At 50.3% G+C, this 68,309-nt stretch overlaps 3 protein-coding genes across 10 annotated transcripts in view; 2 read left to right on the top strand and 1 right to left on the bottom strand.

The window, feature by feature from the left end:
• The first annotated feature begins 10,561 nt into the window (after window positions 1–10,561).
• FGFR1 (fibroblast growth factor receptor 1) lies at window positions 10,562–30,429 on the top strand. Of its 4 annotated transcripts, none has more exons than XM_015883164.1 (18): window positions 10,562–10,765; window positions 15,204–15,366; window positions 21,313–21,576; window positions 22,216–22,299; window positions 22,544–22,719; window positions 23,404–23,527; window positions 24,025–24,215; window positions 25,521–25,665; window positions 26,543–26,739; window positions 27,108–27,253; window positions 27,649–27,770; window positions 27,855–27,965; window positions 28,057–28,247; window positions 28,322–28,444; window positions 28,529–28,599; window positions 28,695–28,832; window positions 29,163–29,268; window positions 29,337–30,429. In XM_015883164.1, exons 2-18 carry the CDS (start codon window positions 15,276–15,278, stop codon window positions 29,508–29,510), a joined length of 2,454 nt encoding a protein of 817 aa, XP_015738650.1. In that variant the 5' UTR covers window positions 10,562–10,765; window positions 15,204–15,275; the 3' UTR covers window positions 29,511–30,429. The 4 variants fall into 4 exon arrangements, with proteins under 4 accessions (XP_015738650.1, XP_015738649.1, XP_032304776.1 ...); XM_015883163.1 differs by having other exon boundaries at window positions 26,543–26,745; XM_032448885.1 differs by lacking the exon at window positions 21,313–21,576 and having other exon boundaries at window positions 10,579–10,765.
• A 4,078-nt stretch (window positions 30,430–34,507) lies between these two features.
• On the bottom strand, window positions 34,508–39,808 carry LETM2 (leucine zipper and EF-hand containing transmembrane protein 2). The gene is made up of 10 exons (XM_015883174.2): window positions 39,606–39,808; window positions 39,018–39,429; window positions 38,706–38,849; window positions 38,452–38,586; window positions 38,109–38,312; window positions 37,447–37,566; window positions 36,785–36,889; window positions 36,562–36,648; window positions 36,039–36,113; window positions 34,508–35,462 (listed from the first exon to the last, which is right to left on the bottom strand). Exons 1-10 carry the CDS (start codon window positions 39,704–39,706, stop codon window positions 35,412–35,414), a joined length of 1,434 nt encoding a protein of 477 aa, XP_015738660.1. The 5' UTR covers window positions 39,707–39,808; the 3' UTR covers window positions 34,508–35,411.
• Window positions 39,809–42,728: 2,920 nt separating this feature from the next.
• The window catches only part of NSD3 (nuclear receptor binding SET domain protein 3), a 33,558-nt gene continuing 7,977 nt past the window's right edge, over window positions 42,729–68,309 (top strand). For 2 of the 5 annotated variants that reach the window (XM_015883076.1, XM_015883081.2), the window contains exons 1-19: window positions 42,729–42,839; window positions 48,879–49,603; window positions 50,139–50,207; window positions 50,550–50,709; window positions 51,153–51,307; window positions 51,979–52,482; window positions 53,292–53,424; window positions 56,283–56,383; window positions 58,813–58,858; window positions 59,393–59,523; window positions 59,964–60,092; window positions 60,469–60,595; window positions 60,975–61,172; window positions 61,710–61,880; window positions 63,929–64,078; window positions 66,335–66,491; window positions 67,058–67,260; window positions 67,703–67,815; window positions 68,254–68,309. The exon at window positions 68,254–68,309 is cut by the window's right edge and continues 214 nt beyond it. In XM_015883076.1, coding sequence (XP_015738562.1) covers window positions 48,923–49,603; window positions 50,139–50,207; window positions 50,550–50,709; window positions 51,153–51,307; window positions 51,979–52,482; window positions 53,292–53,424; window positions 56,283–56,383; window positions 58,813–58,858; window positions 59,393–59,523; window positions 59,964–60,092; window positions 60,469–60,595; window positions 60,975–61,172; window positions 61,710–61,880; window positions 63,929–64,078; window positions 66,335–66,491; window positions 67,058–67,260; window positions 67,703–67,815; window positions 68,254–68,309 — 3,284 coding nt within the window. In that variant the 5' untranslated portion in view covers window positions 42,729–42,839; window positions 48,879–48,922. Of the gene's footprint in view, window positions 42,840–48,189; window positions 48,410–48,878; window positions 49,604–50,138; window positions 50,208–50,549; window positions 50,710–51,152; window positions 51,308–51,978; window positions 52,483–53,291; window positions 53,425–56,282; window positions 56,384–58,812; window positions 58,859–59,392; window positions 59,524–59,963; window positions 60,093–60,468; window positions 60,596–60,974; window positions 61,173–61,709; window positions 61,881–63,928; window positions 64,079–66,334; window positions 66,492–67,057; window positions 67,261–67,702; window positions 67,816–68,253 lie in introns of those variants that run through there. The other 3 variants (XM_015883078.2, XM_015883079.1, XM_015883083.1) reach the window with 3 other exon arrangements.

Here is a 68,309-nt window from a genome sequence, read left to right as displayed (position 1 = left end):
CTGGGGAAATGCAGAAGTTCCCAGAACTGTGGGTCACACTCCAGGAAAAACACGGTGGTTTTGGTTTTGCTGCGAGTCAGAAAGCAAGCAGAGAAGGAAAAACAGGTTCTGCTTTTGGAAACGAAGCCCTTCCAGCTCATGGAGCTGTACACGTCAGCTCATCAGAGCCCATCTGCCAGAGACACTGCGTGCACTGGAGGTGTTGGAGTGACAGAGAGCGTAATTGCTAAATAATTCATCAGAAGAGGCCAAACAGGAGCAAGGCAGAGAGCAGCTTGATGGAGCAAAAGCATGCAGCCCCCAGAAGGATACAGTGTGGTGTCCTCTGTGCAGTGAGCTGTGCTGGCAAGAGCTGCTCGGAAAACTCTGGGTGGTTCTCTTCCAACAACACACTGCTGGTTTTCCCTCTGTCCCTCCAGTAACTTTTGTGACATCATCTTCCCCTTATTTCTCTCTTTCTCATCCCTATTTCGGACTGTGGTGAGCAGGGAGGGGGCTGTGGCACAGCTGCACTCTGGGGTCCCTGCATGGTGTAGGGTGCCCATGGAGCCATGAGGGGGCTCTGACCCATCTGCCTGTGTCCCATAGCTCCCATCCAGACACTGCACAGGGGCACTGCTGGCAGGTTCCTGGCTCCCCTCTCGCAGGTTAAATCTGTCTCAGACCACAAATGAGACGTGTCTGCTGAGATCGTCTGCAATTACAGCACGGAGCAGCCCTTGTAATTAGGAGCTTTGCTCTGGAAGCACAGCCCTGTGATGCTCACCCTGCACATGCTCCTTCCTCCTGGGCATAAATCGGGGCAGGAGGGCACATCTTGCCCATGGGCAGCGCAGTGAAGGTTGCAGCCCCATTCTAGCAGCCATAATTCAGTGCAGGATTGCAGCAGACAGATGTGTGCATGGGGCATGTCACTGCCCCACACTGCACCCTCCCCATATGCAGAGGGTTTGCCAGCTCTGTCAGACAGGCACAAGATGCAGCAGGGATTGCCCACACTGTGCCAAGCAGTTCAGGCACATCCCACCCCTTCAGCCCCTCTCCCTGGCACAGTCCCTCTCCACAGCTGTGCCAGGAATGCACTTGGCTGCCTGTTCCCATATTGCCGGCCCTGCAGCCAAGTGGCTGTTCCCATGTGCCCCAGCAGCAGTAACATCTGCAGAGCTCTGAGCCACGGGAACCTTTGTCCTACAGAGAGAAAACACAGAGCACCCGTGTTTTGTTTGTCCAAAAAACCCTACAGGAGAATGGGAGCTGCTGCCTGCATCCAACGGGGCACAGCTGTAGGGTAGCAAGGGATTGTTGCAGAGAAACACCTGCACAGTCCCCACCTGTGCAATGAGAACCCTGGGGGCTGCACCACTGCTGTCAGCAAACCTGCAGCAAGGAGCCCCGGGATGCTTTCACACGGAGTTGGCCTTTATGTCAAAAACAAAACAGAAGAGAACAAAAATATATCTCTGGATTTTTTTCTTTCTTTCCACTGAAAGCTCCCGTTCTGTCCCGCAGATAAAATTTCACTTTCTGTTTTTTTCGTTAAAACCAAAATAACTGAAAAGCATCCCAGCAATGCGTCCCGCAGCCCAACCCCACAAGCCTGAGAGCATCTCCATCATCCCATCAGCACAGCTCTGGATCGCTCCCCCCAACCCCCCAGCACAGCTGTGCTCAGGATGCAATTGTGGTCTCCCATGGCATCATCCCGAGGCACCCGGCCATGGCATTGGGCAGCCGCTTCCTGCCCACCTCGTGTTTCCAAAGCATTGCAAATTGAGAGCAAAATTGCTTTTCCCTTCCTGCCCGCGTTGGTTGTGGTGCCGCTTCCAGAGTGCGCCAGCAAAGGATAAGCAGTGCCAATAGTACAGGAGGGGACGTGTGGGGTCTGTGCACCCCCATAGTTGTGGTGCTATTCCTGGCCTAATTGCAGCTCCCTGATCAGCAATGCACGTACGCTGCAGCTCAGTAATAGCTTTACTGCTGGCGCATGTCACTGGTAATTGCATTAAAGCTCGGCAGCAGCCTTGATCGAGCCTTGACGCTCATGTAGTGCATGGCCCAGGGCAGGGCTGGGCAGGGGGGGGCAGCTCCTCCTCCAACCCCTTATTGCATCCCAGCTCCTGTGCAGACCCTTGGGCTGAAGTTCCCCAGTGCAGCACCGCGTGCCCCACTTGGACCAGTGTCCTACAGATCACCCATCACCTCAAAACACCACCTGCAAGGCTGGTAGTTGGTGCATATAAATACCCACACGTGTATATAAACACACGCAGCTGACCAGCAGAGCTATTTAAAGCCCAGGCAAGGAGGTGAACCAACGCCAAGCCCCGCTTTTAGGAAATGGGCACGAGTGCACGCCGAGGACACGCACCCATCCTGCTGTCCATGCTGCGGGGTCACGAAGCAGCAAAAATAGGGCTGTAAGTAGGGGTTGGAGCAAGTCTAAATAAACACCGGAGGTGATACCTGCCCTGCAGATGGGCGGCCAGCGTGGCCCCATTGCCCCAGGAGCTCAGTGCCCTGCACAGCCACATGCTGAGCACCTGCTCTGCCCTCACACCTGGGCACAAAGGCGGCACTGTGCCGGGAATCTGACACCGCCAGCTGAGCGCGGCCGCGGGATTTGCGCAATAGAAAGCATTGCCAAAGCCAACAGAGGCTGCTGCCTGCATGGAGAGCAGCACAGAGCGGGTGCTTCAAGCCCAAAGCAAACCACCTCCTGCCTGTTCGGATGCAGCGGTTTTGGGGGTTTTTTGCTTCCTCCCCATGGCCGAGTGAGTCAGCCCTTTCCATGGCACAGACAGAGCAAAGCTTCAGCCAGGGGCGCAGCACCGGGGCTCTCCTCAAATCAAAGCAAACCCCATAGAACTGGAGGGACCCAGGCACTTTGCGCCCACAATCCCCACTTCTGGGTCTCCTGTGGTTCTCCTTCCCCAGGACCACCACCCCAGGTGGTGCCAGGTGCCCCCGTGTGACAACACTTTGCATGAGGAGACCTGAAGCCATCCATGCTTCCATCCCTCTGGATGTTCCCTCTGCACAGACAGCCATCACCCCTCCTTGGGGCCAGCCGTCAGGTGACGATGCCGGGGCTTTGTCCCTGCCCTATGATGTTGCCCATGATTTATAGGTCATTTTACAGCAGCTGTAAAGAGGCTGTAAATTATAGGAGGGGCATAAATTAGCCACGGACCCCTTTACTGGCCATAAAGATCTAAGGCCCACCACAGCTGCCTTTGGAGCTGGCACTCGGGAGCATTCCCAAGGACAGCCAGGGGTGCCTTTAGCCAGGCCGTGGGGTTCTTTGGCACGCTGGACATAAATGAGCCCTTTATAGCAGCAGGGCCAGAGGGCTGACTGCGACAGGTGGGGAGGGGCCGGGGGCTCATTCTGAGGCTGGGGCTGCAGGCTGGTCTTGGATGGGCTGCACTGAGACCTCACATCCCCATCCCATAACACCAGCCCCATATCCTTGTGGCCAGTCTCATGCCCAGCTCTGGCTCTGCTGCAGCCAGTGCCCTGCCTAAGTGTGTAGATCACACCAAATTCCTCTGCCATTGGGGCTGCCCCAGCAGCACTTGGTGCCCTCTTGTTCTCCCGTGTGACCCTGCAGCACAAACAGCTTTGCAGCTCCTAGCTGTCCCATTAATTACATTACGCCTAACGAGAAGGATCAGGCGGAAGGGATTAAACTTTGCTTCTGCTTCTGCAGTCCCAGCACACAGGAGAGAAAAGCAGCTTTATCCACTCAAAATGGGAGTCACTTTTCACACTCACTCAAATCCCAGTGCTAATCTCCTTGGTTTCCCCAGCCCTCAACAGGCAGCTCCTGGGGCTCTTCCCCTCCTCACCCAGGTTGGAGATAGGGATTCTGCAGCCCTTCCCCAGCACTTGGCTGCTGCCCTGGCCCTCCTGCTGGCTTCTCCCCCCTCTGTGCAGCCTCGTGCCTGTCCCAGCCGGACAAAACAGCACATTTGGGGAATTTCTGTGTGTTGCCAGAGGCTCAGCATTTCCTCCCGCCTGGGGCTGCAGCTGCTGACCGCATGGCAGCGAGCACTCATTATCTGCCTGGATGCAGCCAGTCCTCAGCTTCAAGCACTTGGTCCACATATGCATGGCACCGTCCTGCAGAGTTGCACGCACAAAAAGGCTCAGGAGCTGTGGTTGCTTTGTTGCACAAGTGGCTGTTTGGGCTGGGAGCTGCTCAGCTCAAAGGTAGGAGCTGTTCTGTCAGTGACACCTGTCAGATGGAGTGCACCCTTCACAGATCACTTTGCTCCTGGCAAGTGATTTGCATGATGATTCAGCATGAATTTGCCTACATTACAGAGCAGGGCACATCCAGCCGTCACGGTGCTCGGAGAGCTGCAGTGCCACAGAGCTGATGGAGATGGGGTTGGGGAACCCTGCACCGTGGGTCACCACCCGTCTGCCTGCAGGAGGTGCTTTGCATCTTGAGAGGCTGTGATGGAGCCTGCCTCCTTTGCATGCAGCAATCCTCTCACCTCCATTGCCAGCTGCTGGCTCCCAGGGCTGCCCAGATCTGGGAATTTGGCAGGTGTTTCCCAGCAAGGCTGTTGCCCTGGGTTGGGGTCAGGGTTAGGAGCACAGCCCTGCCAGGAGCAAGGGAAGGAGCATCAAGCACCACAGCAAAGCCAAAGGCAGGAGGGATGCTTTGTGCAGGGTGTGAATTGCTCAGCTAGGATAAGGGTCTTGCAGGTCCCCTGGTGGGACAGCAGCCCCTGCAGAGCTGCCCCTGGTAGCTGCAGTGTTGGGGGGCCACGTGCAGCCCCAGCCCCTGGTCTGGGAGCACAGCTGCCGTCCACTGCTCGAGCACGAGACAGCAGCAGTAAATCTGGGCTCATTGCTGGAGACCCCAAGGAGAGCATCTGCAGCTTGTTTTCAGCATGAACTCCTGTAAAAAGGGCACCGTCCCTATAAATCCATCATGGGGAGACTTCCTGCACACCCAGTCCAGCTCCTGTTCCTCCAATTCCTCATGCACAGACCCTGTTGTCAGGGTGAGCTGGAGGCTCCTGCTCTGAGTGCCTCCCTCCTTGCATCACCCCTAGGCTGCTTAGCAGTGGGGATCAGAGCTGTGAGCTCCCTCCCACCCAGAAACCCCTCCTGGGCCATCTCCGCACCGTGCTGTGCTCTTCTGTCCTTAAGTACTGAGCAGACAGAATGGGCTTAGAGCCTTCTTGGAAATCATCATCCATCAGCCAAGGGAGGGGTAAACACTTTTAAGTCAAGTGTTGGAGTGTGAGCTCACAGAGGATGCTTCCTAGCCCTGTAGATTAAGCCCAGAGGAATTAATCAATAAGAATCTAATTTAAGAAGCTTTTATGCACCTCTGCAGCAATTGCTCTCTCCCATATACCTCAATCACTGCAGGTGCTCTCACCAACTGCTGATAAAGGACTGTGGGGCTCTAGGGGCCACTTTGGCTCTCCCCACCCCTGCAGAGAGCTCTGAGACTCAGAGTCCTCAAGGAACACACTGGCTGCAGGCAGGTGCAGGGCACCCCAGGGCTGGAGCTGTGTCCCAGGGTCTAGAAGCACAGCGTGGCCCTGCAGTCACTGGCTCTGCCCTTCTGCTGTCCCTACCAAGGGGTTAACCTTGCTCCCCTGGGCTTGCATTCCTGTGTCAATGGGAAATGTGAGCTGGGAGCACCGGCCTCATTCTATCTACAGAACGCTGCTGATGACAGCCAGGGCTGCCACCACGCAGTGTTCAGGTCCTGGTGGTGCAGATGGGTCTGGGCAGTGCCAGGTCCCTGCTGTGGCCTGAGAGATGCTCTGCAAGGAGGGATGGAGCTGCTCACTGGGTGCATGTGGGAGCAGGGAAAGGCCAGAGGAGCCCAGTGACCCCACAAGGGAAGGTGAGAGGAGCAGCGTGCAATCTGTTGGGGGTTAGGGAGTTTAGGGTCTGCTTGTGGTTTGCTTGGCCTTCCTCCTCCTCCTCCCCTCTTCCAGCATGTGGGAGGCATCTCCGTTCCAGCCCGGCAGCAGCAGCCTCGTGTGGGTTTGGCACAACAAGCGGGCACAGCTCTGCCCCAGGCTATAAATACAGCAGCTTCCACAGGGCTGTCTAGACAGGAAGGCAGCCTGCGAGCTGGGTTAAAGGGGATGGGGAACACATGGGGAGACACCTCCCAAAAACTCAGATGTGCACAGGGAGCTCCTCCAAAAGGAGCACAGGGAAGCCCAGGGTTTGGTGCTGGGCTGCATGGATGGGGATCCTTCAGGCTGCAAAAAAACTCTCCCATTGCCACATCCAGAACAGCAAACACAGCACTTCACCCCAGGTCATGGATCAGGTGCTGGAGGGAACAGAGGAAGCACCACCACCATGCAGAGGCACCATCCCTTCCTCTATTCCTGGCTCATCAGAGCCTGGGAAGCAATTCTGCCCAGCCCATAGGGTTGCTCTCCTTCCTTCCAGGCTCGAAAGCTATTTAGATGTTGGAAGCTATATAGATTTATACCTTTGCAGGGGAACATCATCCCATTGTTTGTTGTTGGCTGTGGCTTTTTCCCCACTATAAATATCCGAGTGTTGCTTGAAAGAAAGAAGAAGAAAGAAAAACACCCAACACCAGCACTGTAGGTAGTGGGAGAAAAATCATAGCCCATGGGTAATGACACTTAATTGCAACCCTTCTCCTGATGAAAGGAGCTGCCACTGGGCTCCTAAATGACAGCGTGCAGCAAACGCTATTATCAGATTATGTGAGCAAAGGAATCTTTGCAGCAACACGAAGGTGAAATGCGGCGCTGCTGGGCTCAGCTCCTGGGACAGCAGTGCTGACACCATCAATGAGAGCAGTGCAGGATGAGCAGAGCATCAGTGCAGCTAATGGAAGTGCTGGCTGCTTCCTGGAACATCTCAGTGAACGTCACAGCCCTGAGCTGTATGACACCCACCCAGCCTGGCTCAGTGTGAAGCAGCGTTAACCAAACATCATTCATTTCCCTCTGCAAATCAATGGGGGACAGAAGTCGCACCCACTTTGTGCAGAGGATGCACTGAATGCTCCTCTGTGTGCTGCTCAGCTCTGAGCAAACCAAACCTCTGCTGTGGGATGGAGGTGAGAGCACTGCAGAGCCTTGAAGTGCTTTCTCCCCTGCTGAGCATTGGCAAGAGCTGCCCAGGTACAAGACAAGGATGCATGAGACAGACCCAGGTTTCCTGGGCAGACACTTTGGTCCTGCATGTAGCAGAAGTGTAGCACCAATGAAGCTGCAGCTACACATGCAGAGGGCTTCATGCAGTGCAGAGCCCACAGCACGGGTGGGATGCAGCCCATAGTGCTGCATATAGCCCATATAGCCCATAGAGTGATGGCTCTGGGGAAGCACTGAGAGCTGCCCTGGCTGCAAACACCACCACGCAACAGTCTGCCCCAACTGTTGTCTGCAGGCAGTAAAATAGCACCCGACGTGTTAAATGGGCTCTGTGGAATTTGGCAATTGCAAAGCAGCAGCACATTGCACTGCTGGAGGATTGCACCCTGCCTGGGCAGTGCTCACTGGGGATGAGAGGTGCCATGGGGACATGGCCAGCTGGGAACAACATCAGAAGAGGCAGAAAAGCTGTGCTCAGGACCCTTGAATACAAGGCAGGATGGCTTTTGTGTTTTGCTCTCCCTGGCTGTGCTGACTATGGCTCCTGCTCAGCTTCCCAAAGGCCACATCTGTGACCCCCAGAGCCATCCTGTGTGTGCCCTGAGCAACTCTAACCCTCTCCTCTGGCTGGGAGAGCAATGCCTGGGGCCATTCCCCTCCATCAGTATCAGACATGCAGCCAAGCGGCGCAGACAGAAGATATTTCAGTGCTGTTAAGATGCAACCAGCAAAGGAAAGAGCTGGTTTAGGTCGATGAAAATAGCAGAGGAACCTCAGAGAAAGGAGAGCACTCTTGCAGTGGCTGAGCTCAGTGCTGCAGCCCTTTAGCCTGGGACAGCAGCATCCTGGAGCCAGCATGGCCAGAGTGGGGCACAGGGAGGTGAAACCCAGCAGTGCTGGCAGCGATGTGGCTGCAGCCAGAGCCTCTAATAACACTTTATTGAGTCAGAGCAGAGAGGGAGAGAGGGGGCTTCCTGTAAAGGCTGTACTCAGCTCCTAAATCATGCCCAGCAGCTAATATTTGTTCCCTGGTGCTGCTGGTTTTCATGAGTCACATTTTCCCTGGGAAACTTGGTGTTCTGCAGGCTGCCAGGTCCACAGTGTCCCTGTGGCCGGTGGCAGGGTGGCCAGGACTGGGTTTGGGGCTGGGTTTCTCCTTCTGATGGTTCACCAGACATAGAGCTGTGCAACTGGAGAGCCCCAGCCTTGGGAAAGAGTGGCTGAGCTGCTTGTTGTGACTCAGATGTTCCAAGGTTTGCTCAGGTCGGCAGCACACCTGGAAGCTCTTCAGAGCAGTGCGTGGTCCTGCAAAGGCTGCGTGGCAGGAAGAAGCAGAGCAGAGATGATGGGGCTGGTGCAGGCTCCCATTAGAGCATGGTCTGGTTGTCCTGAAGCCCACCCAATGCACACATTGCCCTGGTACAGGTGCATACTCGGTGCACATCCAGCCTCCAGCACACTCATGTATGCGCTGCAAAGAACACACGTGTGCACACACAGCCCCTCTTGCAGGCAGGCAGACCCACAGCCAGGCAGAACCAGATGTGCTCAGGCCTTTTCAGGGAGGGATGAAGCTGCAAAGTCTTTGTCAGTCGGATCTTTCAGGGAAAGCTCTTTGTTATTCAGCATTTGCTCCTGCCTCCCCCCCCCTCCAAACCCAAACTGGCTGCATCTGCTTTTGTTTTCTAAATGCAGAAGTAGGGACTGAAAGGAGCCCCTTTGTGGTGGGGAGGAGGGGAGATCTGCGGATCTTTAAGTGGGAAACCGAAGGTCAGGGCAGCCCCTATTCTCCCAGCAGCACCTTCAGTTCTTCCCTTGCTGCCCAAGCACAGCAGCACATGCACACAGATCCTGTGGGCTGTTCTGCCAACGGAGCCTTACGTCCCTTTTATCCTCATGCTGTTCTTGATTAAGAGCAGTTCAACAACAATCCCGGGTTCCTGTGAAATCCCCATCTGCAGCACCTTGAGGCTGCATTGATAACGTGGGATGGAATGGCACATCATGGCCACACATGGAGAACCCCCCGGGTGGGCAGGGGGCACTGAGGCACCATCCCCAGCCTTGTGCCCACCAATGTCCCAGCAGACTCCATCACTCTCAGTGGCAGAGTTGGGTTTCCTGCTCTTCCAATAGGACCCATTTATGCTCCACTTGTGCCACCAGATGATGATAATTCATGGTCATTCCCACACTGAGCCCCAGTTTGATGCTGGGGATGTGGATATACCCCTGAGCCTCCTTGGGCAGGGGATGCTTTTCCTATTGTCTGCCAGTTCTTTTGCTCATAAGGGCCCATTTACCAGTGTCTGTTGATGGAATCCAGCAGAAAAACCATCACAAGAGCAAAAGGGACGTGATTCCTCTGCCTGCCTCTGTGCTTCCTGCTCTCAGCAGCCTCAGTTTGCCAAGGGAATAACGCATGGTACCTTCCCCTCCCTCTGTCCACACATCTGTCATCCTGGAAAGAAAGTATTCGTAGGTCTTGGCACAACACTCTGAACAGTTGCCTGAAGCAGCAAGAGGCTGTTCCTGAGATGGATGCCCAGCATTTGGTTCAAATATAGCGATGGTGATTGACAGGGCTAATTCAGCCTGTCCTCTTCCCTGTTATAACTTAATCACTTGCACATTGCCTCGCGCAGATCTTTCCCTGCCAGCCAGGAGATGTCTTCATTCTGGGCTGCCTTGGTGTGAAGCTGACTGGGGGCTGCTGGGCTGAACCCTGGGCCAGTTTTGGGGAGCTCACCCAGAGCTGAGCTCCATCTGTGGGTCAGGCCAGGCTGGGCTTCATGGCACGGCCATACACCTCCATGTCCTCAACTTGAGCATCCAGCACAAATGCTGCCTGTGTATGCAGAGATGTTTTGGGGTGCTGAGCTTTAGGGCAGCACCAGAGCTCAGGGAGAGGTTACCCAAAAGCACAGCACAAACTGCAGCAGTGGTGGTGGCTCCCAGGAAGGTGTTGGGTATGGAAACTCCATACAAATCGGCCCCACGATGTGGGTTAGGGGTAGGGATAAGGGTAGGGTGCCCGGGGTGTCGCAAAGCAGAAGATCTGGGGTACAGGGCTGCCCCACACCTGCTCCCTGTGTGCAGTGTAGGGCACACAATGGGGTGAGTCACAGCCGAGAGCAACGGAGCAACAATCCGGCGATCCCCCCGCTCCACGAGCGGAGTTTTCGGGGACCACCGCCGCCTTCAAACCCCCCCCCGCCCCACTCCCGAGAGTCCGTTCCGGGGCGGCTGCCGGCAGCTCAGCCCCGGGGGCTCCGAGGGGGCGGCCCGGCGGTGACTACAAGCCCCATCAGGCCGCTGAGGAGGAGGAGGAGGAGGGCTGGGAGGAAGGCGGGGGAGGAGCCGGCGGGAGGCGGCGGGGCGCTGCGGGAGCGGCTCAGTCCGGCGGCGGCGACTCGCGGCGGGGACGCGGCGGTGCGGGCAGCGCTGAGCGGCGGCCGTCGGGGCGGACCGCGCCTCCCGGGAGCGCATCCCGCCGCCACCTCGGGGCCGGGGTCCGCCATGGGGCGGCCGCAGTGAACGCGGCGGCGGCGGGGCTGCGCTCTCGCCCCGGCCGGGGCTCCCCTCCATTGTTCCCGGGAGCGGCGGGCACCGCGCCTCCGCCGCCGCCCCGCGGGACTCCGGTGAGTGCGGGGAGAGGGAGCGGGGCCGCGATTTGTGCTTCGTGCGGGGGGGGGATCGCTCCGGGATCGCGGCCATCCCCATCCGACCGGGGGGGGCGGCCCGACGGGGCCCCTCTGCGGGCAGCGCGGGGCTGCGGCTTGCGGGTACCGAGGGCGCGGGGCTGCGGTACCGGAGGTTCGGAGGGTTTAAGGACACCGGAGCGGTTCGGTGTGTGTGCGGAGGGGGTTCGGCTCTGAGCCCCAGGGCACCCCGGGCAGCCGCCCGGCGGCACTTCGGAGGCGCGGTGGCTCGGTGCCCGGTTCTCGGGTCGGTGCGTTCTGCTCGGTTCGGTGCCGAGCTCCGGGACTCTCCGTGTTGAGGATCCGGTGGGAGCCCGGAGCTTCTGCCCGGCCTGCGGCCGCCAAAAGTTACTGGGCGGGAGTCTGGAGGTTTCTAAAAGAAGATGGAGAAGGAGCTGGGATTGTTGCGTTTGGAACTCGAGATGTCGGGGCCTTTTCGGTACAAATCGGCTGCGGAGGCGATGGAAATGAGCCGGGCTGAGATCTTTGTGCGTGTTGGCGTGGGAGGTGAAGGGGATCGGAGCGTCCTTTGCCAGCATCGGGGAACGGCTCCTGCGTGTGCGCAGCGTGGCGGCCGCCTACGCCGCAGCATTGGCGACATCGCGGGGCTGATGCGTGCGGGACCGATGGGCGCGGGGCTCCGCGTGGTGCCGTGGGGTCACAGCGGTTCGGTTCTCGGTTTAAGGCCGGCGGTTGCCGCGGGGAACGAGCGGCGCTGAGTGTCCATTTGAGGCGGATTCCAGCGAGCGGAGCCGAGCGCCGTGTGGATTGTTGGATAACTCGGCGGTGCTCCGGGCGTCACGGCTCAACGGCCAGACCTCCAAAGTGCGATTTAGCGAGTGCTTGCGTTAACAAAACTGCGGCTTTGGAGGCTGCTCCCAGGCACAGGGAGATGGAGCTTTGTGCTCGGCACTGATTTGCAATCATGAGATCCCGGGATGTGCCCGGCCGGGATGCTGCAGGACCCCGCACCTCTCCCTCCGGCCAGCAGCCATTTTCCCCGCACAGGAGCACTTCCTCCCTTAATCTCCACCGTGCCTGGCATGCACCGTTGCTTTCTTGTGTTGCTCAGTGAGGATTAAAACAAATGAGGATCGTCCCTGCCCCGGCAGGAGCAGCGCTGTGCTCTGTGTGCACTGCGCCCACTGGGAAGGAGCCCGAGCTACTTTCAGGTGCAAACGGGATCTCTCTGTTTATATACCTGAAAACAAATGAAGTGTATTGGGAGCTGAGGATCTCCAAGCCCCCATTGCTCAGCCGGGCCTGGAGCACAGATGCTTGTCCCAGCAGTTTGACTTTACCCTCATTGGGACCTTCTGCTCCTGGGGATGAAGGCAAATGTGAGCAGCGGGGATAGGTCTGCGTGTCCTTCCGCCCGCAGTAGCTTTCCTGGGAGGAGCTGAGTGCAGCAAACCCCATCCCGCTCCCTCCCAGCTGGGTAACTACTCTGCCTCTAACAGGGGGTGGGGGCTGTGTCCCTGTGTCCCATTCTAGGGCAGCTCTTTGCTGGAGCACTCAGCACTACCAGCATGGAGCAGCCTTTGAGGGATCAGCATGCCTGAAAATCAAGCCCCCAGGTGGGCATCCCTTCTTTTAAACCTGATCTGCTTTTACTGAGCCTTGTGCCCCACCAGACCCCCATTCACATCACTGCATGCACGCAGTGCGCTGTAACTCAGTGCTGGAGCCGTTGGTGTGCAACAGGCTGCACCATGTGGCTGCAAAGGGTTAATGCTGAATGCAGCCCGCACAGTTGGATATTTATTTTTCCAAGCATGCGTCTGCTTTAAGCATTACTGATTTTCCCTATAGTTACATCTGCAGTCGTGTTTGCTTTTTATTTCAGCAAATACTTGGTTTTGAGCGGGCGGTTGGGTCAAGGAGTGCAGGGCAAGGAAAAGGTTCCCTGTGCCACCAGGAGCTTTGCCTTTGCTGTGCCCTTCTGCTGCAAGGGCACATGGAGGGGCTTGGAGCCAAATTCATCCTACATCATTGTCAGGGTCTCCCATTTGTGGTCACCATCTCCTGCCCATGGGTGGGAGCATCACCTCAGGGTCCCCATGTGGAGCAAATGGAGCCCCTTAGGGATGTCCTGGTGACCCTCCCAGCCCCATTCCCACCTGGGGTGTCCCGGTGCCGTGGCCCTGCTTGTATCCTCACCTTGGACACTTTCCCAGGGATGAGCCATATGCTGGGAAGGGGTTTCCCCACTGTTCTCTGCTCAGCATTGGGCTGTGTATCCTATGTGCAGCTCACTCAGCCCTGACTCACAGCACAGGGCGAAGGTCCGGGGTCATTTTGAGGACAGCAGGGCTGGCAGGTTGCACCTATGTGGGCAAAGGCTGTGCTGGGGTGGGAGCGTGCACAGGTGGGCATAGGGGTGTTCCTTCAGCTCCTAAATAGCCCCGTGGGTGTTGTGGCCGTTGTAATTGCAGGTCTCTAAGGGGCCCTTAGCTCTGGTTCCTCGCTTTCTGCTTCCATTTTTAGTCACTTGAATCCACCCCAACCAGCAAATTGCAGCGTGCAGGGACAGTGCTTGCATGGAAGGAGCTGGAAACTCACGCTGGGGCTGGAGCAAGCAGATTCCTTTGGGGATCCATATCTGCACACAGAGCGGAGCTGTGCATTGTGTGCACAGGTTGGAGGGTTCCTGGGCTGCTCTGCCTCGCGTGCATCACTATCCCTGCTGCAATGGAAACTCTCTGCTGTCGGCCCCTGAGTCAGCGCCCGCCCCACTGCAGCTGAGCCCCACTCTGTGCCCTGACTCACTGCTGGGAGCCGCTGTGTGCACCGTGCTGGGGGGGGGGGGCTGTAGCCACTCCACATTAGGGCATGTTCCGGGGGGTGCTGATAAACAAAACCTCAGAGAGACAGAAAATACTTTCCAGAAATGCCATTGAATTTGTTTCTTTCCATGAAGCGTTCCCACCTCCTCCTTCCAACCGCTGATAAATGGCTCACACTCCATCAGTGTTTTCACCAGCTATAGATAATGCCCGTGTTTGCTGGGTGTTCCTGTCCTTGTGTGAATAGTTTGGGTGCCAAATGCTGAAGAGCTGGTAAGGGAAGAGGCAAAAGCTGCCCCAGGGTTAAATGAGGTCCTTTGGGACAGAGGATGCCCCGTGGTGGGAAAGGGTTCATTGGGAAGCAGGAGCACGATGGCATCCAGGGCTCCAAGAGCACGTGGGGGGATGAGTGGTGGCCCATTACTCACTGCAGTGGTTACTCACCTTGTAGTAATGTGCATTGGAGCCAGATCCCATATGGCAAAGAAGCACTTGTTCACGCGGTGCGCTCCGCACGGGGCTTTGGGGTGATGTCAGAGCAGCACCAGGTGAGCTCATGTGGCTGCAGCTCCACCTCTGTGCCGTCCCCTTCACACCCTCTGCTCCTGGAGCAGCCATCCATCCCAGGGTTGTGCAAGATGGGGCACGGAGCCCTGTGGGAGCCCAAGGGGGCCATTAGTGACCGCGGGTGTCAGGACCTCGGCTGGAGGCTGTTGTGGAGCTGCAGATGTCGCGGAGGGAGGAGTGCAGTGCTTGGATTGCAGCCTAAAGGCTTTGGGGTCTGACCGCTCAAGTCGGGTTTGGCTGCGTTGGAGCACAGAGCAGCACAGCTCAGTGCAGGGAAGGGTGGAAGGCAGAGAGATGTGGAGGGTGAAGGAACATCCTCCTGTTCCAGCTCAGCCAGTGCCACTGTTGCACATACACCAAAGAAGTCACCGCACTGTTCCCACAGCAAAGCAGCTCCGGTACCTCCCATGGGGTCACCCCAACACCCCAAAAGGGCTCCAGGAGCCCTCAACCCAAGTTAACCATATGAGCACCTGCTGCTCTGCCCCCAGGGCCTGTGCTGCTCTCAGTCTGGAGCTGCCTGGGGTGTCTGTAGAGGAAGATGTGAAAACAAAGGGGTTCCGGAGCTGAGCAGCAGCACCTCTTCCATCCCACAGAGCCTCAGTCTGGAGCCTTTTCCATTTTGTATCAGAGCAAAGAAAGTTCAAGGAACCCAAAAGCAGCTCCTGCCAAGCCGTGACGATCCAGCTCCTTGCAAACAGTTTGATTTGTATGAGAATTGCCGTTCTCGGTGCCAACTGTGTGAAGGAGGAGGGAAAAGAGGAGAGCAGAAACCTCCTTTCTCTTTAAACAGCAGTTGAGGATTTCTCCCAGCCTTTTGCTGTGCTCAGTTTTTGCTTTGCCAGCACTTCTGCTCCCAACACAACAGCGGTTTTGGGGGATGGCTCAGAGCGCAGCCCTCAGCACCACCAGGCAGGGGGGTCCCATAGAGCAAAGCAGCTGTGGGATGCAGGGGGTTCCTATATAGCAAAGGGACACGGGGGCTGCCCTGCACTCTGCCCTGACTTTCTTTCCCCCCTCTGCAGCTCACAGCGGCCGACGGGGCCCCATGGAGGGGCGGTTGAGCGCAGTCGCCGAGCAGTAGCCGCAGCAGTGGGATGTTTACCTGGAGGTGCCTCATCCTTTGGGCTGTGCTGGTCACAGCCACGCTGTCTGCTGCCAGACCGGCCCCCACGCTGCCTGACCAAGGTAAGGCCAGCACAGTTCCTTCTTTGCCTTTTCTCTATGTTGATAAGATAGCCGGGACCTCTCGCCTTGCAGGAGGCAGAGCCTGGGGCCCAGCGTGGGGCGCACGGTGCGTCGTGGTGCAACTCGGCTGCGTTGTCTGCAATGAGCACATTGCACAGGCACACCTCCAGCATTGCCTATGGGTGTCTTAAAGCAGGAGGGAAACTTTGGAAAAGGACATGAGTCACCCCTAATGCATTGCAGGGGGACAGATTGGGATGTGTTCTCCATAGGCAGGCTGTGGCACTGCTGAGCTCTGGGCTGGAGACACGCTAAGCTGCCATGCATGGGCCTCTGGGGTCACCGGGCCCCCAGGACAGCTGCACAGAGTGCTGCAGCATTTCAAAGCACGGCCCCTTCCCTTGGTGAGGCAGAGAATAACCAGAGCAGCCAAGGACTGCTGCCGAGCTGCTGCCTTTTGGTTCTAATTACCTGAGAATGTCTGGTCTGAGCTGTACGGTGTTGCTTTTTAAGGCTCACTCCTCCCCTCTTCCTCCCACTGAAAGCCTCATATGCTGGTGAGCCCCACTGGCACCCCATGAAAGCCATGGAGGTACTCAGAGCAAAGGCAGCGTGGGGTTATGGTGAGGTATTGGAATCCTTAGGGAGCCCTGGAGGGGCTGAGGAGACAGCGGTGATGGTGGAGGGGACAAGGAGAGGTCTGAGCTGGGTGCCCACCAGGCTGGCAGTAACTTCTGGCAATGCCTCCCAGCACTGCTCTCACCAGAACAGCCCAATTAGTGCCACAGCAGGAACCTGGCTGCACAGAGCCTGGCTGCACAGAGCTTGGCTGCACAGATCCCGGCCCTTTGGCTGCTGCTGCTGGGAACAACTTGTCCCCGGCACCAGATGCGCCTTCACACAGGGTGGGACAGAGAATCAGGTCCAGGCCAGGCTGCGGGGGAGGCTCTGGTGCATCAGACCCAGAGCCATGCATCAGTCCCAGAGCCATGTATTGTGTCCTAGAGCCATGTATTGTGTCCCAGAGCCATGTATTGTGTCCCAGAGCCATGCATCACATCCCAAGGCTGTGTGTTGTATCCCAGTGCTGGTCCTTTCCGCATCACCCCCATAAGCATCACCCAGGGGCAGCTGCTTTGCTGTCCCTCCTTAGCAAACGCAGCACCAGACTTTGTTCTGGTGTTGGTGGTGTTACACTTTACTGCTGGCATTGAGAAGTGCCTGATCCCCCCATATAGGGCGGCCCCACCTCAATGCAGAGGAGGGTTCAGAGCCGCCCCTCCTCGTGGCTGGGGAAGGGGCTGAGGAGCTCAGCCTTTGTCAGGAAACTTATTGAAAGATCTGCTGCAAATAAAATATTAACGGGCACTCGGTGAGTTTTATGGTTCCCTAAATTTGGAGGTGGTTAAAAACAACAACAAAAAAAAAAAGGAGTTAAGGGGGAAAAGCCAAGAAATTTCCATGAGCAACCTCCCCGTCTCCCAACCTCACAAAGCCTCTCTTTGTCTTCAGGTTAAACAGAAACCTGCAGAAAATTGCGGAGGGGATTTTTTTCCTCCCTCCTTGTCCTCTATTGTCCTCCATGCTGTTCCCACTGCTCTGCCTCTGCCCCATTGCTGCCTGTGGGGGGATGAAACGGCCAGGGGGGCTGCAGCTCTGAGCCCCCTTCCCCTGCTCCATGTCCTGGTGCAGACCCCCATCCCGGTGCTGCAGGGCATGGCCGTGTGCTGTGGGGCACCACGCTGCTCCTTTCCCCTCCCAGCCCGTCTGCAGGCATTGTTTGCCACCTCCCGCCTTTCCACTCGGATGCTGTCACTCCAGCCCTTAATTGAGGAGGAAAAAAAGAAATATGAGGCTTTGGGAGAGGCAGCAGCTCTGTGCTGCAACTGCAGGGCAGCTCTATGGGGCTGCCTGCACAGCTCCCCATGTGCAAACCCATTTTGTACCCCATGTTGGAGAGGAGTAGATCCCCGGGGCACCCTCCTGCTGCAGGGCAAACCCATTGCTTATTGCAGACAGATATGGCCCATGGGTGCTCCTTGCAGTGTGCAGGCCCTGCTGTCCCAGACTGCTGCTCTGCACTGAGCTCTGAGCATGGCTGCATGTCCCAGGGGATGGACGGGTGGTTATCCTGACAGCTTTGCAAACGACCGACGTGCTGGGTAATTAAATGCTGCTTCATTTCACACGCTGCTCCGAGGAGCAGTGCCTGGGGCAGTGCATCAGTTCCCCCAGTCCTGCTGGGACTGCAGGACAGGCAAAGCCCAGCAGAAAGCATTGCATCCTGTGCTTGGCATTGCCCTTCCCTGGGGTGCAGGGCTGTAGGGAGGCAGTGCAGTGTGGTTGCAGTGGATGCAGTGGGTGCACAGTAGAAATGCAACAGGGTTGCAATGGGATGCAACAGGGTTGTAGTGGGGTGCGACAGGGTTGTTGTGGGGATACTGTGGGGTAACAAGTGGGTTGCAGTGGGATGCAGTGAGATGCAGCAGGGTTGCAGTGGGATGCAGTGGGGTGCAACAGGATTGCTGGGGGATGCAGTGGGATGCAGCAGGTTTACAGTGGGATGCAGTGGGATGCAGCAGAGTTGCAGTGCGTTGCAGTGGGATGCAGCAGGTTTACAGTGGGATGCAATGGGATGCATCAGGGTTGCAGTGGGATGCAATGGGATGCATCAGGGTTGCAGTGGGATGCATCAGGGTTGCAGTGGGATGCAATGGGATGCAGCAGGGTTGCAGTGGGTTGCAGTGGGATGCAGCAGGGTTGCAGTGGGATGCAGTGGGATGCATCAGGGTTGCAGTGGGAAGCAGCAGGGTTGCAGTGGGATGCAGTGGGATGCATCAGGGTTGCAGTGGGGTGCAGCAGTGTCACAGAGGGGGCACTTGGCTGCCTCCCCAGCACTCCCATGGGCAGCTGCGGGGGGGATGGAGCAGGGGGGACAACGGGGAAAGGCACTTTTTAAATAAGAAAGAAGCCAATCCCCACGTCCCGGTAAGCGCTTCCTGTTGGGATTAGCAGAGCTGTGGGGCATGTGTGTGCTTTTTCTTCAGGAAATACCTTCAGTGAGCCCTGGTGGGGTTTCCAGGGCAACCGGCGGCCGGACCCGCTGCTCGCGGCCATTCAGCCCGGGTTGTTGCTGTGCTGCTTTGTTGGCCGCTTTATTGCGCTCGGGCACACACAGCTCGGAGCCGTTTTGTCAGTGCTGAATGCAGAACTGCTCCATTCTGACTGGCAGCTCTGGCATGGGGCCATTTGCATGCAAAGTCCTTTTGGGGGGGAGCGGAGGGAGTGGGGAGAGCAGGGCTGAATGCAGAGGGGGAAAGGTGAAACAGTGCTGCTGATATCCCCATCCATTGGGCCCCAGCAGCAGGTACAGGGAGCAGTGGGACTCTCCATCTGCATGGTGCTTTCATTGCAAAGCTGGAACTGAGCAATAAAAGCACCAGTGAGTTTTGCCTTCAAACTCCCAGCAAAATGAAACAGAATCTCTCTGAGCTGAACGTCTCCATCTCCATCCCTGCTCAGTGCTCCAGGTCCCAAATTCTGCCCTATCCATGCAGTGCTGCCTGCAGGATGGGCTGTGCACTGCTGGGTGCTTGGGGATGCAGCACTCAGCATCTGCTGTGTTAGAGCACCTGCACCGTGCATCTCCCAGACCTCAGCAAGGTCAGCACCAACCCCCTGTGCACAACAGTGGGCACAGAGGTCTGGGCATCCCTGTGCCCCACACATTTGGGGCTGGAACAGATGGGCTGCAGACATTTGGCTCCCTGCAGTGCCCCCCCTGCTGCAGGGGAGGAGAGCCAAGCGTTTCTCCGGCCCATTGAGCTCCTGCTTGCTCCAGGCACCGTGCTCAGAGCTGTGAGGGGCTGCACCTGCTGGTGTGGGTTAGGTTACAGAAGAGCAGAATAAGTAGAGGAGGCACTCCAGGCTGATGGAGCACAGCGATCCGAGGGGGGGGCCACAATGCATTGGCTGAGCCTCTCCCACCCTGTGTGCACTGTGGTTTTGCAATGGCTGCATTTCCCAGGGCTGTTATGTGGCATTGCCAGCCAGGCCGTCCCGTGGGCTGCTGCTGTCCGGCTGCCAGAGCCGCTGGGAGCCGCATTGTCCCTGCTCTCACCCGGGGGGGGGGGGGTAACCTGGACATGCTCATTAGGCTGTGAATTCGTTTTTGGTTCGTTCCCACCATGCCACATTTTCCGCCTTATCCCCGAGTGCCAGAGATGTGCTTTGGGTTACCAAAGGGCAGCATCCTGCCCTGCCCTCTGCCTCCCCGCGCTGTGCTGTCCATCACGCTGCTCAGGCTATAAGAGCTGGGTTGGGATATGGGGGAGGTGGTGGGGATGTGGCCTTTGAATGGCACAGAGAGCATCACCATGAGCTGGGATGCCACCCTGGGGCCCAAAGCTGTACCCCTTCCAAAGAGCTTTCATCTCATGGGTACAGACAGAGCTGAGCCCCAGCTGGGAGCTGGAGGGCACCACAACCCTTTGGTTTTGGGTTCTCCCCCTGCTCATCCTGTAGGGGCAGGAGGATGCTGTGGGGCTGTGCCTTGGGTAGGATGTGGCTCCAGCATTGTATGTGCCTGTGACGAATCTTTTTGAAACACAAATGAGAGCTGCAGGGAGCTCTGTCCTGTGTGGCAGCTGGAGAAAAACAAGGGGAAATTGGATGTGCAAAAGATGAGCTCTTCCCCCCCGCAACCTGCAGGACTCTGTAACCTCATAGTGGAACTTCCAGCCCTGGTTCTGGCCCTTGTTGCCATCAAGGAGGGTGCTGAGCTCATTGCCACATGCTGTTCTCATGGAGGAGTTCATAGGAACTCACAAGCTGTCGGTGGATGGTGTCCCTCTGAAGATGCTCAGATATGTGAGGGCTGCAGGAGGAGTGAGAAGTGGTAGGGCTGCACCTGAGCCTCTGGAGCTGCACACTGGCTCTCCATCACTCCGCTCTGAGCACAGCTGATGGATGTGTGCATGGTTGGGGCTGGAATGCCTTCACTGGATGATGTGAAGTCCCTGGGAAGCACCGGATTGCAGCTGGAAAGGCCCTGGAGGTGACACATGCAGGGAGCAGGCCCTGAGGATTTGCTTTGGGATCTCCACCTGGAAAGTCAACATGATGAGATGGAATGAGCAGAGGAGGCTCAGCCCATGCAGGGCTGCCCAGTGAGGAGCAGGAAGAACACACCCTATGGAGATAGCAGCAGAGGTGTGCGAGCAGAGCTGACACAGGAAGGAGGGCAGACAGTGCACCAGGCTGAGTGTGAGCACTGGGAGGGATTGCTGGGAACCCAGATGGTTGCACCCAGTGCAGGATCCTCATGCAGCACCGCAGGGTGAGGAGAAAACAACATCGATGACCAGGAGAGAACAGTGCTGGGATGGATTGGATCATTGTGCTGATGGAAGGACGTCGCAGGATGGCTACGGGCAGGGAGCACCCGACAGCCCCCACCTGTCTGCAGCCCCCAGGCTGAGCTTCCAGCACTGTCACTGAGCCCTGCTCTCTGCCTGCTGCCCCAGCATAGCCCTGTAACCGCCTGGTGCTGAGCCAGGGGGTCCCGGCCTGCTTTGCTGGCTGTCTGCTGCTGGGCAGGGAGACCCTGGGGTCGAGCCGTGCAGGGTTTGGTGCTCCTCATCCTGCCCTGCTGCCAGCTCTGCCCAGTGTGCCTCAGGTTGCAAATTCCTCCCCATCTCAACCCCCTTCTGCAGCGCTTGGCAGGAGACTGAAGGCGCTTGCGTAGCTTTGGGCTCCACGGCTGTGCCTTGGGGCTGCTTTGGTTGCTTTCAGTGTGGCTGTGCTCAGGGTCCACCCCTGTCCCTCAGCCAATATCCCGCAGCGCATGTTGCCTGATTAACCCAGCCCTCAGCAGCCTGGTGTCCCGTTGTCTCTATTTCTTTTCTTTTTTTTCTCCTTTTCTTCCTCTCTCCCAAACTCCTCCAGCTCTGCCCAAAGCCAACATCGAGGTGGAATCCCACTCTGCTCACCCTGGCGACCTCCTCCAGCTGCGCTGCCGGCTGCGCGATGACGTGCAGAGCATCAACTGGGTGCGTGATGGAGTTCAGCTGCCTGAGAACAACCGCACGCGCATCACTGGAGAGGAGGTAGAGGTGCGGGATGCGGTGCCCGAGGACTCAGGGCTCTATGCCTGCATGACCAACAGCCCCTCAGGGAGTGAGACCACCTACTTCTCCGTCAACGTCTCAGGTTCGTAGCGGTGCCAGGGGGGCAGCACCGAGGAGCAGTGTGCCTGTGTGCACGCCTTGCATGCTGGCTGCCAAGCTCAGTGGGGTGCAGCCCTGCACGCATGGGATGCGCCACCAACTTTGTGCAATATGGGGTGGTTGTGCCCTAATGGCTCAGCGTGGGGATGTATCAACACAAAGCACTGCAGCGGGGTCAGCATTGCTGGGTTTTCTGCTCAGAGCTGCACAGTTGGTGGCCAGCACCCTCTGCACCCATTGAGTCCATGAGTGTTCTTCCACGGTGGCAATGCATGTGTGGGGACATGTGAGTCTGCATGGAACTGAGCACCGGGTGAGCTGGAGCTGAGGTTTTCTTTGGTGGATCTGAAGCACAGTGGTGAGGAATGAGGGCTGACTGAGGGTCGGGGCTTCCTCTGTTTGCAGGACCCCGGATGGATGGGTGTCCCGATGTGCCTGGCAGCACAGTGTGGGCACTGCTTTCCTGTGCCCAAAGTCAGCCTTGGGGGCAAACTGCTCCCTGAGCTCTGTGCTCCAGCCATGCAGTGTTCTCTCAGGGCCTCATGCCATGTGTCAGCACGGTGCACAGGAGAACAGGAGGGGTCTGTGCAATGTTATGAGCTGGGGGTCTCTTCTCTTGTAGATGCGCTCCCTTCTGCAGAGGATGATGATGATGAAGACGATTCCTCCTCGGAGGAGAAGGAGGCAGATAACACCAAGCCAAACCGTACGTGTGGGTTGGGTTTGCCTATGGGTGGGGGTGAAGGGAAGCCAGGTGTGCATGTGAGCGGCATCCAGGGGCTGAGAGACAGGAGAGGAGAGGCAGAGTCCTGCTGCAGCCCTGGTGGAGCCTGGTTGGGGTGTGGGGATGTACCAGGGATATGTGCGCCTCACCCCAGTCCTGCCCTATGTTAACCATGAGCAAACATCAGTGCTCCCTGTGGCTGATCCTGCTGCTTTGTGCCCTGCAGAGGCTGTAGCTCCTTACTGGACCTATCCCGAGAAGATGGAGAAGAAGCTGCATGCCGTCCCTGCTGCCAAAACAGTGAAATTCAAGTGCCCCTCAGGTGGGACGCCCAACCCCACACTGCGCTGGCTGAAGAATGGCAAGGAGTTCAAACCTGACCACCGCATTGGGGGGTACAAGGTACAGAGTGGTCAATCCGTGTGGTCAATGCCTGGGGGTCAATGTGGGAGGAGGGGAAATGAATGGGTTTCAGAGGCCCCGAGCCGCCCATTGGTGCAGCCGCGTGCCTCTGGAAGGGCAGATGGGCCCCCTGACATTCCTGTTGCAAAATAGACCCACGGCAGTGACCTGCTTCTTGGTCATGTTTGCAGCAGCCTTAACCTTTGGGGGAGGGGAGGGGGATGAGCCCAGCCTGGCTGCACTAATCCCAGAGCTGAGCCAGGATGGTCGGGGCAGCCCTGGGAGCACCGCACAACTCCCACATCCAGCACTGCACTGTGGGAGAAGGAGGATGAAGAAGAGCTGCTCTGCTTACAGAGCCTTGGTGCAGCCTGGAGTGTTTGGGCTCAATGTGCCCCCCAGGGCAGCAGGGTGCTGGTGCTCCCCATCTGTGTGCAGAGCCCTGGTGGAGAATGGGATGGAAGCTCAAGGCTTTGGGCATTGCCAGCGTGCCATCAGAACATGGATGTGGGTGCTGTTCCCTTTGTGCCACTCAGGGTGGTGCTCCTGGGACAGGTGGGAGCAATTATGGTCCCTCTGTAGGAGAGGGGAAAGTTGACCATGAAAAGATTTATGCTGTGCCAATGGGCTGAGATGCTCTGATGTGCACACATCTCACCCACCACCCCCATCCTTTTGCCCCAGGTCCGCTATGCCACGTGGAGCATCATCATGGACTCGGTGGTGCCATCAGATAAGGGCAACTACACGTGCATCGTGGAGAACAAATATGGGAGCATCAACCACACCTACCAGCTGGATGTTGTGGGTGAGGATGGTGCTGGGGCTGCTCTGCCTCCCACACAGCAGTGGGTGCTGCGCCCACGAGGTTCACCTCGAACCCTTCTGGGGCTTTTTAATTGTGATGGAAGTAATTTCATAGACCAGACAGAAACTTTTTCTAATCGCCTTATTAGCCATAATTCCCAGCTGGGAAGGCTGGTCTGAGCAGTTCCACATGTGGAGTTGCTCTAAATGCCAGTAAATGAACCATTAAGAATGTGATTTAATTTGATTACACTGAGCAAACTGAAGGGAACAGTCAGCGAGGTGAACAAAGGGGTTTGTTAATGCTGACTCACCACAGTGGCAGCGGCTGGGGCCCTCATTAGGTTTGTTTGACCTCTGGCCCTTGAATAGATAGCAATGTCCCTGTGCTGGGATGTCACCTGGCTCTGTGGGGCTGTGGGATGAGACCCCTTTGGGATGAGACCCCTGTGGATGTGGGTTGCTCGTGCTGAGGTCCCCATCCCTCCATCCCTGCAGAGCGCTCCCCGCACCGGCCCATCCTGCAGGCAGGGCTCCCAGCCAACAAAACAGTGGCCCTGGGCAGCAACGTGGAGTTCGTCTGCAAGGTCTACAGTGACCCACAGCCCCACATCCAATGGCTGAAACACATCGAGGTGAACGGCAGCAAGATCGGCCCCGACAACTTGCCCTACGTGCAGATCCTAAAGGTAACGCTGCACACACACCGGGCTGCCTCAGCCCGGGTCTCTATGGGGTCAGTGCTCTCCCTGGGCACAGCTGGGGACATGTAAGGTGGCATCGAGGCATCTGGAGCCCCACCAGCCCTACCTGCTCTGCTCTGGGCTGTCCTGGAGGAGCTGGGTGAGAGGCAGGGGGCAGCAGGCAGCGGTGCACTCGTCCTTTGGATCCCTGAAGGTGTACGCCATGGGCTGGGTGGGTGCTGGGGGCAAACATGGGGCAGGTTGCTCAGTCCAGGCACAAGCAGTGCCCTCAGCCCCTCTGCAAAGCCTGGGGTGTGTGAACATCCCCATCCATGCCAAGCTTCCAGGGCACATGGCCATCCCCAGCTGTGTCCCCATGCCCAGGGCTCATGGCCACCCTCAGCCCTAAGGCACACAGCCACCCTCAACCATATGGGGCACATGGCCATCCCCAGCTGTGTCCCCAGGCCCAGGGCTCATGGCCACCCCCAACCATATGGGGTGCATGGCCATCTCCAGCTGTAGTGCACATGGCCATCCACACCCCAAGGTGCACCCACCCCTGATGCACTGTAGCAGGTTTATGGTCCCCTGGCTCACCACAACCCCATGGCCCCCAGCCTTGTGCTGGCACCATCGCTCCGGGCGCTGTGGTTTCTGACCCCATCGATGTGACTCCTCTGTTGTTGGTCTGTTCCAGCACTCGGGAATTAATAGCTCTGATGCGGAGGTGCTGACCCTGTATAATGTGACAGAGGCGGAGAGCGGGGAGTATGTTTGTAAGGTTTCCAATTATATTGGCGAGGCCAACCAGTCTGCGTGGCTCACTGTCACCAGACCTCTGGCAAAAGGTAATGGGAAGGATGCCCAGTGGGACGCTTCTGGGACCACCTTGTCCCCAGTGGTGGAAAACACAACTCTGGGCTCTCTCGTTTCTGCTGTATTTCTGGTGCAAAAAAAGCCATGGAAAAATACCCCGTGGGGCCGGCTGGGCTGTGTGTAGTGTCCCCCTATGTGCTGTCCGTGCTGTCCCCTATGTCTCCATCCTTGTGACACCCAGCCGGCCCTTCCCCGAGCTCTATTTTTCCATGTGGCCCATTACCAGCATGCTCCGATGGGCAGGACCGTTGGTGAAGGGTTTATATGGTCTCTTTAGGTCCACCCGGATGAGCGGTCATCCGGAGGGTCTCTGCCAGGGGGTCTCCAAGGTCTCTGTCTGCTCCCATATGAGGCTGCTCCCTCCTCTCTGCCTCTCCCCAGAAGATCTCATGTCGTTTGCTTCTCCCTTTTGCTTCCACTCTCCCCCTCTAGACGGCTGGCGTTAACACGACAGACAAAGAGATGGAGGTTCTGTACTTACGGAATGTCACTTTTGAGGATGCTGGGGAGTATACATGTTTGGCGGGTAATTCTATTGGGATCTCCCATCACTCTGCATGGTTGACAGTTCTCGAAGGTATATACTCTTCTTCCTGTCCTTATCCTCCCTTGTTTCCACGTGTGTCGGATGCATTGCTGGGGCTGTCGCTTTGCTGTGTGTCGATGTGCTGCTCGGCCATCGATGCTGTGCGGATCCACGCCTGATACAGCAGCCTTGGGGAAGCTTTTGGGGCGCTGCGTGGGCGCCGCTCTGCTGCCAAAAGCTTTGCCCGTAATCAGCCGCTGCTTGGGTGCACTGTGAGGTGGTGCTGCTGGGAACATGAGGTTTCAACTCTTCCACCTCTCTCTCAGCCTCTGTTCTTTGGGGGGGGGGTCAGGTTTGGGCTGCTGGGTTTGTGGCTGTGCCATTCATAGCACTGCCACCCCCCCAGATCACAAGGTGGGGGCGTGCTGTGGTGCATAAGGATGGGACCCCCCCCACCTCCAGCCCCCATCCTGCAGCACATCACTGCTGCTGCTGTTGCTACAGGTGCTTCTGGCTGCTCAGCTCCACCTCCCAACACCCATTGGAGCCACACGGCCCCTGCGGGCCACTGTAACCACAGATCCCAATGGCTGTGCAGCTCAGCCCCACAGGGCGGTGGGTGCAGGGGAGCATCCCCACATGGTCCCCATGGTGCCATCCCACATAGAGTGGGAATGGGCACGAACCCCCTGCTTCACAACCTGCAGTTCACCCCTTCCTGCCCCAGGCACCTGGGTGCATCCCAAGGGTATGGGTATGGGTACAATGCTTATCCCAAGGCTGTGGGTGCAGTGCCCACCCCATGGTCTGACCACTCCCTGCTGCATGTGGGAGCATCCCACACCAGCCCTCACCTCTGCTGAGAGGAGCCGGGTTCTGCCCAGCCCCACTCTTGGCTTCCACTGATGCCCTCCCTGTGCCAACCCAGCTATTGAGGACTCACCGGCCATGATGACGTCCCCCCTCTATCTGGAGATCATCATTTACTGCACCGGCGCGTTCCTCATCTCCTGCATGGTGGTGACAGTCATCATCTACAAGATGAAGAGCACCACCAAGAAGACTGACTTCAACAGCCAGCTGGCTGTGCACAAGCTGGCCAAGAGCATCCCACTGCGCAGACAGGTAACAGAAAGTAGAGAGGGGGTTTCTTGGCTCTTACTGCCCCTCCCCAAAGAATTGGCACCATGGCCAACCCTTGCCATGCTTGTGTGCATGGCCCCATGGCAATGAGGCAATTAACCAGGAGGCATTATGGCAATTTAATATTGAGACAAAGAGTGCGTGCTGCACACCAGGGACCCCCAGGCTGTGTGTTTTGTGGTACCAGCAAGCAACAAATCAATTACAGTTGATACAGTTGTGCTCCAATGGGGAGCAGCAGGGAACCCACAGTGTTCAGGAGTTGGGGGGTCCCGGTCAGCGTTTCCCCATTGGGAACGGGTGGCCGTGGCCCCAGCACTGCGTGAAGGTAACCCACAGCCCTGCTGCAGGTGTCGGCTGACTCCAGCTCCTCCATGAACTCGGGTGTGATGTTGGTGAGGCCCTCACGGCTCTCCTCCAGTGGAACCCCCATGTTGGCCGGTGTATCCGAGTATGAGCTGCCCGAGGACCCACGCTGGGAGCTGCCAAGGGACAGGTGGGGATGGGATGGAGTGGGGTAGGGTGGGATAAGATGGGATGGTGTGAGTTGAGGTGGGGTGTGATGGGATGGGATGGGATGGGATGAGGTGGGATGAGGTGGGGTGTGATGGGATGAGATGGGTTAAGGTGGAGTGTGATGGGATGGGATGGGATGAGGTGGGATGAGATGGGATGGATTTAGGTGGGCTGTGATGGGTTGAGATGGGTTGAGGTGGGGTGAGGTGGGATGGGATGGGTTGAGGTGGGATGGGATGGGTTGAGGTGGGATGGGATGGGTTGAGGTGGGATGGGATGGATGGGGCAAGGTGATGGCACTGAGGTGATGGCACTGAGTGTGGTGGCCGTCCTGCTGTCCCAGCACGGCATTATGTCTGTCTGTCTTCCCACCAGACTGATCCTGGGCAAGCCGTTGGGAGAAGGCTGCTTTGGGCAGGTGGTGCTGGCCGAGGCCATCGGCCTGGACAAGGACAAGCCAAACCGTGTCACCAAAGTGGCTGTAAAGATGCTCAAGTGTAAGAGGGGATGGGATCGGGTCTGTGTGTGTATGGTGTGGGGTTCCAGGCCAGCCTCCCTGACTGCTGCCTTTGCTGCCACAGCCGATGCCACAGAGAAGGACTTGTCTGACCTCATCTCTGAGATGGAGATGATGAAGATGATTGGCAAGCACAAGAACATCATCAACCTGCTGGGGGCCTGCACACAGGACGGTGAGCGGGCGAGGGGGGGCTCCCAGCACTGTGCCCCCCATTGGGGCAGCTGTGGGGTCCTGGCACATGACTTAACCCCACTATCCCATAGGGCCCCTCTATGTCATCGTGGAGTACGCCAGCAAAGGCAACCTGCGTGAGTACCTGCAGGCACGGCGCCCGCCAGGCATGGAGTATTGCTACAACCCCACTCGTGTCCCTGAGGAGCAGCTCTCCTTCAAGGACCTGGTATCCTGCACGTACCAGTTGGCAAGAGGCATGGAGTACCTGGCCTCCAAAAAGGTGTGAACCCCTCACTGTGGGTGTGCAGGGATGGGGATGTGGGGCATCATCTGACAGCCCCATATTCTGCACAGTGCATCCATCGAGACTTGGCAGCCAGGAATGTGCTGGTAACCGAGGACAACGTGATGAAGATCGCTGACTTCGGGCTGGCCCGTGACATCCACCACATCGATTACTACAAGAAAACAACAAATGTGAGTGGTTTGATCCTGTTGTGCCACGCAGCCCCTGGCCGCCCCCATGGGCAGTGCTGAGCTGATGGGGTTCTCTTGTCACAGGGCCGTTTGCCAGTGAAGTGGATGGCCCCGGAGGCTCTGTTTGACCGAATATACACTCATCAGAGTGATGTGTGAGTACAGGGTGCTGCTCCTGGTGTAGCTGAGCACCCGGAGCTCTCTGTGTTGCCCATGGTGGCTCATGCTGTGCCCATATGTCTGCCTGCAGTTGGTCCTTTGGTGTTCTGCTGTGGGAGATCTTCACGCTGGGTGGCTCGCCATACCCTGGTGTGCCCGTGGAGGAGCTTTTTAAGCTGCTGAAGGAGGGACACAGGATGGACAAGCCCAGCAACTGCACCAACGAGCTGTGAGTGCTGGGGGGGCAGTGGGTGATGGCCTATGGTGCCATCCATGCTGAGCTCATGCTCTGTCCTGGGTGCATGCAGGTGCAGGATGGGGAAGGCAGATGCTCAGAATTACTTTTGCAGCAGTCCCCTTAACTGCAAAACATCAGCTAAATCTATTTGTGATGACCGACATCACATCTCCCTTTGCTGTCGCTCACTCTGGGGGTGAATCTCACAGTGACCCCAGGGTTACACCCTCACCCAGCAGCCCCACATCCTTCCTTGGGGGGCTGAGCCCCACACACTGCACACTGCTGAGGGATGCTCTTGGCTCCCCCCACCCCATACAGGTACATGATGATGCGCGACTGCTGGCACGCCGTGCCCTCCCAGCGCCCCACATTCAAGCAGCTGGTGGAGGACCTGGACAGGATCGTGGCCATGACCTCCAACCAGGTAGGAGAGACCCCCACGCCCCTCTGTGCCCCACAGAGAATCCCCCCCCTTAAGCTTATCCCTTGCAGGAGTACCTGGACCTGTCGGTGCCATTGGATCAGTACTCACCCGGCTTCCCAGCCACACGCAGCTCCACCTGCTCCTCGGGGGAGGACTCGGTGTTCTCCCACGACCCACTGCCCGACGAGCCCTGCCTGCCTCGCTGCCCCCCACACAGCCACGCAGCTCTAAAGCGGCACTGAGGCTCCACACTCAGCTGTGCCCACCCGGCACCTCCGCAGGGAACTCTACCCAAAGGTTTCGTTTGCTGTTTGCCTCTTGGTTGGCTCTATTCTTTCTATTATCATCCATTTAAACCTTTCCCATGAGGTCTGTGCTTGGACATCACCACGTGGCGCTGCCCTATGGGGCCTATGCACACTGTGAGCATCCCAGTGCTGCCCAGCCCCACACATGGAGCGCCCCATGCATCAGTGCTATGCCAGAAGTCCCGTGTACATAGCTAAAATATGTATAAATATGAATATATATTTACATGTCTTTTTAAAAGGGTTGTTACCAGAGCTATACCAGTTTGGTAGGAAGGTACTAGTGGCTGGTAGATATCAGTTGCTATATATTAAAACAAAAAAAAAAAACAAAAAGAAAAAAAGAAAAAAAAAAGAAAAAAAAATCCATATATTTTGCTACATTTGCTGTTTTTATTTTTTTAAATTATGTTCCCGACCCTGTTTCAGTTTTAGATCCCTCGATAAGAATTGCTGCTGCTGCTTCAGTTTTATATGGGGTTGTATTAAACCATAATAATAACGTGTCGATGCCTTTATGGGAGCACGTGGCCACGGTGCCAATGGCCTTTCCCTCCCCCCCCCCGGGGGGGGCTGCAGTGGGGCAGGGTGCAGCCCCAGCTCCACACCCCGGGGCTGTGCCTTACCCAGACCACCCCATGGGGAGGGGGGGGCCATGGGGTCCGCTGTGTCCTTGCCTTCCCCCCCCCCTCCCCTCCTACCCCTTTCTCCGGTCCCTGGCTCTGGGATCGCGGAGTCAGGGCGCTATTACTTGAAAAGTTTATTTTGCCTTTGTATGGAGAAATATTATTTGTTGTAAACTCTTCTGTAATGAATCTGGAATTCTTGTAATTATTAAAGACTTTAACCAAGAGGTGCCTTTTGCCATCCCCATCCATTGTGCTGGGAGATGCTTGGGGTGCTGGGAAGCTGCTGCCCCTTTGCTCCAGGCTTGGGGACGGCTCCTTATAAATACACCCCATCATCCAACAACCAGAAACCCTCAACTTTCACCTCCTGTGCTACCAAAGCAGTCAGTGCACGTGGCTGTGATGCGGGGGTGCTTCCAGATGTGCTGGATGCTGCACACCAATGGCCTCGCCAAGGGCTCGGGCTTCCAGCTGGGCTCAGGCTCCAGTGATAGAGATGGGGGATAAGGATCAGGGTTAGGGTCAGGGTTATGTTAACCCTCTCCCTGCTGCTGTACCCCCAAAGGAGCTGAGCCTTGGTCTGGTGGACCCGCAGTGGTTGGGTTCGTCTCTGACCCCATACCCTAATGGTGCTGTGCCCACATCCGTGGCCATGTGCTGCTTAATGCACCACGGCTCTGGGTCGCAGCTCCGTCTCATCGGCTCTTTTAAAAGCATCTGCTTGTTGCTATTTCCATGTGTAAATTAAATCGATCAGCCGCTCTCCCCCCCAGCCCCCCTCTCCTAAATTAAGTAGGGCTTTTAATCAAGTGATTTATGTCGGATCCGCAGCCCGGGATTAAGCTCACAGCAGCCGCGGGGGGAGCGGGGGGCAGGCCATAAATCAGTGCTCTCTTTGGGAGCGGTTTGGCGGAGGGGAGCTCTGCAGCGCGTGTTTACATCATCAGAAAGTGCTGCTATCACCATCTTCTGCTCATTTCCTGGGGTGAGCAGGAGGGCAATTAAATATGATAATAAGCAGAGCGGCTCCCTCAGCACCGCAAAGCCTTGCAGGGAGATGGGGGGGGTCTTGCTGCTTGGCTAAGGGGGCACAAGCGGCCTTGCAGGGGGAGATGCTCTGCTGCCCCTATAGCAAAGACATGGGATGGGTTGCCCCACCTGGCAGCCCCAGCAGCACAGCGCAATGTGCTTTGGGCTCTTGCAGAACCCTTTGTCCTCTCCCTTTCCTCTTTCTCTCCTTTTAAAGCCCTCCGGCTGCACAGGACCCAGCCAACCCCTTGGCCCCTGCCCAGGTTCTGCCTGAGCTCTGCTTTGTCTCCCTGCCATGCACTGATGCACTGTGTTTGTAATTCCACCTCCATGCAGCTCCATGCAGGTTGAATGGCTGGCAGTGGGGACCCCCCCAGCCCCAAACCCCCCCCTCCCCTACAGCTGGACCTTGGCCGTGCTCTCAGCTGTACATCACTCCTTGTCAGCCTGCACAGCAGACACTGTCAGACACTTCTGGGCTGTGGTTTGCATCCAAACAAAACGTCACTGCTGCCCCCGGGGCCGGCTGTGATAACTCCGCTCCTGTGTGCAACCGGAGAGCTGCCACCGTGCACAGTGATCCCACAGCCCCACTCCATGGACTGATGATGGGATGTGCCATAATCCCGACCTGTGGGTACATGAAGAACATCCCTGAGCATCCCATAGTCCTCCTGCATCCCAGCGTGAGGATGCACTGAGCTGGGATGGGTCTGGGACAGCCCCAGGACCCCTCTGTCTGCACCCCATAACTCTCCCTTTCCCCTCCCCATGTGGTTTGGCTCTCCAGCCCTTGTTCTACATTATTTTAAGCTGGTGTAAGGCTCGCTCGTCTTTGTTACAAATTTATAACAGAGACAGAAAGCCTGCTAGGAATGTAATGCTCTAATACAGGAGGCTATAAATCTCAGCCTTTGTTGTGCTTGGGCCTCACTAAATCACTGCTTTTCCCTCTGAATATTAATCTGCTCTAAAAGTGCTGAGCGGTGCATCTTTCCCAAATGGTTTTTAGGGGGAGAGGCTGATGTAAGGGCCGTGGCACAGCCCCATAGGATGCAGGGAGCGGGGATTGGTGCTGCAGGGATAGGGGGAGGAAGGCAGGGGGATGAAGGGAGCAGGGATTGGTTATGGGGTGGCTCAGGATGGGGAGCATCACCCAGCAGCACCAGCACGGGGATGCCTGGGGTAGGACAAAAGCCATTAGATGGGTTTCTGGGAGCCAAAGGGAGGCTGAAAGGTGTTTGGCACTGGTGCAGCTGGAAAAGCTCTCCCCAAGCCAAAGCACACACAGCCTTGGAGCTCTGCGCCATTTAATTTGCCCGACGTTGCAGAACAGAATGCAGTTATTTATGGGGCTCTGCTGAGTTTGTTTCCTCCTCACTCTCAGTGCAGCACGGTGCTGCATTTCCCCTTTTTTGCTGCTGCAGCATTGCAGGGCCAGAGCTCCATCCCTCAGTGGGGTCAGAGAGCAGCAGGTCTGGGGTATGACAGAAGGTCTGGGCTCTGCCAAAGGGTTTGTTCTGAGCAATGCAGGGACACAGAGCTGCCCTGGGATCAGCCCTGACCAGGACACACCACTCAACAGCACAGAGCTGCACCCACCCAAGGGTGGCAGTGGGTTCAGAGGGCAGGGTGCAGCTGCTCCCATTATCATGCATTAGGTGGGACTGGCTGTTCTCAGCTGTATTTCAAGACTATCAGAGCAGCAGCCTTTCCCAGGAACATCACCCATGTGTGGGAAATTAAGACTATTATCTCAAGTCATTTTCTACCCACTCCTTGTGCTGAAACCCCTGATAATTTGCAGTTCACTTCCTGCACCCTGAAAGCTCTGCTTTGCTTCACCTGTGGGAGCAGCACACCTGGGCAGCATCCCATAGACCCTATGTGTGAGCAGAAGGGCAGCTCCTGTCCTGTGGAGCATTGAGTGCTGCCTGGAGCTGTGCTGGTGAGGAATAACCCGTTCTATTTCATCTCATTTTTGCTGTATGGAGCTCTGTCCCAACAGCTCACCTGCTGCTATGGGGTTTCTTTGCACCCATGGGACTCCGCTTTGCCTGCAGGAGGTGCAGCATGTGGGTGTGTGTGTAGGTCTGTCGGTACTGCAGGCTCAAGCAGCTTGGATCCCTGCTTTGGGCAGTGCTGCTGTTGTGCTGTGTGGGCTTTGCAGCTCAGCTGCTGCTGCAGGCAATGGGAAAACAGCATTAAGATGTCTGGTTGGTACCGAGAGCACTTTATTATGCTGTTCTAATGAGTAGTTTGTTCTGTGAAGCCACTATGGGCACACTAAGAAGGGGCTTTGCTGGGGGCTGGTGCTGCAGCTTCTAATACCCCTGGAAATAAAAGCAAGATCCCAACTAAGTTTTGCTATCCTAAAGGCAGCTCCTTGCTGTGTGCAAGAAGTTGGGCTCTCTGTGTGCTGCTCTAGACCTGCAGCAAGAGGGAGTGCATGTCTCCTATGTGTTGCTTTTACATGCAGAGCTGCAGCAGCGCTGGGGGAGCAGGGCAGTGCTTGGTGCTGGGGTGCAGCCAGCACTGCAGCTTTGCAGGGCTGAGCTGTGTGTGCTGGCTGCTGAATGCTGCCTGTATCTGGGGAACTGGAGTCTGGCTTGAAGCAAAAGGGCTGCCTGGATATTTGGAAGCATGAGGTCTTTGCATCTGCTCTTCTGCAGCTTTATGTTTTATGCACAGTGCCGTGGAGCCCATTGGAGCTGCCAGCCCTGCTCTGTGTTGCAGGGTGTAGGAGTTGAATGGTGCTGCAGGCAGGAATAGTGCTGCCCAGGTGCAGCTTGCAATGCAAACACTGCAGCACAAAGACTGCAGTGTGCTGCTGCCTGCTGGCTGGGAGTGGCTGTGCTGCCTCAGAACTGCACCAGCAGATGCTCCACTGGTTTGTATGGTAGGGAAAATGCTGGCTGAGATTTGTATGTGCATCATGAGCAGTAATTACTGTGTGGCCCTTTCATAGTAGGAAAACACGTCCCCTGATGATAGTAATGTAAACTATTGACTGCTGGCAAAGAGTGGGAGCTGAAGGCAGGGGGCAGAGCTGGAAGGAGTCATCAATAGTAATGGCATTTTTGCATGTATGTGTTACTGTGGGACAGGGATCGATCCCCTCAAATTGCATTACTATCTGCTGAGCTGTTCCTCCTATGGAGGCAGCTCATAGACATAGAGGTCCCTGCTCCCAGCTCTGTGGTTGCAAAGCTGCACCTGGGAAGTGTATGTGTGTTTTTCTGCCCTCTGAATCAACACAATGAAATACAGACCTTTGGGATTGCACATTGGTTTTATTACCGTGGCAGAGGTGCAGGTACAAAGCTAAGCTTGCAAGGCAGCTATCGTTGTACTGCATTCTGATTCTGTATTGCTAATAAGAGCCCAAAGTCACATGTTTAAAGTGCTGATAATGCCCCGACCTTGAGATGACTGCTTGTTTTCTTTTGTCTGATTGTTCTAAAAGCTGTCTGACCTCTAAAAAAGACATAGCACCAAGTCTAGCTTTAATCTTACAGTCAGTATAAATATCTACAGTCCATAAAATAACTTCTGAATATTTACATCCACCAAAGACTAAAAACTAACAGATGTTAAAAGCAGCAGTTCAATCTCCTCCTGTAGAGTCCACCACAAACCAGCAGCTGACACTGGAGTGTATGAAGAACCACTTATAAAAAGCCTGAGGGTAGTTGCTGTGACGTAGTGCTGAGCTGGATAAGGTTTAACCAAGTCTCAGCTTGTTAAATAGTATGTAGGTCTGCAGGCTGTTACCTCAGGAGACCCAAAGGGATCCTGAATAACGCACACCTCTGTCTCCCATAGCAGTGCCAGGCAGCTGGGCTGCCCTTGCTGCAGCTTTTACTGATGAATGTTGATAGAGTGGAAGCTCCTCTCTTCACTGTTCTGCTCTTGTCCAGCAAGTTTTTAAGTAACTCTTTCAGAAAGACCCAACGCAAGCGATGAGAACACTGTCCTCCTTTCCTTGTCTTCATTTCAACTGCAGTATTTAAATGCAGCTGTAGCATTGTCTGCTAGTAAGACTGGGACAGGAGAGTGTCCCTTAGGACTACTGACACCTCTTTGTAAAGCAGCCTGCTGGACAGTCACTCTTTCCTTTTAAGTAGATGCAGAGATGAAAGCTCTTATCTTCCAGTGTTGGTCATCCTTGCTGGCTTCAGACTCCATTGGCACCAGCCTTGCTGCTCTGAGATGCCTCCAGTTTAGTCTGAATGTAAAAGTTGCAGATTTTAGGCAGTAGTAATACAGAGGCTTTTAAAATACAACTGAGATCCAAGTTCTCTGGGGTAAAGAAGCATTTAAAGAAGAATTTTACTGCCAATATAGCTCAACCTGGACACTCAAACTTGCCTGAGGTGGACATCCTACATCTAGATGTAAGCAGCTGTATTGCAATAAATTATTTGCAGAAGGGAAAGAGTAATGGAAAAGGCAAGTTACTGTACATATATATGTATATATGTATACACATATAGATACAGAAAGGCACTTAACACTGCACTGTTTCTGACAGAAGACATGTCTATCCAAGTGTTTTAAAGCAGACTGTTAGGAAAGAGCACAAAGGGAACACAGATAACTCCCTCCAGTTTGCCTGGAGTCTGCCTTGATAACATGGTATGTTGTGTTCAGCAGCCCTCAGTGCAGCTCTGATCCACAATTTCTCCAGTCATGGCTGAGCTTAACATTCAGAACATCTTGTAGCACAGGTTTCCACAGCTGGACTATAAGCTGTGTGATAAACAAGCTCCTTTAGAAAACCTTAACATTCTGAAAAGCTTACCTCTTGTTGGAGTGGCTTAAGTGGGACCTCTGAGGCTGGTAATTTCTCTGTTGGCTGAGGTACAAACTCTTCATTCTTCAAAGAAAAAGATAACTGTAAGTCACAGAACCTTCTTGGAAAGCAAAGCTCTAAATGGACCCCATACAGTCCCATTCCTTGTCAGAACAAGGCTGTTCCCTGCAATGCGTCTTTGTGAAACCTATCCTTTTTCCATCATTTCTCCTAAACTATTTAGTAAGACTATTGGGAAATAATTCCAGCTGCTGACATTATATCCTCCTTCAGTTTTCTGCTGCTGCTCTTATCAGATGGGACTAATACAAGGAAGTCTCCTCAGTGTTGTGTTGAGAGACACAGACTCTGGCTTTGTAACCCTGGATTACCCAGATCTGGAGAACCCAGGCTCTTTTTTGTCCTGGACAGTTCAGCCCATGTTTGCTGGGACAGCTGAAAAGAAGCCATCATCAACTAAGACAAATGTACCTGGATTGAAGTTCACTTTGTGTTTTTGCTATTTTCTGACCTTTCTTGCCTGTGTGATGGGGGCAGGATCCACCAGGGTCTCCTGACGTTCAGGAATGGATGTCATCACTTCCTCAGTTTCCCCTATCTATGGAAGAATACAGAGCTCAGTACAGGCAGAACTTCAGTTCACTTGAAGGATGGAAAAACAGGATTCATGTTACAGTGCCTCACTTGTATAATGGTTCAACTATTAACCTGAGAGCTTGATTCAAATAACTCACCTTATTCTCTGGAAGAGATTGTGGCTTTACATCTATTAAGTACAAGGCACGTGAGAGTAGGAGCAGAGAAGGTGGAACGTTCTCTTTTAAGTGCAGATCCAGCCACTGTTAGGGACAAGAAAATTGGCTGCAAGTCAGCACACGTTTAGCAGTCTTTGTACTTACAAGATCTTAAAGCTATCTTGATTTTAGCATATGAAGTCTTTAAGTTCCCACAATGAGAAGAGAAAGCTCTGAAGACTTCAGAATACCTACAGGATGGACACCAGAGAGAAACTTCCCAGCTACTACTGAGATACCAGCATCACTGACATGCAGCCAACAGTGAAAGCTAAGTGTTTTGTACCTACAGCTAATCTGAAACCTGTTTAATGTTTGTAAGAGGCTGGTGTTAGCTCTACTAGAACTTCTGGCTACTTTAGAAGCTTAAAACACTTCTTCCCCCTCCATCCCAGTCTTTATTTTGCTTCCAGCCAGCCACCCACAGCTCTTTGCTCTACAAAGTAACATGCATATTTCATGGTTTAGATCTTAGCTATGCTATCCATATTAAAACAAACACTAGTAGGAATTGGAGATACCTCTTTCTATCCTGTATGAACATTGTGCAGCCTTTTGTCCCAGGAGAAACCTTACTGAATGACTAAAGAGGAGTCGCTCACCTGTCTGAGCTGCTCCTTCAGCTGCTCCTCTGAGAGACCCAATGACCGCATTCCTCTGGCTCTACATGCACTCTGCAGTTCAGCCACACTTAAGCCATTGATTCCTTCCTTGGCAATCATCTGAAATGAAATGTTCCTATCTAGGCATACGGTAAGGCAAAACTTGATAAGCTTGAGGTTAAATAAATGTCTGTTTAGATAAGCGTGCATAAAGTCATAGCAAGGCAGAGACAAGACAGTACTGACATTCTGACTAATGCATTCTGTCCTTGAAAAATGACAGTATCCATCCAGCTACAGAGGATGAGAAATGCTGATCCAGATTCTAAGTACAGAGAATGTCACTTTTCTATGCAATCCTACAGGTGGCCCTGAGATCTGTGAAGACTGCAAGCTTTAAAGCTGAACCCACAGTTAGTCAGATACGTGCTTCTGAAGTGGGCATCTCTTCCTAGGAAGAGTCTTTCTACTCCTTCCTCTAAAACCCATATAGTATTAACACCATTCCACATTACAGTTCCTGTACAATCATAAGACGTAGGTTAGAATTGGCTTCTGGAGATCCTCAGTCCAACCTCCTATTCAAAGCAGTTAAACTAAATGTTGCTTTATACAGCTTGGATTTTTTCCATTGCTCTATTCCTGTGCTGATTTCAACTTACTTCATCATCTGTCTTGATAGTCCTGAGCCTCAACAGAAGCTGAAAGCGGAGCAGATTATTGGTGCCAATGGGCTGCAGCTCAAGCAATTTGCAAAGTGCTACAAGCTGCGGCCGTTCCAAGTGTTCCAGGGTCAGCTCATCCTCAAAGAGCTTGGAGAAGCTCACGATCTCTTGGGTACTGGGTTTGTGGCCAGTGTGACGTATCTTTAATTAAAAAGAAAGAGCCAATTAAAACAGAATCCCACCTTCTGAATCCTTCTGTCCCTCTAAAGAATCCCCTTTTTTACATGCTGGCATTCCAGCTTCTCACTGGAAACAGAATGAATTAAAAGGCACATTTTACCTGGTGTACATAGGAAGAGAACTGTTTTCCTTGTCCTGTATCTGCTTTGTTCCTTTTGGCCATCTCTGCAATGGTCTCTTGCAAGAACTTTGCCAATTCCAGCTTTGCGTTTAATTTCTTTTTCTGCTTTTCTTCCTTTGTTTAAGAAATAGAGCAGAATTAGAACTTCCACTTGGAAATCAAAAGGAAAGAGGGGTTGCAGGATGAAGATGAAATCAACCTCTTTGCGCTGTTGTATTGAGAACAACACAAACCTTTTTGGATTCTGTCTCAAACGTTGAGGGCAGCATTTCAGGAAAGAGTTTCAAGAACACGGGTAACAGAAACTCCATGAAGGGAACAATGATAAACACCAGGAAGGGAACCAGCCGGAAAAGATCCGCACAAGTCCTCAGCAACTGCACAAAGAAGAGCACAGCAGAAGTTATTATTCAGCTGGGGGCAAAGAAAACCAACAAAGAACTGTTCCAAAGAAGCACGGAAACCACGTGGTTAAATTGCATTTAGCTTTTAAGCCTCTTAATACACCATCTTAGCAAGTTGTTGTTTGGATGCCCGGCACTCACCCTCCGTCTCTCTCTCCTAGTGAGGACCTGACCGTGCAGCAGCCTCCACACCATCCTGGCAGCGACTTTAGTATCAATCCAAAGCAAGTGGAACCCGTTGTAATAATGCTTCAATTCACCCACAACTTTTTGATGCCAGGACCTTTTCCCTATGGGGTTCTCTGTGCTTCGTGCTGGTGTTGGGGCAGCTGCAGCATCTCGGCTGGGCACAGGCTGCTCCTGTAGCACACGGGTGGATGTGTGGAATGATCTCAAAGCTTCAGCTGCATTACGAGGCAGGCGGGGATCCAGCTGTGTGCAATGCTGATGTGCAGGGTGTACACAAGTCCTGTTTAAGTGCAGATCCACCAGCTGGACCAAAGCAATGGCTGGAGAACATGGAGAGATGGAACGCAGGAGCAGCTGGGAGCCTCTGCAAGCAAGAGAGGTGCTTAATGAAAGCATAGTGAGTGTTACAAAGCAATTTGTGCCCTCGGTGCCATGATAAATAACCTCACGGCTGCTCAATGCAGTTATAAAGCTATTCAGCTATATATAAAGCCATACCGAGACCACATCCCCGCGGGGTCCAATGCATAAGGGCCTTACCTGGGCCTGGTTTTGGGCCTGGCCAGCGCCAGCAGCGCGTTCCAGCTCCGCAGCGCCATGATGTGACCGGACCGGTGCCGGCCCTGCTTCCCACCGGGCATCCAGCCTCAGTCCGCCATGGCGGACCCATCGCACCCCGCTCCCGACGCTCTAGCCCTGCAAGCGGAGCTCTATGGTTCCCTCCTGCGTCGCGCCGTAGCGTTGCGTCACAGCGTCTACGGCGGGAGCCAATCAAAACGCAGGATACCACAGCGGAAGGGTGGGCGTGACCCGAGGTGATCCTGGAAGCGGCTTCTCATTGGATGAGGGCGGGGCTTAGCGGGTGACGTCATTGATGTGACGTCACGGCGATGTGGTTGGGGGGGGTATGACGTCAAATGCTGCGGGGCCCGATGGGATGCGGCCTATTCTTGGCCTTGAGTCGCCCTGCAGGTGATGTCACAGCCACACAGAGCACTACGAGTGGGGCCTGTAGGCCTGCAACAGGTAGGAGGCAGCTCTGGGTGCTAAAACAGGTGAATGGTGCTTAAAGTAAGTGAGAAATTGGGTGAGAAACACAACAGGGAGCTCCAGATTTGTAGTAGGGCTCTCATTGCCTCACCGTGACCCATTGCTAACAGCATATTGCCTGTGGTGGCTTTCATCCCCTTTAGGTTGTGGGGATAGCACTCTGCTATTAATCCAAGTACTGTATTACTACCAAAACCACTTCTTAATGCCGTGTAAATACAGTTTGGATCCTGGTTGTGATATAAACACACTTAAGGTATGTATTTAGGACTGAATGAGGGCTGGGTGCTGCTGGAGTGCTTCCACGCTTCAAAGCTCTGTGTGATTTGGGGCTCCTGGAAGCAATGAATTGGCTTTATTTAAAGTAGAAGGCTCTTTAGGGAGAACACGGCACCTCTCTGCTGAAGATCATCATTTTCTCTCTGGATTATTATAAAGCACGGCAGCGTGTGGCACATGAAGATGGTGCTGATGGAGCTGCTGTTGTGTGTTGGTCTGAGCTGCTCAGGAGGAGCAGGAATGAGGTGGTTGGGGGGAGGTAAAGCCCGTAGAGCCCCTGGGAGAGGAGGAGGAGCAAAGAGCTGGTTCAGAGCATTGTGATGGTAGGAGCTGCTGGGTGCACTCAATGCGGGCTGAAGGGTGATGCTGATAAGCATCAATTACTTGTGAGTGCATGTTCTTAGCTGCAGCTTGTACCTTCCTCGTAGTCCCTGCACGCAGCCTGAGCGATAAATGTGTGCTTAAGCAACAGTTCTGTGTTCACTTTAATAACTTCTTATGCTGGAGGTTGGAGGTCGTCATCTCCTTGCTAACTTTTGCTTTCGCCTCGATTTTAATGAGTTCAAACTCGCTTTATGTGTTGCTTCTCACCCATCAGATGATCAGAAAACTGGCAAGAAAAGGAAGAAACTGTGTGAAAGAAGGGAGAAAAACGAAGGAAAACGGGAATTCGTGGCAGTAATAGCAAGCAGCTTGAACTGCGATGTTTAGAGAAGACAGGAGAGAGTCTTTTTTAGGTCACCTCCATTTCTGCTGCCTTCCAGCATTTAAGAAGGAGCAGAATTGCCTTTTAAGTTCCTTTTATTACAGCAATTACCCCCTTCCCCCACCCTCAAGCAGAGAAGAAAAGCACCTCATTACTGTGGGCGCTGGGCCTCAGGCTCCGGGCAGCGCTGTGAGTTGGGGAATCATTGCTCAGTCTTTGCTCAGTGACTCGTGAAGCTCTTCTCCCTCCACTTTCATCTCCTCCCTCCACTTTCATGTCGGATCATGTCTCTTTTGCTACCTAATGTGTCGTGCTTTACTGGCCGATACTAAGAGGCCAATACCTCTGCTAACAGATGATCGTTCTATCTTTACTTTCTGCTCTCTGGTGCTTTGATTGCTTTCCATTTCTTTTTGCGTGTTATTATTTGTGCTGCAGGGATTTATTGTGCATAGTTTTGGTTGGGGGGAAAAAGAAATCGGGAATTAACCGTGAGCATTTCAGTGCTTAATTGTGCAGCCTAATTAGGACTAGGAGCTGTTGAAGATGATGATGGCTATTTCTTTCTTCATTTAACCCACATGCCAGACCTCAGATCAACCCAGAATCATGAAGGCACTCTGGAATCTCCCTAGCAGAGCTGGGTGTTCACAGAATCACAGAATGACCCGGGTTAGAAGGGACCTCAAGGATCATGTAGTTCCAACCCCCCTGCCTGGCAGGGCCACCAAACATACACATTTACTAGATTTCAGTGTTGCCCAGGGCCCCGTCCAACCTGGTCTTGAACACCTCCAAGGACGGGGCATCCACAACCTCCCTGGGCAGCCTGTTCAGGGCCTAACCCACTCTCTAGTGAAGAACTTCCCCCTAACATCCAACCTAAATCTTCCCTCTTTTAACTTAAAACCATTTCCCCATGTCCTGCTATTGTCAGCCCTTTTGAAGAGTTTACTCCCCTCCTGGGAGTAAATTCCCTTCAGGTATTGAAAGGCTGCAATGAGGTCACCCGCAACCTTCTCTTCTCCAGGCTGAACAAACCCAACTCCCTCAGCCTGTCCTCATAGGGGAGGTGCTCCAGCCCCCTGATCATCTTCGTGTCCTCCTCTGGACCTTTCCAAAATCTCCATTTTTTGTTGTTTTATTTCCCCCCCCCAAAACCATCATAACAGCATCACGACGGGCTGCTGTGCTTCCAGCAAGCTGCAAGGTTTGCAATAGCAGAGGACAGGCTGCTGCTTGACTGCAAGGAATGCCACAGGCTCAAGGCTGCTTGTATTGAACGTGCAGTTTGACTCAGCCCGCTTGTTGACTACAACCCCTATGGTGCTTTGCGGCCAATGGGGCTCATCGGGGCGGTGGCAGCGCTCGCATGCGCGGCGTTACCGTCGGTCGTGGGGCGGGGGGAGGAGGCGGAGGGCGCGGAGCGGGGCCGGGACTCGGGCCCAGCCGCACGGAGCGCCGCCTTCCCCCGCCGCCAGCGGTCGCCGCGCGCCCCGCCGAGCGCCTCCCACCGGGAGCCGGCGGTGGGGGGGCGGTGGGGCGGCCTCCTCCCGGGCGCGGAGCCCGGCGGAGAAGCGGCCGGGGGCGCGGAAATCGAGGCCGGGGCTCCAGTCGGGCCTGCTGTGCGGGAGGAGGACGGGCGGGCCTCCGCCGCCGCCGCCGCCCCGCCGCCGGGCCTTTGTCTCCGCTGGGCTCGGAGGACGCGGCGGGGGCAGTTAGAATGGAACAGATTGAAGGTGAGGGCGGGGGGGAGGCTGTAAAGTCCGGCCGGGCTTAAAGGGTCCGCGGCCGCCATGTTTGCTGCCGGCGATGCGGAGGTGGGCGGTGGGGCTGGGAGCGATGCGGGGCCGACGTGGGGCCCGGCAGCACCGCACGCTGCCGCCCCCCTATAGGCCCGAGTTGGGTTTTGAGGTCGGGGCTCTACCCGTTGAAGCGGGGCCTTGCTCTGCCCTCCTGCACATCCTGGAGCTGTCAGGGCGGTCAGTGCAGCCTGAAGGTCTTCAGCAGAGATCTCAGTGATCACTTCATTCTGTGTGTGCTAAAGCAGAGTGCGGTCACAGCTGTAGGAAAAAGGTTATAGCCTATCCTGGTGCTTGTCCTGGTCTTCCTCTGTCTGCTTGGGGTGCATGGGGAACGTTGTAGTGGTTTGATATGTTGATGTTTTTAAAGAGGTTGCTCCTGCAAGCAATTGAGATGTGCGAGCTCAGTGCAGAGGGTGCTGATCAAGGAGTGCGTGTTTTGGTTCAATACAACTGTTGTGTGTTTCTCAGTTCTCCTCGCTGTACACATGAGATGCATTACAGCTATTACGTTGGCTTTGTTGTGTGACACATGTCACTGTTCTTACAGCCTTTGGAATTGACAAGGGTCTGACTTTGGTTTTGATGTGAACAACAGCTTTTGGGCCTCCCCAAAGAACAAAAGAATTTCCTCCATGTTCTCATTTCAACCCCGAGGGCTCCCAAACCAAATGAGTGCACTAACTCAGCTCACTGCTTTTTTGTTTTCAGTACATAGGATTTTTACTGCTGCCCTCCGAGTTGCTTCTTTCCATTTCCTCATGGGAAACTTGTTAAGTGTTGCTTTATCAAAACCATATGACAGAGATGACTGTTTCTTCTGGCACTTAGAAGAGCCCTTAGAAAGGTACATGGGGAAGCGATCAGCCTTACCACAGCTTTGAAACACTGAGACAAGTTTGTCAAGAGGCCTCTGATTCACCATCTAGTCTCTGCTGGCACAGGCCCACTGAAGGCAGGAGGAATTCCCAGGCTGCAGTTCTCTTTGCTAATGAATCTGCGTGCAGCTGAAAGCTGGGCCTCATCCTAATGGATAGGGGTAAAAGTTGACATCTATGTTTTGTAGGGTGTTTAGGACAAAGCGGATTACAAGTATGGGATGCAGAAATGTGAATAGTCATTTTATTTCGTTATCATTTGAATACTATAGGGAGATGTTTTGAAGGGAAGTGTGGGAATGTGATAGAGTTCATCTTTCATCACTTAAACACAACTACCCTGGGCCTGTTTCTGCTTAGCTGTGTTTGTAAACACAGCATTGAGCATGTGCTGGGGTGGCTGCTGCGTGGATCAGAGCTTTGAGAGCAGCAGTGGCAGCACAACGCAGATTCAGACACGCACTGGAATGGAACAGTGCAGAAAATGACAGTGAGTGCGTGTGGTGACTCAGGTAATTAAGGGGCGGTAGGACACGAGCAGATCTGAGAGTCTCTCTGCTTCTGTTTGTGCAGAGAGGAGCTGGATTGTTGCAGGGTTGGTTGTACAGACAGCCTGGAACTTCTGCTTTCGAGGCTGAGACAGAAAGCACAGCTCAGGCTGACGAGGCAGTGGCACGTAGGGCTGACTCAAAGCTCTGCTTTTGGTTGTGGGTGAGCCAGCAGACGGCTTCTATTCACAGAGCAGATACCCCACATCTCTGTGTGCTGCCCCATCTTTAATGCCTCCAATTCAACTTGTATGGCAGGGTTATCCACACGGCGCTTGTCAGCAAAAAGCAGTAACCTTAATTCAAAAAGGATTCATGGAAAGTGTTGAAAATATATGGGAGGTAATGTTGATCTGCCTGAGGGTAGGGAGGCCCTTCAGAGGGATCTGGATGGGCTGGATCGCTGGGCTGAGGTGAATGGGATGGGGTTCAACAAGGCCAAGTGCCTTGTCCTGCATTTTGGCCACAATAACCCCTATAGGCTTGGGGGTGAGTGGCTGGATGACTGTGAAGAGTAAAGGAACCTGGTGTTGGTTGATGCTCAGCTGATGGTGAGCCAAGAGGTCCAAGGGCATCCCTGGCCTGTATGAGAAATAGGGAGTGGAGTGGTGGAGTTGCCATCCCTGGCAGTGACAAGAGGCATCTGGATGAGGAGCTATGAGATGTGGTTGTGGCAGCAACGGCGATGGGAGGGCGGTTGGACTGGATGATCTTGTAGGTCCCTTCCAACCTTGTGATTCTGTGATTCTATTTGCATGCTATGCTATTTACTATCAGTGCATGTAGCCCCCTGCTACTGCTGTGGTGTCAGCCAGCCTTGGGTCATCAGGCCTCTTCTGCTCCAAGCTGGGCTCATTAGCAGGTCCCCACTGCCTCGCCTTGGTTTGGTGGCACAGGGAAATGTCCCCATGTCTGATTTGCCTTTGGCTGAGACCCCCTTCCTTTGGAGATGGAAGGGAAGATTTAGGTTGGATGTTAGGGGGAAGTCTTCACTAGGAGAGTGGTTAGGCCTGGAACAGGCTGCCCAGGGAGGTTGTGGATGCCCGTCCTTGGAGGTGTTCCAGGCCAGGTTGGACGGGGCCATGGGCAACGTGATCTATGGGGTCTCTATGGGGATCTAGGGGTCTCCTGGCAACCGATCTAGTAAAGGTGTATGTTTGGTGGCCCTGCCAGGCAGGGGGGTTGGAACTACATGATCCTTGAGGTCCCTTCCAACCCAGGTCATTCTGTGATTCTGTGGTCCTTCTCAAAGCAGCTTTGGTTGCTGATAAGTAGCAGTGGGACCTTCTGATGCTTGTGAGTTTCCTGTATGTGTGCTGCATACTGACCATATCTATGAGGACTCTCAATGGATGGGCAGTGAAACACACTGTGTTGGTATAAGGAAGTGTATTGTAGGAGCTATACTAGGCTGACCCACTTCACCTCGTAGTACATATATCCTTTATTTTGTTTACTTTTGTCCTCAGATTCTTTGCATTCTGACCCTCCTGCAGGCAACATGGAAAGCACTTACATGAGCAGTGCCTGTGTGTAGTTCCCTTATCAGTGACAGGCCCTGTTTTCCTTTTTGCTCAGATCCCTGAGCAGTGAGAAATGATGCACGGGGGGGATGCTGGGGAGCCAATTCTTGTTCTCTCATTAGGAAATTAAGTTGCAGCATTGAAGGTATCTTTGTTTCCAAATTCTTTTCCAATACTACTAAAAAGTTTCCACTTCATACTTGAAATAATTACGTTGTATCCTTATCTTTTGGCTCAGTTCCAGCATCGTATCAGGGCAATATCTATTGCAGGTTGTACTTGGAAGCTCAATGGTTACATGGGGGCATCTGATAATGTAATAGCTGTGCCAGTGAGAAGAATGTACACTGTCTGAAATGCTTTGCTGTGAGCTCAATGCATAGCACTGCAAATTGGGTTCTCTTGTGTTTTTAGGCAGAAAAAAGGCTGGGTATGGCTCCCATGAGCACGTTGGTGGTGTTCTGTGGACAGTGGCATGTCCTTTGCGTTGGAGCATTTGAGTGACTTGTACTTAGTAATCCTTCCTGAGGTTTGAATTGTGGTTGCGATGCACTCAGGATCTGTTGTGTTGTTATCAGCGGCTGCAGGTTTGCTCTGACACTCAGAAAGGGCTTCAGTGAGCAGCTCAGAAATGAGCAGGTTGATACAGAGAGCTGGAAAGGAAGAAGGGTGGGAAAAGCTGGGTGTGTTATGGTGGTGACAGCACGGGAGTGGGGAGGAGGAAGCTTTTGGTGTTGTAAGCTCTGCAGGAGGAGAAGAACTGTTTGGGCTTTAAGGCTTGAGAGGAGTTAGCAGCTGTTTTAGCTTCTACAGGCTGCACAGAACGAAGCAGGTGTAGAAATTCTCCCCATTGGGAAACATAGACTGGAGTCAAGGTCTGTTATTATATAGGTGAGCTCCAGAAAAGCAGGAGTTAAAGAAAAAATAGTTTAGATCTGTATATTTACTGACTCCTCCTGAATCCTATTTAAGTGGTGTTTTGAAGTTTGCTAACCCACAAGTTTTTTACATAACAAGATAAAGTGCACTGATAGCCTCCCCTGCACACCCCTCCTCTGATTTGTGCCTGCGGAGGCTGGTCACAGCTCTGGGACCTGTTCCAGCACTGAATGTACTGTGAAGGATGATACAGGGGGCTCCTCCCTGCACCATGGGCAGACTTTGACCTGGAGGGCTCTGTGTGCTGGAGATAAGGGCCAGGCACTACCATGCAGGTTGTCAATTCTTTTAGTGTTGCATTTGGGTCTCATTCCCACCATTGGGGTGAGATGGCTTTGCCAGCATGTCAGTAGGGCGCTTCTGCTTCTCAGTGCAAACTGCAATCATGCTTTTGTATCCTATGTCAGCCCTTCTGAGCAAAAGAAGCTGTCCTGGCAACAGCATTCCTTGGCTGTGTATGGGTCAGGGCTCCTGCTGGCTGTGTTGATCAGGTGTTGCATCACTGCAGAGTTGTGTTGTGGCTGAAATGCTGCACAGCGTGGCTTGGTTTATAGCCCACCATTTAAAGTGGGGAAGGTCTTAAAAGGGAGAGTTGCCAGTGGAGTGAAAACAGTTTTCCTATTAACAGATAAGGGGTAGGGCAGCATTGCTGATTTAAAGACAAGAAGGATGGTGAGGTGTTCTGGTGTTGGCCAGGTGAGGATTAGTTGTGCAGGGAGGTGCTTCTTTGTTTTTCCCTCTATGCTCCATGACTTATTTGCAGCTTAGTGGAGCTGTGCTGTGTGCTGAGATGTGCAGTATTCCTTATCAGACACTATAAGGACTTACACCAGGGAAAATGTCTCCTAAAGGCCATGAGACTCTTAAGAGCAGGAAAACACAGAGCATGACTATTGAAGTAGCAGTGACATAAAGCAGGTTGTGCTTTTGGGAAGTACCTCATACTGAACGGTGTCTTGTTTGATATCCAGGTCCTTAGTTCTAAACTCAATGGGTGATTGTATTTTTGGAGTGTTTGGACAGAAAGCAGTGAATTAATTCCTCTATCAAAAACAAAACTTGAGAATTGATGGATTCTAAACTTTCTTAAACCATTCCTGCTTTGTCTCTCTTCATCCTGCAATGGATGTGGCTGCTCACTGAAGCACAGCTGCAGGTTTGTAAGATGAATTGTTGGGTTCTTTTGAAGTATTTAAAAAGAAGGAAATTGATTCTGATTTTGAGTAATGAAAAAAAGGGTGAAATTTCTTCCTAGTGGGAGAAATCTGTTGTTTGCTCTTTGGTTTGGCAGATGTAAAGGAGCAATTAATTTGTAGATAGTACAAACAGTTCCACTTCCTCTTCCTAGAATGGGTGGTGGTGGTTTGAGGCTGGCTGACCCTGATAGGCAGCTCTGCTCACCACGGATGTCCCTCCCATCGGCAGCAGCACTTGTTGGCTTTTGTGGCTGATATGCAGAGAGCAGCCAGGGGAAAAGATGCTCCTACCACCACAAGTAGCTGCAATTAGCAAGTTTTGCTTTATAGCATTGTGCTGTTGGGTTGTTTCCCTATATCACTTAACTGTGGTGACAAGTGTACCCTGGTTGGTAGCACTGGACAGCAAGGATGAGCACAAACGTGAGTATCATTCAAGGACAAAGCTGACAAAGCATGTAATATAATTCAGATTCAGTCCTTCTGCTGTTGTGACTTCAGGGTATTGAGGTGCATTGTGAGGGTATGAATTTAATGTGGGGGTGAGGGGGCATATTCAGGTTGTAATGATAAGTGGGTTGTGTTAGTGCCATTTCAAACCCTAACCAGAAGGGCATAGTAACCCTCCTTTGTGCCTGCAAAGGGGTAGAATAAATAACTCAAAGTTGTATTTACTTTGGAAGGGCTAAACTGACCTTGCGAACTTGTATTTGTTTGCTGTAGTTTGGGTCACTGTACATTTCTCCTTGTACGTTGAAAACAAAAACCAGTCTTTAAATGCATGAATGGAGGGGGGGAAATCGATCATTAGATTTGCTATACCTCAGTGTTTTAATTAGCTCGGATATCATCTTTTTACACTGACTGAACTCCCTTTTTCCCCTGACTCTAGGCCCTATGAGAAAAAGGGAAAGCTAAGGATGCTGGAGCAGAACAATGGATTTCTCTTTCTCTTTCATGCAAGGGATCATGGGAAACACAATTCAGCAACCACCTCAGCTCATTGACTCAGCCAACATCCGCCAAGAGGATGCCTTTGATGCCAGCAGTGACATTGCTGAAGATGGTGGACAGACACCATATGAAGCTGCCCTACAGCAAGGCTTTCAGTACCCGACACCCACGGCAGAGGATCTGCCCCCCATTGCTAATGGCTACCCGGCCGCCATCAATATGTATGAACCTCAAGCCAAATTCCAGACGTACAGTCAATATCCCAATGGTTCAGCCAATGGTTTTGGTACAGTTAGAAACTTTAGTCCCCCAGAGTATTATCACATGGAAAACTCGAATGCGAGGCCACATGAAGTTCTGGAAAAACCTTCCCCTCCACAGCCACCCCCACCACCACCTGCAGTGTCACAGACGGTGATTCCAAAGAAGACTGGCTCACCAGAAATCAAACTAAAAATAACCAAAACTATCCAGAACGGCAGGGAATTGTTTGAGTCCTCTCTTTGTGGGGACCTTTTAAATGAAGTCCAAGCGAGTGAGTATGCAAAGGCAAAACATGAAGGGAGGAAAGAGAAAAGGAAAAAAAGTAGCAAGCACGACTCTTCCCGATCGGAAGAGCGCAAGTCACACAAAATCCCCAAATTAGAACCAGAGGAACAAAATGTAAGTGTGATAATAGCTTCAACCATCTGTATGCCTGATATTGTTGGTAGAGGATGCTTCTTCAGCGGTGTTTTTTTCCTCGCTTCTGGGTATAGATGTAATTAGACTTAAGTTTGATGATTTTCCTATTGTATTTTTAACACGATGTTGGTAACGCAGTCTTTGTAAATAACCAACATGCAGATTTGTCTCATTATTGTGGATATCCTTCATCAGTCCTTCCCTGCTTCTTTGAGACTGCATTAATTAAGGTGGAAGGTTATTTGGATATACTGTCTGAATGTTTTCCTATTGCTTGTTACAGTACAATGTTGTTCTGTGTAGGGGTGGGGAGGGTATTTTCTGGATGATGGTGCTACTTTGAAGTTGAAATAAGGAACCATCACACTTGTTTTGGGGGCTTGTGGTCGCTTTTCTCTTTGCTACATATATCTTCTGTTTGCTTTCATTAGTGCTCTGCTTTTGGTTTTACTGTCCCCTTATGCTGTTTGTGTTTGTTTTCCTTTCTTCCTTTTCATTGTTACCCATTTCCTAGAGACCAAATGAGAGGCTTAGCATGCTGTCAGAAAGGCCAAGAGAAGATGCACTGTTGGAGGAAGCCCCGGTTAGTACCTGCACTGATCAGCACTCTCTGGTGTATCACTGTTTTGGTACCATTTATGACTTCTTTATTTGTCAGATAAATGAGCCACCATTTCTTTTAAAATGCTTCTTAATCACTGTTGTGTCACAGTGTCTCTTTTGCTATAAGCACTGTCTTATTTTCTCCTAAACACAATCAACTTCTTCATCAACTTATGAAGGAGCAATTTATTTTTGGTTTTTGTTGTGGTTTGTTGTTATTTTGTTTAGGATTGTTGGTGCTTTTTTCACTGTTGCTTGTCTTGTTTAGTCAGTGGCTGTTGTGTGTAGATCTGAGCTGTTAAGCTTGTGTTGTTCTCTCTAGGTGCAGCAGTTCTTGCCTTCTCTTCCAACACAAGTGAGCCATGACATCAAGTTTCAGGTTGGCGATCTGGTTTGGTCCAAGGTGGGAACGTATCCGTGGTGGCCTTGCATGGTTTCATGTGATCCACAGCTTGATGTTCATACCAAAATTAATACACGAGGTAAGGGAGGAAGGTCACTGCCACAATACATCAGGTGTCTCTGGTTGTTTCTACATTAACACAAATCTCATCTTTGAACTTCCTTTGTGGGTTGGGGTTCCTGGTCTGTGTGCTGAACAGGACAGTTACTGTAATGCATAAAAGTAGTGCTTTTTAAATTGCCTCCACAAATGAGCCTATGCAAACTAGGCTTGAGCACTTTTCTGAAGTCATCATGCTTATGAGAAGACATCTGATAAGTCTGAGGACATCCAGTGTGGGCAAGGTGTACTCATCTTCCCATCCTGAGCTACTCTGAGTCTAGGCCTGTCCTATTTCTGAACTCCATAAACTAACCTTGGTGTTTCCAACTGCAGCGATTGAGCGGTGTGGAGGAGGAAAGTGTAAACTAAACCAGAGAAGCGACGTTCATAAAACTGCTTACTAGAATTTTTCAATTTCAGGTGCCCGTGAATATCATGTTCAGTTTTTTAGCAACCAGCCAGAACGGGCGTGGGTGCACGAGAAGCGAGTTCGGGAGTACAAAGGACACAAACAATACGAGCAGCTATTGGCAGAGGCTGCTAAGCAAGCCAGCAACCATTCTGAGAAACAGAAGGTATGATGAGCACTGGTTGTGTAGAGGGCTATCTGCAGTGCCTGTGAAAGTGAAACTCGTGGGGGCAGTTCTGCAACAGTAGTGCTTTATTGTGTAAAGGGTTGTTTGCATTTCACTGGCAGAAGTGTTACTCACAAAGGTAACTCAAATGTTAGGGTGCTACTCCTTTTCCACTGAAGAGCTTGATGGCTTAACTTCTTCCTTGTGACAGCTGTCATCCTGGGCACAGGAGATGACTTCACATCTTTGTCAGAATCTTAAATAAAAGTAATATCTGTGTGTTCACTTTTAACCACTTTTCTATGTAGACAGAGAACTGAAGTCATTATTTATGCCAATCAAAATGCTGTTGTGGAAGGAGAAGGATTTATATGGGAAAAATATGGGGGATTTAAAATGTAGATAAATGAAGTTTCATCTCATAGCAGACTCATAGACTTTGAATGCTGTCTGCTCTTGTCTTTCCTGAGTTTATAGTTCAGGACAGGCACTTTCAGTGGTGATGGTCATTCAGGCCAACTAGTGTCTGCTCATATTCCGAGCATGGGGTTTGCTGTGCACCTTTCAAACATGTCCTGTAAATGGAAAGCAAACTTATATCTGTTGCCTTTGAGGTGTAAGGACCCTCAGGATGCTTCAGTGTAATTAGCCGCTTGTCTTTGTTCCTTAAGATTCGCAAACCAAGGCCACAAAGAGAGCGTGCTCAGTGGGATATTGGTATTGCCCATGCTGAGAAAGCATTGAAAATGACTCGGGAAGAAAGGATAGAACAATACACCTTCATTTATATAGACAAAGAGCCAGAGGAGGTTATGTCAAAAGCCAAAAAGACCACTGCTTCTAAATCAGAGAGCAAGAAGAACCGGCGTCCAAAGCCAGCATTGAACACCCAGCCAGAGCACGCCAACGTGGTAACAGGATCACCTTCCAGTGCAGAGCTGCGAAGGCAGAGCCAACGGAGGCACTCGAGTGCAGAAGAGGAAGAGCCACCACCTGTGAAAATTGCATGGAAAACAGCTGCAGCTAGAAAATCCTTACCAGCTTCAATAACCATGCACAACTTGGATCTTCAGAAATGTAACATGTCTCCAGTTGTTAAAATTGAACAGGTTTTTGCTCTTCAAAATGCTGCTGGGGATGGAAAACTCATCGATCAGTTTGTTTATTCCACTAAGGTATGTACTTAGTGTAGTGACTCCTCTTTAAGTTATTCCAAGTTTATCTTGTTGCGGAGCTTAAACCAGCATCCATCGTGCTTCCACAGTGCATGTTTCTTTCATTGCAGAGATTAAGTTTAACAAAAGACAGGATCCTCCAACAATCTTCTGTTGTGTTAAACTCTTAATTTCAGTGCATCCCAAAGCCTCTAGCAGTGACTGTATTGATTGTTGGCCAAGGAGCTCCCTGCAGATGGTCACACATTTGCTGATGAGTTGTTCAAAATGCTGAAGCTGTTTAAGTTCCAGCTTCTAATTGAAATAATGGAATTCTCTGAAAGTCTTAAAAATCAGTTTACTTGTGGAAAACAGATGAATTAACAAAAGTGTTAATAAAGTATTGAAAACTAATAACTCCATTTTGCATAACAGACTTCTAAAATGAGTTCTGCCTCCTAGCTTCCTTCAGGTGCACAGCAGCTTCTCGCAGTCAGTGTAAGGAAAAGGTTTAGGACTATTTCTCTGCCTCCTTCTTCTGCCTCTCTACCTGGAGAGTATTTATTTCATCCTAAGCATTATAGAGAAGGTAATGTTTAGAAAAGTCACTGGATTGTTATTGTTTTTTTTTCCTTTATATAAGGGGAGATGGAGAGGGATGGAAAGTTTTGCAAAGAAGCAGTTCAGTAATATAGATCACATATATGTGTTGCATTGAAGGTTTCTGTTCAGTGTGAAGATAGATTAATATGCCTGGAAGCCATAATACATTTAAGTAGGCTGACAAAATCTTTTTGTATTGTGTTGTTGGTTTGTTTGTTTTTTTTAAGGGAGTTGGTAACAAAGCAGAAATAAGCGTCAAAGGGCAGGAGAAGCTTAATTCTTCATCCAGTCAGAGGAATGAAAAAGCAACGTGCAATGTGCAAAATGCATCCTCTCCTGAAACTACTTCTGGATCAGCAGGTAGGCAGAGTGCAGGGGCGCTTTGGGCAGTCTGCCGTTTAAATTGACATGTGAAAACTGGCATTTTCTTGTTAAATAAAAATGATTTTGAACGTCTTTTCATTTACATAGCAGCCCTACCAAACATGGCTAATACGGCACATGATGAGCCCAGATGTTTGAGGAGCATGAGGTGTCTAACTGATGTATTTTAGCTGGTTAAGCCTCAGAGCTTTCAGTGCTTGCAACTTGCAGTATCCAAATCAAACTATCAGAAGGATAGATGCCTTGTGGGCAGCAGATGGCAAGGCAGGACAGCATAGTAGGCATGTGTTAGCAGAGTACTGTGATGGATTTGGCACTGAGTATACAATATGACAGTGGAGATCAAAGGAAGAGAATCTGGAAGTGACACAGTTTAGTAAGGAATGGTTTTGAATTGCAATGGGTGCTTTACCAAACTTTGTCAATGAATTCCAGTATGACCTTTGTAGAGGGCAGTGATTTTTTTTTTCCTGCTTCAGCTCACTCCATCAGCAGGATGATGCAATGCTTGGTTCTGATGTTGGTTTTTAGGGGCCCCATCATAAAACAACGATATTTTTGAAGTATTGTCTGAGGAGAATCACTGAAGCAGATAATGGAGCTTGAGACTGGAAAGGGAAAGCCTGGGACAAGCTATTTGAAGCTTAATTCATAGTACAGAAGTAGAGAAGAATGAGAGAAAAACGGATTGAGTGCTCCTTGATTTAGATCAGAATACCAATGGGGTTTTTTTGTGTTTTGATTCTGAGGAATAGCTAATGGGGATTGGTCCAAATGGGTTTTACCTTCTGCCCACCAGCAGGAATTTCACTCAGCAGTGAGTTCTCTCAGCATCATCAAAAGGAGACATGTATCCCACTGGGGAGGAGGTAGAGATGTCTGAAGGGATGTAGTTCAGGTCTTCCTAAATCAATAGATTTTCAGGTTCCTCCAGTCCCTGTCATGTCTTCTGTTTTTCATGTATTTTGTACAGTCCATCAGCTGTTGCTTGTTTGCTAATGTGCTGGTAGAAATGACTTTGGTATGGTCTCAAATTGTTTTATGTTAGGTGTGTAGAAGTAAATTTTAGGTTGCAGAAGAGCACATTGAGTTGCTGTCATAACAGGATGAGCTATGACATGACCAAAAAAACACCCTAAAAAAAGCAGCAGATTTGTTACAGTTAAAACACACAAAAAAGACGTGACCACAAAACCAGCTGGGAAAATCTTGTGGAGTTACTTGGTGTCACTTCTGCTTTGACTGTTTCTTATTACTCCCTTTCTGGACATAAATGAAACTCCAGGTCAGATGTCTCAGTGGTCAGCATGGGTGGGAACAATTTCCTCTGCATACTAACTACGCTTTCTGTACTTTGTTAGCTTTTAGGTAAGCTTGCTTAATGTATACTATGTTCTGGGCTGTGTAGGGCTTTACAATACAGGCTGAGCAGACTGGATGTTCTGTTTCAAGTGGGGTTTCCCAGTGCAAGAAGGATTTCCTCTGCTGGTCTTGGCAGTGGCTCTTCTAATTTTAATTGCTACAGTTGCTTCAGCTTTTTGAAACAGTTGTTACATTAATTGCCTTGTAGCTGCAGAGGTGTTTTCTGCTTTGTTTTCCTTACCTGGAACTAAAAGCTTCACCTTCACAATGGCTCTTCAGATGTAGAGGGGTGAGAATTCTGAGTCTCTCTTGTCTTTTCTTTCCACTTCCATAGGTTTTTTGGATACGTAAAACTCCACCTGATAACACCTGTTACAGTGCATGGGGCTTTCCTTCAGTACACACTGAAGTATGCAGTCACATTCAAAGCTGTTCCCAAAGTCCAGGCAGTTGTTGGTCCCTTCTCATGGAACGTAACTACAAAGTCCTTTTTTCAAACTTAAGGTCACTGGAGCTTCAGGATGCCTTTATATTAAATATTTTACACAACCACTCTGGGAATCCTTAATAATAACCTGCAGTTAGATATACAGAGTTCCATAGTGCTGGGAGAATAATTCTGTGACCTGAAAGCTGGTAATAAGAAAGCAACTATGGGAATTCCTAATGCCTCTGCTTTCCACATACAGCTGGAACAGGATTGACCTGACCTTGTCAGGGTGAGGTAGAGTGATGGTCTGAAACCTGTCCTGAAACTCTGGATCAAAATGCACATGCAGATGGGATAGGAGCATTGTGGAGGTGATGTGCTGCATCCTTGGAGAGCAGGGATGGAAAAAAAATGCCTGTTGCTTTGATCGATAGTGTGTATAATATTGGCTGAAGGCAATAACTTGAGGGTTTCTTCTCTCATACAGGGCTCTGTGATCTCTGTGATCGCTGCTTCTGTGCTTTCTGTTGAGCATTTAGATTCCATAGTGATAGCACACATAACAGAGAGGTTCTCGCTTTACTGTTTTTTGGTAGCCCAAGTCCTGGGTGAAGTCTCACACCCCTGTAGGACCCACAGCTGTCTGTGGGAGTGAAAACTTGGAACCTGGTTTTTGTGTCTTCCATTTTTGGCTTGTTTTAGTTGAAGAAATTGATTGTGGACGCCTTCCATAAATACCAAATATGGACTATTTGGTTAAAAATTAACCAGAGCAAGGACTGAGAGGTGTGTCTTGCAAATCCATTTGCCTGGCCTGGATTCCAGCTTGTTCTGTACTGTTACCAGTGCCTTTATCTGAAGTGACTCTTTCTTTCTATGAGAACCATAGCACCAGTTGGCAAATAGCTTGGAACTGAATAGAAAAATAAAACAATCAAAAGGACAAAGTCTTGGCTTCGTTAATTCAGCTGTCGATTTGATGCTGAACATGATGCTGTAGCTCAGAATTACAAGTATAATAGAAACCTTTTTCCATCTTCAGGTTCTGTAGAAAAGAAGCAACAGAGAAGATCGATTCGAACCCGCTCCGAGTCTGAGAAATCCACCGAAGTTGTGCCAAAGAAGAAGATCAAAAAGGAGCAGGTTGGCTTCCTCCATGTAGAGAGTTAAAATATATTGTATTCATAAATGTTGTGGCTTATATTAGTGCCTTTTTATTTTTTCTCCATTTTTTTTCCCCATCGGGTTTCGTTTTGGACTATCCTTCATGAAATCCCCTTGTCAATACCATTGCTGTGACTCTGCTACTGGCATCTTCACAGTATCAGTCAGGCTATGGAAAATGGGAACTCAATGATGCAAGACTCCTAACGAACCTGCCATGTTTTCTTTGAGATTTCTGTTATGAGCAAAATGATTTTGTTTCAGTAACTTCTATTTGATGGAATTACCACCAGGTTCCTTCCTTTTGCTCTTGATTTAGCTGCTGGTTTGTATTGAGGTTTTGTTTTTCAGATGAAGTTAGACTGATTAATCTGACCACTTTTGAAAATGGACTCTGGGAATGATTTAATAGTCAGACTTCTGTGTTGGCAGATGTCACCAAAACAGCTCTTCTGGGATATACATTTTTTTCCCCCCTTAACTAGATCTAACGTGTACAGGGCATTCCTTTAATCTGGATGTCAGACAGACAAATGTTGTTGCTTTAAAACAAACAAAATTTCTGCGTGAAAATGAATAGGAAAGTTCAGCGAATGGACATAATTTAATGTTAAAAACTGAATATGCTTTTTTAACAAGTTTGTCAAAGTTGTTGGTTCTTTTCCTTACGTGGTCAATTTTCACTCTCCGCTTTCCTTTTGAAACCAGAGGATTTTATGTGAAATGTTTCATAGGATAGTTTTTTCCAATGAGGATTTTATAAAAGGGGCAATTGGGCTCCAGATTTTATATGGGAAGGGGAACATTTTGGGGTTTTCTTTTTTAGCTCTTTTTATTCTAATTTATTCTTTGCCCTTTACACTTTATTTTGCACTTCATTCATTCAGAGGTTGAAGGTAGACCCGGACCCAGTTGCTTTTTTTCCACGTTATTCTTTTGATGTCACAGCATTTACATCTGTGCTCAGCAGCAGAGTGTTCTAACTCTGGAAAACTGCAGAAAGAAACTTGAAAGCAACTTAAATATTGGGGTGTGAAGCACCCCACGTTCCTTTCAGCCTCTTGTCTGGGGGTGTTGCAGCCTCCGTGTCTTCAAATGTTATTTTATGTTCCTAAATATTTCTTAATTTAACAAAGGTATAAGAACCAACAATATGAGTTTCATGGACCCCAGTTAGCTTTGCTTGCTTCTATTATCCAGCTAACTAAGATAATGAACGTTAAAGTGCTTTTCTCAGGAAAAGTGTATAACTAAAAATTAAACACAGATGCACTGTAATGCGCGTAACCTTGAATGTATTAAGTTATATTAAAAGAAAAAAAAATTACTTATTACAATTATGCAACAATATTTGTTACCCAAAGTCAAGTTTTCTTGCAACTGATTCCCAAATTAGTCTGCATCGACTTGGTATAAAGTTATAACTGGAACGAGTACAATTAATGGGAAAAACAAAATGTTAATGCTACTGTTACAGTGACTAGTGGAGAAATAAAAGTGATTGTTTAGATTTTATATTTGTATTCTGAAATGTATCCTATACAAATCCTTCTATTGTATGTTTTTACCTATTGTACAACAAAATAAAATATTTTTTAAAAAAATATAGAATAATCCTTAAATATTTACTAAATGTGTTTCTACGTGCATATGTAACCACGTTGTAAAAGAAGTAACTTGTAACCCTTAACCTTAAAACCAGGACTTAAGGCAACAACTTTCCTCTCTAATTATTATCCCTTCACCAAATTCTCATGTTTCATGTACGTTGGCAGAGCAGATTGTAAACGTGCCCTACTGATAGAGGATCGAGAGCCTGAAGTGCTTTTGCAAGACTGTAAACTTGTCTGCTTAGGTGTGTACTGACATTGAGTTTCCAGCTGTATAGAGCTCTGCAATGCTCTGTGCCAAGTCCATGCCCCCATCCCCGTGGCCTTGCAGCACTCTATACAGAGAAGGTCTGTGTTTCCAGGAGCTTGGAGTGCATGCTTGGTGGATGTGCCTTAAATGGCGATACGTTAAGTGTCTCACTAACCTGAGTGTCATGCCTGTTAAGGTCAACTTGTGCTTACGCAGGTGTGGGGTTATACAGAGGCATCAGGGTTGGCTGCCACACTGAACCCCGCTCCTGCCTGCTGGACACGGCTGAAGTTTTCTGTCGTCTTCATGCAGAAAGGGAGTGACTGGAAAGGACCTTGCTAGTGAACGCATGGCTGCCTTGTCTCCTGGTACTCAGCGTAGGCAGCTAGGATTAAATCCAACAGGACAAGAAGGCTCGCACTGAGGAGGGGATGACAGTCTGCACATGAGTTCAGAGATGCTAATCACTTAAACTTTAATGTTTTCTTTTTAATACTAGGGGAAAACAATTCCTTTGTTTTTAACTATGGATTTTCCTATTCAAACAGGTTGAAATGGTTCCACTGACAGCAGTGAAGACAGGCCTGCAGAAAGGTGAGTCACACACCCAAACTTCATTGAAAATTCCTGGCTCTTCATCACACTTTGGCAGTGGTTTTCATCCTTTGTGAGCTACAGAGGTCTTGAAGCTTTCTAGTGATGAACGTGGCTTGGTTTGGTCAATTGCTTTGGTTTTTCATCGCTAGTTGGAAGGATTGTTATGTTGCTCATGTACTGTAGGCACTTAATACGATTATAAGATGATGCTTTTGCTTAGCCATATTTTAAAGATGAATGATGAGGAGGTAATCTCCTGAGGGCTTATCCTCTGTTGCACACAACTTAGTAGCTTCTTCTGCTATGTCATTGTATTCAGAAGATTGTCACAAGGACTTCCTATACTGATTCCCAGTTAATTAAGTCTTTATAGAGGATTAAGCTAGTATCAAAGTTGCAAGCTGAAAACTAAAATTAGCAAATAAAGTCCATTTTCAGGCTGCCTCATCTTCATTTTCCTTTATTCATTTTAAGGAAAAAAGAAAAGGAAAAACACGTATGTTAAGACTAATTTTAGCGTGTTGTGTTAAGGTGCCAGCGAGATTTCAGATTCCTGTAAACCTTTAAAGAAGAGGAGTCGAGCCTCAACTGATGTAGAACTGACGAGCTCAGCTTACAGAGATGCATCTGACTCTGATTCAAGAGGACTCAATGATTTACAGGTAAAGGAATATTGTTTCTCACAGATGTGTCTAATTAATTGATATATTAGTCTCTTCGGTTGCTTGTTGCTAAGTATGAGTATGGTGTTTCCTTCTATCTTGGTCTTTTGTTGTCTAAGAAGTAAATCATAAGCTTTCTTTAATTACTGTTTAGTTCTAACCCTGCACATTACATCATCTTGCAAACCAAATTGATCACTGACTCATTTTACTCTTGGAGAAGTTGTTAGACATTTTTTTTCTCATCTAGGTAAAAGATATGTCAAAAAGGCAACATTTCTTGTGTCGTAGTGAAGTCCGACAACTTTTCAAGGGTATTTGAACCTCCTGATATGCTGAATAATCTTTTAATCAGTGATGATGTAAAATATTGTTTTTCACAGTGTGGTTGTCCTTTGAAAGTGTCTTGTTTGAGTGCTTTGGACTTTCCCTCTTTGTAGGGTAGTTTTGGAAAGCGTTCAGACAGCCCGTCGGCTGCAGTCGATGCTGACGCTTCTGATGTGCAGTCAGTGGACTCCAGCTTATCCAGGAGAGGAACTGGAACAAATAAAAAAGACACTGTTTGTCAGGTAAATGATGGCACCGTTAAAGGAACCGTAAAGATGTTTTGACTGTTCCTGTTAGTTTGAGACAATAGACTTAGCAAATCATACTAGTGATTTGTGTTGATATCTTAGAATATCAAGGCTTTCAGGACTCCATGATCTCTCCTAAGAGAGCTTAAGAATTAGGAATTCTAAGGAGAAGCTTGTCTTTCTATCTAGGTGTGAGAGAACTAGGATGTCAGGTGGATCTTGTAGAGCCTCTCTTTCCATTTTGGAGAGACTCATGCTGTTACAAGAGAAAGCTGCCATAAATTCTGGGATTGTTTTCAGCCCATAGATTTTGTCAAGTCTACTTTGGGATGTAAGGCAATTCTCCTAATTTATTGTGACTCTGTTTAAGATCTGTGAGAGCTCTGGTGAGTCACTGGTGTCCTGCGAGGGTGAGTGCTGCAGCACCTTTCATATGGAGTGTCTGGGCCTGAAGGCAATGCCGGAGGAGAAGTTCTTCTGCACAGAGTGTAAAAATGGTGAGTATGTTCCCATGGTTGAGAAATGGGCAAGGATTTGCTGCTCTGCCACAATAGGATCAGAACAAGCTAAGGTTTACTTACAGGACCTTATAATGTTTCAGTTTGGTTTATTCTCTTTTAACCTCTGAGACCAGATTTTCACTCTCCTCATAGTAAGCATCTGGTAAAGGTGTAACAAACCAAGAGTACTCTCAGCATAAAGCAGCTCAGGCTAAAAGTAATTCAGTAGTTCCTATGAGTTATAATAACTAACAAACACCTGTGTTGGTCAGAGCAGCAAAGTTCTGTTCATTTCAGGATGTTTTTCTCAACAGCATCTGCATCTCAAAGTACTGACAGCTACACTCAGGCTTCTCTATTTCCTTTTTTTTACAAGGAGAACACACGTGCTTTTCTTGCAAACTTCCTGGCAAGGATGTGAAGCGCTGCTCTGTCAGTGCATGCGGTAAATTCTACCACGAGGCGTGTGTGCGCAAGTTTGCCACAGCTCTGTTTGAGTCACGAGGATTTCGGTGCCCACAACATTGTTGTTCTGCCTGCTCCGTGGATAAGGACATCCATAAAGCAAGCAAAGGTGAGAGCAGTGCTGACACTGAACAGCAGGAGGAAGGTCAAATGCATCACCACAATGAGTCTGACTGCCAGTAATGCAGCAAGAAGGGTTTTGTTCTTAATGGAGTCGTTAAATCTGTTGTGGGTGGGGAAGCAGCTAGCAGCCTGAGACCATTGGTCTGAGCACGCAATGCTGAAGTTGTCTTCTGTTGCTGAGTTTAATGTAAGCCAAGGGTTAGCAGCACGAGGCTGAGGAGTTCACTTTATCTCAGGACAGTTGGGAGTGACTATTAAAACAGGGAAAAAAAGAATCTGTTTAGATATGAACTAAAATAATTAAGCCTTAAAGCAGACACTGGAACATTTAAACCATGTGTTTTTTCCTAACAGAGTTCTGAAGTGAAAGCTAACTTTTGTGAAACATTTTTCAAGGTGTAAATGTCTATAATCTAGCACTCCGAGTGGAATAAAAGTCAGTCTTGCGTCTGTCTGTGGTATCTTGTACCATATCTTGACTCCAGGGTGACACGGTGCGTTTTTCTGCATTTATATTGAACAGGTCGCATGGTGAGATGTTTCAGATGTCCCATTGCCTATCACTCAGGAGATGGCTGTATTGCTGCAGGAAGCTTATTTGTGTCATCCCACATTCTCATCTGTAGTAACCATTCCAAAAGGAATCACTCCTCATCAGCTGTAAATGTAGGCTTTTGTTTCGTTTGTGCAAGAGGTGAGCACAACTGTTTTATTCCTCCCTCTGTTTTATAGTTCTTCTATTGTCACTTGTGCAGTTTAATGATAAAAATGACGTGAAAGAAAACATCTCTTAGGGCTGTGAGGGATTTTAATGCTTTGTGTTTTGTTTTTGGTTTGGTTTTTTTGGTGTAGTCAGCAGTTCATGTTAAGCTTCCACTTGCTATTTTGGTCCCTCACGTTCAGTATTCAGAAGGAATGCTTCTGCTGCCAATAGAAAAGAATAGATCCTGAGCCCCCAGTTCCAGCCATTGCAATCTGAGAATGAACATTGTGTTATCATTCACTGTTTGTTAAGCAGAAGGGGGATTCTTCACCACTCACAAATAGAAGCAGTTGAAATGTTTAAGGCTGGGAGTGAGGTAAAAAACAAACCATTTTAAGGTCGACTTACCATCATGTTTGAGAACTTTGCAAAGAAAGCATTTTCAATACCATGTATACAAGTTCCATGCTAGGATTTTCCATGTGTCCATTTTTTTTTTTCCTTTTCTTTTTCTTTCCATTTTTTACTTTTATGGCTCTCCAGTCATTTGACTTGTTCCAAATAGCAAGCTGAAAAGTTTCAGCTCACCAGTTACTCAAGCAATGCAAAAACATTGTTTTCTCTGGTGAAAGAATGAGTGAGGCTACATGAGCAAACATGCTGGATGGGTTGCATTGAGTTCTGTCTAGTCATACGTGGTCAACATAGGGCCATAAGGTAAGGACAGCATCTGTTGGAAAGGAAGTGCTCAGAGGGAAATGGGGAGCTGAACAGTCTAGAAATACTTGGGCATCTACGTGTGAGAACAGTTACCTGGTTAGTTTTAGTTGATGTTAGAAGGAGATACTCTGTGTTCAGATGCAAAACATGAGTGAGGTGGGAAAATGCAGTACCCAGTCATTACAACTTGTTCATCGTGAGATACTTAAAGCATTTAAGACTTCTTATTCACCTTCCTGAAATATCCTTCATTAAAGCACTTCATAGTTCATTGTAACTGCATGCGTGTAGGTCATCCTTGCTTTAGGAGTTGTTCTGTGCTTGGCAGGCAGGCAGACACCATTCTGTTCTCATCAATTCTTTAGGTACCATAACTCCAAAACTTCTTTTCAGCACTCAGCTCTGTGCCCCTCTCTCAGGGGAATGAGTTGGTGGCTATCTTTGGTGCCTCATCCTCCATGCTTCCTCAGGTCTCAGCTGTAACACTGTTCCCAGAATTATTGGCCAGATGCTTCTGATCTGTAGCTCTGGCTTTCTGACCCACGCTGCTCGACTTGGAGCAGTGTGAGTAAACTCTTCTCAGTAGAGAAAGACAGAAAAAAGCATACAGGCATCATTTGAAATAAAGGCACTTAGCAGAACAGAGTGCTTGACTCCTCCAGAATGCCTGACGTGGCAGCTGTGGGGAGGCTGTTAGTGCAGATCTTACCTAAACACAAAGGATGTAGGGCAGAATTTCCATCCATTCTTTAACCTCTGCTACTTGCAGAGCCACCCAGCCTTACTGTTACTTTATTTATTCTAAAGCAATTATAAAAGCAAAATGCTTTTGTAGCTAAGATCTTGGGTTTCTAGGAAGTGGGGTGGTGAGTTCCGCAGCTGTGGGGCCATGTGGAGGACTTCTGTTCTTCCAGTCTGTAGCCCCAACTGCTGGTATTGCCTTAGAAGTGGCTGTCATCACCCAGCTCTTCATTGCTTTTACTCATTTGGGAGGGTGGTTTGCACACAATGACAGTGGGTTGCTTTTCTTGTGCTTTCCTGTAATTGCACAAATGTAAAAGCACTATTGAAGTTCCACTTAGGAGAAGCTTTATTCACTGCAGGTTTTTCCAGTTACAATTGAATTTAGTCTCTCTGACATATAACCTCTTTCTTAGCGAAGAAACTTTGTCCGACTTTTCTTTTTCTTCATTTTATCTTTTTTTATTCATTTACACATATGTGCATTATAGGTGTTCATTTGCTTTATTTTATTTTCTCCTTTACGGAATCATGGGTAGTTTCATTGCAACTCATCTCTTTCTGTTTGTTTCGTATAGGGCTGGTAGTGCAGGATCATTCAGACCCCCTGTTCAGTTCATATGCCTATAAATCCCACTACCTACTGAATGAATCAAATCGTGCTGAGTTGATGAAATTACCTATGATTCCTCCTCCTTCGTCAGCTTCCAAAAAGAAATGTGAGAAAGGTAACCAAAATAGTTTCTTTCTCTTTAATTTACTTTTGCTTTTTCTATTATTTCTCTATCTTTAAGTCAAACAAGATATGTCTGCTTGTCAAGCATCACTTACTGCTTTTCAGTAAATTTCACTCATTGATTATCGTGAGCGTGTGTTCATGTCGTTGGCAATTTTATTATTATTTTTATTATTATTATAAAAGGGCTTAAAATAATTGCTGTCACTAAATTCTCCTTGGAAGAGGCGAAATCATTTTGTATCTGGCCTAGATTACTCCACCATCAGGAAGCTGTTCACACAGCAATAGGAAGAAGAGGCAAATAGAGCTCGGTACCATTGCAGTTCAGTGCTTACCTCGATGGTGTACAGACCAACAACTTCTTAAACTGATTTTATATACAGAAGAAGAGGGGAAGCCTGTTTCAGATCTTGTAGGTAGGCTAAGCCAAGCCCAAGGGAATGGAGGATTTTTCAGGTGGAACATCAGTGGGTGCTGTTGCCATTCCAGAGGAGATGCAGAGGGAAGCTGATGAGGTTGTGCTGTGTATGTGTGTCTTGCAGTCCTTGGGCTGTTCCTCTCCTGCTGCTTTGCTGGGCAGGAGGGGCTGCACCTCCAGCAGAGGGGTTTTGTCCTATGGAGAAAACAGGACTGAGGGTTTATTCCCAGGAGAGGGAGCTCACTTCATGCTGGTGTGGGTAGAGCTGGAGCATCTCAGAATGCCTTGTGGGAAGATGCGTGTTGTTTCTCTAAAATACTCAGATGCTATTTTATTCCCCACAGAAAAGGTGCCCAATTAACCATTCCAAAGTTAGGTTATTATCAGTGTTGCTAGACTGATGGCTTTCAGTAGTTTCTGTAAGTCCTGAAAACAAGAATTATTTTGAGCCCTCTGCTTAGCTTGAGCAGTATCTTACTAATGCATCCTGAGAGCGATTTTCTTTCTTGCTTAGCATTGAGAGATTTGTTTGATTTTGCTTGAGTTTTTTTTGTTTTTTTTTTTTTTTACATCTTCTGGCATTTTACCATGTTGGATAATGCTGTGATAATTTACACCGGGTCTGTATTTCCTCTGAGATAATAATTGCAAAAATTACTTGAAAAGTTAAAGTTTGACTGTGTTTGGGGAACTTTGGAAAGCCCACATGGTTGGATAATGCTGTCTGTAGCAGAGGAAATACAGTATTGATTGCGTGATGTATTTGTTTAAGGAATGCTTATTGCAACATTCAACAATCAATTAATGTAATGACATACTGGGAAGTCTATAGGTGGACAAGATTTTCTGGTCTATGTTTGAAAGTTACCATTCATGCTTCTTTTCCATACAATGACTGAAAATTCCTTGGAACAATCTTAAGTATCTCCCAGATTTTTGGTCCCTGGGACACAAACATTCAATGACTATTTTTTTTTCCCTGCTCTTTAAATGCATATATATCCATGTGTGTATATACATATGTGTATATATATTCATATAAAATACTGCAATATGTGTGATTTACTGGGACTTAATGTGTGAGCTGCTCTGGTTGCTTAGGATGGCTTAGAGGTGAGCTGTGGCTCTCCATGTGTAATCCATCTGCCAACACTTGTGCAGGTGCTGTTGGCCACGCTGCACTGATTTCCTTTGTAAAGGAACTTTTGGGATGGGGACAACTTCTGTGGTACCACTGCATTATGTTGAATTATATTGAGTTCATGTTACTCATGCCCATAATATTTCCCTTTTCTGAGATGAACAGATTGATAATGAGAACTCTTTCTATGATGCCATTACTACAGAAAAGCATTGATCGACCTATAGGCTGTGGGTTTGGGTTTTTGTAATGCATACTAACTGATTGCTAAGGGATTCAGTCATCACAATGTTGATTGAAAAAGTATATCTTTAGAATTTGGTTATTTGTCACCATTAAAGTTTTGACCATCACCAAAGACATTAAAGTTAGTGTCTCTGCTTCCATCTGTAGTGCTTCCTTCGAGTGCTTCTATTGCCAATGTTGCTCACCTTGAAAAGGCATTTGTTATTTAGTACGTGGCTGATGCAATTAAGAGCCACAATTTGCACATTGAAGAAGTGCACTGCAGTCTTTAGTTTTAATTCAACATTGTAAGTTTGACTTCATCCCTTTCTTCTGGCATATTTTCACTGTGGAGCAAGCAGAAGTTGAGAATGTATGACTAAAACTTGATATCAGTTGCTGTGCACAAGAAGAGGCAAATCCTTTCTTCTATAAACCAGACAGGGTTTCTTTGTTTAAAGGTGGAAAACTGTTGTGCTGTGAATCCTGCCCAGCTTCCTTTCACCCTGAGTGTCTCAACATAGACATGCCTGAAGGATGTTGGAATTGCAATGACTGTAAAGCTGGCAAGAAGCTACGTTACAAGCAGATTGTTTGGGTCAAGCTTGGAAATTACAGGCATGTTTACTATTTTGTTCTCTTCTTGATGTTTTGTTTTAATGTCCAGTGCAATCACAGGAGGATAATTCAAAGTAGCTCAGTCAAGACAAACAAGAACTTGAAATATAATCATTGATTTATTTCATTTCAGCCATCACTGTTGCCCTTCAAATTGAGCTCTCCTGCTTTTTCCAGACACTGAAGGATACTCGATTTCACTTGCATTGGCTCTGTAGAGTGCAATAGCAATGTGGAAAACCAGGAACTTCCTTACACAGCTTGTCTTTGCTCTTTGTCAGCTGCAAGAATAAAAGCATTTGTAGGTGGTCTTAAAAATCCATTCTTATGTCATGTTCTCACAAGACACTTCCAAAGTTTGGAGCAAAAGCTTTAAGAATGAAGGGCTCCTGCTGTTTTGTGTGGCACTTGGCAATGCTGCCAGAAAGAGCCTTGGTTTAGTAAGGGAGGAGTTCATCTCTTTGGGAAAGGAAAAGTGGGTTTTATTTCTCCATTGAGAGAAGTAAGCTTGGAGGCTTAGGCTGTGGTTCCCAGAACTTACAAGTGTCCTTTCTTTGTGCTTTCAGGTGGTGGCCAGCAGAGATCTGCAATCCCAGGTCTGTGCCTCTCAACATACAGGGCCTCAAACATGATATCGGGGACTTCCCAGTATTTTTCTTTGGTTCACATGACTACTATTGGGTACACCAGGGCAGAGTTTTCCCTTATGTTGAAGGAGATAAAAGCTTTGCTGAGGGGCAAACTAGTATTAACAAGACCTTCAAGAAAGGTAAAATCAAACAAAGTTTATAGTGGTTTATGACAAAAATTCCACGTGTTTGTGTCTCCATCACCACTTAACCTGCATGGGAGTATTATGTGACTGGTGTTCTGTGTTCACATAAAGCTGCAAACATTGTGTAGATCCCTTAACTGTAGATAAAAAAGTATTTTCAGTGCCTGCTCATTGTGTATTGTTGTGGGCAGATTCACTTCTTCCACAGTCTGGAAAATGTGAAGATGGTGCATGGGATCATTGTTCAGTATCTCAGTTTCTGCTGAGAAGTATCTGATAAAGTTAGATTCATGATGTAGTGCAATAACTCATTTTTAACTTTCTGGATTTTTTTGTGTATATAGTTCTATTCCTACTTTAAAGGAAAAAAAAGTGTGTTTGATTAACATCAGCTGATGTTAATTGCTTCCTATTTTGAACTCCCTCTCTTGAACAGCACTTGAAGAAGCAGCAAAGCGCTTCCAGGAGCTGAAAGCACAAAGAGAAAGCAAAGAAGCATTAGAAATTGAAAGGAACTCAAGGAAACCTCCACCATATAAACACATTAAAGTGAGTTGGCTTCTTTCTTTTTTTCTGTTTATGAGTAAGCTAATTGCACGCTTGCAACAATTTCAGCTTAAGGAGATTCACATGAATCATTTTGCTGTTCTTTTCAAGGGTCTTTTGTTATTTTATGTTACCAAAAAACATTCCTTTAGTAGTCCAAGTTAATAGTTGAAGATCAGCTCGACCTAAGGTAGAACTTTGCTGCTTGCAAGCTGCTCTCATCCCTCTTTAGTTACATGCTGGCTGAGTGGTCAAAAAGGTTGTAACAGCCTACTTAAAAGCTGTGGAGTCTAATCCTTTCCAGCAGCTTTGGATGTGTAGGGCTTCATATTTTTCATATGAAGTTCTTTATTGTGTAAAGAAATCCTGTACTCGATAAAGTTGTTCAGCATCTTTGTGCATTGTCCTCAGTTTTTATTCTTTTTGTCCTCTGTTCCACAGTCCAACAAGGTGATAGGGAAGGTTCAGATTCAGGTGGCTGATCTGTCAGAAATCCC

This window comes from Coturnix japonica, chromosome 22, assembly GCF_001577835.2.
Source record: "Coturnix japonica isolate 7356 chromosome 22, Coturnix japonica 2.1, whole genome shotgun sequence".
NCBI lineage: Eukaryota > Metazoa > Chordata > Aves > Galliformes > Phasianidae > Coturnix > Coturnix japonica.
The sequence above is the reverse complement of the archived record's forward strand: the minus strand, read 5'-3'. Positions and strand labels throughout refer to the sequence as shown.

Coding starts and splice junctions, on each gene's coding strand:
- FGFR1 (XM_015883163.1), top strand. CDS start 15,276: ATGTTTACCTGGAGGTGCCTCATCCTTTGGGCTGTGCTGGTCACAGCC. Junction 22,720..23,403: donor ACCGCATTGGGGGGTACAAG/GTACAGAGTGGT, acceptor CTTTTGCCCCAG/GTCCGCTATGCCACGTGGAG. Junction 28,445..28,528: donor ACTACAAGAAAACAACAAAT/GTGAGTGGTTTG, acceptor CTCTTGTCACAG/GGCCGTTTGCCAGTGAAGTG.
- LETM2 (XM_015883174.2), bottom strand. CDS start 39,706: ATGCCCGGTGGGAAGCAGGGCCGGCACCGGTCCGGTCACATCATGGCG. Junction 37,567..38,108: donor CTATCAAGACAGATGATGAA/GTAAGTTGAAAT, acceptor ATTTCATTTCAG/ATGATTGCCAAGGAAGGAAT. Junction 35,463..36,038: donor TTAAGCCACTCCAACAAGAG/GTAAGCTTTTCA, acceptor TTTTACATTCAG/ACTAAACTGGAGGCATCTCA.